General features: G+C 43.9%; 1 protein-coding gene and 1 non-coding gene across 4 annotated transcripts; one reads left to right on the plus strand and one right to left on the minus strand.

Annotated features, from left to right (window-relative positions):
* The first annotated feature begins 30,120 nt into the window (after positions 1–30,120).
* On the plus strand, positions 30,121–57,875 carry COPS8 (COP9 signalosome subunit 8). Of its 3 annotated transcripts, XM_029069246.2 has the most exons (9): positions 30,121–30,260; positions 42,314–42,384; positions 44,293–44,341; positions 45,745–45,846; positions 47,039–47,171; positions 51,628–51,735; positions 54,302–54,364; positions 55,316–55,357; positions 56,131–57,875. In XM_029069246.2, the coding sequence occupies exons 1-9, from the start codon at positions 30,183–30,185 to the stop codon at positions 56,208–56,210; spliced, it is 726 nt and encodes a 241-aa protein (XP_028925079.1). In that variant the 5' UTR covers positions 30,121–30,182; the 3' UTR covers positions 56,211–57,875. The 3 variants fall into 3 exon arrangements, with proteins under 3 accessions (XP_028925079.1, XP_028925081.1, XP_028925080.1); XM_029069248.2 differs by lacking the exon at positions 51,628–51,735; XM_029069247.2 differs by lacking the exon at positions 45,745–45,846.
* An 8,019-nt stretch (positions 57,876–65,894) lies between these two features.
* LOC114813647 lies at positions 65,895–66,032 on the minus strand. The gene has a single exon (XR_003761364.1). It is a non-coding gene; the product is annotated as a small nucleolar RNA SNORA7 (small nucleolar RNA).
* Between the last annotated feature and the right edge of the window lie 6,057 nt (positions 66,033–72,089).

Below are 72,089 nucleotides of genomic sequence, written 5' to 3' on the forward strand. Positions count from 1 at the left end.
TTTTGATAAGTATGCTCCAATAAGACTTTTAGCTTTGGAATTTTTCACATAAAAGAATAACTGTATCACTTGAAACATTTTTTCTGGGATGTAAATGTTTACCCTATGCCAGGCACTCCGGTATAGATTCAAGCTAATCAGTTGGAAACAGTCCATGTCGGGTCTCTTCCCATGAGAGGAACTGAGGCCAGAGAAGTGAAGTGACTTGCCCAAGTCACACAGCAGACAAGTGACAGAGCTGGGATTAGAACCAGATCCTTTTCACTTGCAGCCATTGGTCTATCCACTGGGCAACACTGCTTCTACTTTTCTGTTTAATGAGTGAAGCTGCTCTGATTATGTAATTTAAAATCAGTTGCACAGATAGGCTGTGTGATAACTATTGCCTTTTCGTCTGCCACTGTCTTTCATTTGTTATATGTAGTTCAATCTCCAAGCCCTTCCACTAGTTTAGCCAGAGTAGCATCTTAGAGAAGCTGTGTGGCCTAGTGGAAAGAGCACAGGCCTAGAAATCAGAGGACACGGATTCTCTGGATTGTGAGCTCTCTTTGGGCAGGGAACATGTCTACCCACTCTGTTATATTGTACCTTCCCAAGCCCTTAGTACAGTGCTCTACACACTGTAAGCGCTCAATAAATATGATTGATTCACTGACTAATAGGAGAACTGGGTAAGCTTTGGTAAAAAAAGACATTTCTACTTACATTTGGGACCTGAACATAAGACCATGTTACCTCCAAATTAACATTGTTCCTGATACGTAGGATGATCCTACATGCAAGTTGTAGGTCTGCCGTATTAACTATGTCAGAAGCAGTGTGTCCTAGTGGAAAGAGCACAGGCCTGTGAGTCAGAGGATGTTGGTTCTAATCCCAGCTCTGCCACAAGTCTGCCACATGTCTACTGTGTGACTTTGGGAAAGTCACTTAACTTCTCTGGGCCTCAGTTACCTCATCTTTAAAATGGGGATTATGACTGTGAGCCCCACAGGAACTGTGTCCAACCTGATTACCTTGTATCTAACTCAGCATTTAGAACAGTGCTTGGCACATGGAAAACGCTTAACAAATACTACAATTATTATTAATAATTATTATTAAATGCCCAGTGGGTGACCTCACTTTTTCATTGACCAAGGAGCTCACCCCAGAACCCCGCACTAAGGCAGATTACCTGCTCCCTCTGAAACAGGCTGGAGATTCAGTGAGCTGTCATCATTTATCATCTTACCATTTCAGAGTGCTTTTCAATTAATAGTAATAACAATAGTAATAAGTGGTATTTGTAAAGCCCTTACTACTATACTAAGCATTAGGGTAGATGCAGGTTAATCAGGTTGGACACAGTCCCTATGCCACGTGTGGCTGTCAGTCTAAATAGGAGGGAGAACAAATATTGCATCCCCATTTTACAGGTGAAGAAACTGAGACACAGAGAAGTTAAGTAATTTTATCAAGGTCACAGAGCTGGAATTAGAACCCATGACTTCTGACTCCCTAGGACATTCTGCCTCTCTACTTAATCCTCTTTCACTAAGCAGAAGGGACTGGTTTGTATTCCCGCCTCTGCCACACACTCACTGGGAGTCCTTTAGCAAGTTACCTCATCTCTCCATCTATAAAAGTGAAGATATGATCAATTCTCCTCTCCCCTCATCAGGAAACTGTGTGAAGGGAATGTGGACACATCTGTTCAGCAAGATAAGTTTCTTAGTTTAAGTTCAGTGAAGCACAACAGAAAGTTATTATCCCAAGAAGTAGATCCAAGTATTTCCCCATTTATTGTCCTTCAGTTTCCAGGAAATACCTGAGTTCAAACAAGGCACCTCCCCAGAACAAACCAAAACCAAAGGCTATCGGTCTATAGCATTTTCATGACAGCATTTTTCAACTCCCAGATTCTGCTTCAGTGTTCGAAGGTTACAGTGCCCTCAAAAAAAATTAAATAAATAACAAAAGGGTGGGGGAGAAGAGTTTTTTTAAAAAATATTTGGCTCAAATGACTAGATTTTTATAGGCTTTGAAATCAGGGCAGTGAGTTCCAAAGGCTTCTGGGAAGAATCCCTAAAGACCAAACAATCTGGATGCAGAGAAACTGCCAGTGGGGACTTCTACTTCAATATTTGTAAGTGTTAACCCCTGTATCAGCACCCTCATCATTGGAACTGTCTCTTGGCCAACTCTTGGTTTGAGCTTTCACCCAGAAACCTGGAACACTGATTGGTGCTGGTAAGTCTTAGTAGACACTCCCAATTGAAAGCATGAAATAAGGATGATTTATTGGATTGTAGAAAGATTACTCAGTCCCTCCTCTCCCTAGGGTGTCCAGGCAACACCCCCAATATAAGTCCCAACCCTGGTAAACAATTCAAGTCTCTGCTCAAGACACAGGTCCACCCCACAGCTGCTGATAGTCCAGTGTCCTAGATCACTGACCTAGAAGTAGCCACATCCTTGTACTGGGTCAGCGTGGTACAGATCGAGATCCTTGCTGGTCTCTGCAGTGGCAGCGAGTTTCCCAAATACTGTCTCCTCCAAGAGGCCTTCCCTGACTTCACTTCATTCATTCATTCATTCATTATGATGCCTACTGTGTGCAGAGCACTGTACTAAGCACTTGGGAAAGTACTATACAATAATAGACACATTCCCTGCTCACAACAAGCTTACTGCCTAGTTTACAGTCTAGCTTATAGTCTTCCCCTATTTGCCCTCCCTTCTGGATCACTTCTGCTCTTGGTTCTGCACTCATTAAGCACTTTGTTACTCACCCCACCCCCATAGCACTAAGTACATACCTATCTGTAATTTATTTTACTGACTGTCTCCCCCTCCATACTGTAAGCTCCTTGTGGGTATTGGTGTCATGACATCCTACTCTTTTGCATTGTAAGCACTCAGTAAATACGATTGAATGAATGAATACTCTCCCAAGTGCTTAGTACAGCACTCTGCACATAGTAAGTGCTCAATAAATACCACTGAGTGAGTGATTGGGTCAAGGTTGCAGATGCAGGGACTCTCCAGGTCCATATGCTGTTGTTGGTTTTCTGCAGTGGCAGTGAGATTTCCTCAGGTGGCTTTGAGTCAAGGCTGCAGATGCAAGCTCCCTCTTTCATTCATTCATTCATTCAATAGTATTTATTAAGCGCTTACTATGTTCAGAGCACTGTACTAAGCTCTTGGAATGTACAAACCAGTAACATAGAGACAAGTCCCTGCCCTTTGACGGGCTTTACAGTCTAATCGGGGGAGACAGACAAGAATGATGGCAATAAATAGAATCAAGATTTATCAAGAAATAAGAATCAAGAAATAGAATCAGGACTCTTCACCCAGTTGGTTCAGGTTTGGGATCACAGATGCAGCAACTCCCTTCCAGGAGGTAATGGTTTTGTAATAATTATAATGACGGTATTTGTTAATCACTTATTATGTGCCAGCTACTATATTAAGTGCTGGGGTGGTTACAAGCAAATTAGGTTGGACACACAGTCCCTGTCCCACGTGGGGCTCACAGTCCCAATCCCCATTTTACAGATGAGGGAACTGAGGCACAGGGAAGTTGAGTGACTTGCCCAAGGTCCCACAGCAGATAAGTGACAGAGCCAGGATTAGAACCCATGACCTTCTGACTCCCAGGCCTGTGCCCTGTCAGCTATGCTATGCTGCTTTTGTGCTGCATCTACCAGAACTCTCTATCAGATGCTGAGACAGAGCACACAAGGGTGGCCCATGAGGCTGCCAGCCCTGTTGTCCATGTTCCAGGACTGTGTGGCCCAGTCAGCAGGACCACCCCCCAGCTGTCCAGAGCACTGCTAGAGCCTGTCTTTCTCCTCACTAAAGGAATCAAGAGAAGAAAATGCCAGGGCATCCACAGCTGCCAGTTCTGGCCAAAGAGCACTAGATGTTAAACTCCTTAAGGATGGGGATCGTCTCTTTTTTTATATATTTGTTGAGCAGTTAGTATGTGCCAGGCACTGTTCTAAGATCTGGAGTAGATACAAGGTAATCAAGTTGGACACAGTCCCTGTCCCACATAGTGCTCACAGTCTTAATCCCCATTTTACAGATGAGGTAACTGAGATCCAGAGAAGTGAAATAACTTTCCTTAGGTCACACAGCAGACAGTGGCAGAGCTGGTTTTAGAACTTTTTTATACTTTTTTTGTCTTTTAGTTTATATTGCTTTTTGTTTATATGGTAAACTTCCCAGTGCTAAGTACAGTATTCAGTGAATAGTGAATAGTAGGTACTCGGTAAATACTACTGATGATGATAAAGAGATGAGAGTCCAAGGCACCCCAGCTAATCCGTGTGGATCAATCCCATTTTTTTTCCAAGTACAGTGACTCATTGATTCAACTGAGGTTACTCTACACATCAGACTAACACCCACCATGTTACAGCAACCCCAGCCGATAGAATTTGTCTCTCGCCTTGTCAGACCCTTCTCTTTGTCAGGAGATTTCCTATAAGCCAGTCCCAGCTCATTTGAGGCCATTTTATTTTTCCTTCCCATTAAGGAGTTCTTAATCCTATTCCTACAGCCAACACCCTGTGGAAAGGGCCTCCGCACCGGCCAGTAACAGTCAACATCTTTATCACCCAGGGGTCTTGCAAAGGACCACAAGCAAATCAGTGGGTAGATTTCAAGCAGCACAAGCATGATATCCACGTGGGGATTTTGTTCAGGCATAATGTGACAGCAAAATCACCTCACAAGTTCCTTGTTACATTATGTCTGCAACATACTTGGCTACATTTTCCAGCTCCTAATCAGAAAGAGATTTTCCTACTAGTTCCCTTCTAATAATGCTCAATCAATCAATCATCCACTGCCCTTGTGGAATTGCAGTGGAGTATATCTTAAAAGCTATCTTTCCCAAGTTCCCTCCATTGACATACACTACTGAATCCCTGGAAACTTTACACTACTGTATTTCTGGAAACTCATTCACCAGTACCCTCACCTCAGACAGGAAATTACACCATCAAGCATTGCTCTTTGACCCTTTCTCTCCTTTTCACACTTGACCTAGTTCAATTGTCCAGGGAAACAGCCAAGGAGGAGGATTGGGGTTTAGGAAAAGGAATAGAAAAGGGAAGAGGAATAATATGCATCCCTCTCATCTCCTCTCCATTCTTTTTTTATGGTATTTATTAAGTGCTTACTATGTACCAGGCACTGTACTAAGAGCTAAGGTAGATAAAAGATAATCAGGGTGTACACAGTCCATGGTGTGGTACTCACAGTCTTAATCCCCATTTTACAGATGAGGAAACTGAGGCACAGAAAAGTGAAATGACTTGCCCAAGATCACCTAGCAGACAAGTGGTGGAGCCGGGATTAGATACCAGATCCTTCAGACTCCCAAGCCTGTGCTCTCTCCACAAGGTCACAATTCTTCTGCTTCTCATTCTTAGCCAATGGGATCCCAGTGGCTGACCTGCTATTTGCACTTTGATCAAGAAACTTAAGCTTAATAGGTGACTAAGATTATGAATTAGTTGTAATTTATGAAGTTCCAGCAACCTGACATCAAATCTTTTAGTCTTCCTTAAGAGTGAAACACTGAAAAGAGTAAGAGAAGAAGAGTGAAAGATAAAGAAAGGGAGAGAGAGAGAAAGAGAGAGAGCAGTCTCCACAATTACAACCTTTTTTAATACTTCTTTTTTCTCTAAGTTCTTAGCAATTGACTCCCCTGTTTTATTTACAAGCCAGTCCCCTTGGTCAAACTAAAGTTTTTGCTTATTTATGACAACAAATTTATCAAAAGTCAATGATGATGGTGATGGTATTTGTTAAGCACTTACTATGTGCCAAGCAATGTTCTAAGCACTGGGGTAGCTACAAGGTAATCAGGTTGTCCCACATGGGTCTCACAGTCTTAATCCCCATTCCCATTTTACAGATGAGGTAATTGAGGCACAGAGAAGTTAAGTGACTTGCCCAAAGTCACACAGCTGACAAGGTGCAGAGTCAGGATTAGAACCCATGACCTCTGACTCCCAAGCCCATACTCTTTCCATTGAGCCACGCTCCTTCTCCAATGATTGAGAATGCAGCCAGAGACTTTTACTTCCCAAGATTTATTTAGAGAGAAATGACTGAGAATGGAGTGCGAAGGTAAATGATGCAACACAGAAGGTAAGAGAAGTGCAAGGAAGAAGAAGAAGGAAAGCAGCATGGCCTCATGGAAAGACCACTGGTCTGGGAGTCAGAGGTCCTAGTTTCAAATCCTAGCTCTGCCAAATACCTGCTGTGTGACCTTGGGCTAGTCAATAAGTTTCTCTGTGCCCCAGTTCCCTCTTCAGAAGAATGGGGATTCAATACCTGTTTTACCTCCTGCTTAGGCTTTGAGCCACATGTAGGACCTGATTATCTGGTGTCTACCCCAAAACCTAATGCAGTCCTTGGAACATAGTAAGTGCTTAACAAATATCATGTTATTAAAGAGGAGTGGATGAAGAGGAGCAACTTGAGAGAGAACAGGAGGAGAAGAGAAAGACAAAGATATGAAGAAGGGCTGGAGGAGAGATGGGTAAATCAAAGGAGAGATGTTTTAGACCAGGTATAGAACAGAACCATAAAAAACTAGAAAGTTGTAGGAGGAAACAGAAGCAGCGAGAGGGAGAGTGAAAAAGACAGAAGGGCAGATAAGTCAAAGAACAGGCAACCAATCAATCACTGATATTTATTGAGCACTTACTGTGTGCAGGAAACTGTACTAAGCTCTTGGGACAGTAGAAAAAAGCTAATAAGCATGATCCCTTCCCTCAAATACTTTACAATCTATCAGAGGAGATTGACATTAAAACAATTTACAAGTAGGGAAGACAAATGTGTATAAGAATATGTGCTCTGGAGGGGAGTGGTGACTATTTACCTACTTGAGGGGGAAAGAATCAAGTGCAAAGATGACACAGAAGTGAGGGCATGGAGGAAGGGGGAGGACTGAGGGTACTTGGGGAAGGCTTTCTGAAGGAGATGCAATTTTAAGATGAGAAAACCAGAAAAAAGATGGAGAGGAAGTGAAGAGGGATACTGAGAGAGAAGGGGAAATACCTCTACTGTCTGAAGTGGGCAAAGAATTGGCATGTTTTCCACCTTAGGCAACATCCCAAACATATAAAATGCCAATATTTGATGTTGAATTATGTAAATGAATAAAGTGAAGTGTGTGTCTGGCTGAAGATGATAGATGACCTACTCTCCCCCTAAGGATGTGACTCTGCAATGGGAGAAATTGTAGGGCATTGCAGTACCAAACCAATATGCATCATGGATTTGGCAAGGGTGCCGGGCGTCAACTACCAGTGGAAACTACCAGGTGTCCGAGCTTTCCTGGAACACTGTGAGCTGCTGGAGGTGTTTGTAAAATGGCAAAAATGAAGAGAGTCTGCCAAATCCTTGTAAATCTTGGACAACTGCTTCTCCATAACATAGCTTTTCATCTGATTTCAATCCGCCATGTCATTGTAGAAGATCCGAAGCTAAGCTTTGTGCCCCGAATTTCATAACTTCAAAAGAGAGGCTTAGAGAGGAAAGATTTTACTGAAAGTGTCCCTTTGGCTTAAAACTCAATCAATCAATGGTACTTATCGAGCAATTACTGTGTGCAGAGCACTGTACAGAGTACTTGAGAGAGTACAATATAATAGAGTTGTTAGATACGTTCCCTGCCCACGTATTGAGCACTGTAGTTCTCCCTCCTACTCATACTGTAAGCCTCATGCAGAATAGGGACTGTGTCTACCTCAATGCTTAGAACAGTATTTGACACATGGTAAGTGCTAATAAATACCATTAAAAAAATCAGGTGGTATTATTTGAGAAAGGTGATATCTAAGAAAATAAAACTCAACCATTATCTAGAGATTCAATAAAATCTTTGTATAATTTGGTGCTCAGTTTCAACAAAAATACAAAGAAATGCTGTTTGCCCAGCATAAGTGCCCTTTTGTTTTCAAACATTAAAAAGCTAAAATAATATCCAATATAATTCATGGATTTTCACTCTGCACTCTATTCTGGGCAATATTAAAACATGCCCTTACTGTCTTCATTTGGATGGTTTTCCAGCTGCAAATCTTTCTGTGGCTAGAAGAGTAGAAGAATTTGTTTCCAGGGTGTTGATTGGTTAATATAATTCTACTTTGCTTTTACATAAATTAGGTTTTAAGTTAAATTTTATGACTGGATTTTTTCCATTGCATGTGCAAAGTCAAAATTATTTTCATTAGTTAACCACCTGGTTCTATCTGCTCTTGTCTGCCTAAAACATTTGTTGCAGGAGCTGATATTTTCCATGCATTGGTCTCAGCCAGGGCTTAAGTAAAAGCCATCCACATCACTGAGTTAAAGAATATATTTGTTCACTTGTACCCTTGTGAAGTTTCATAAGTTTGGCTCCCTCTCTAGACTATCAAATTCTCTGAGAGCAGGGAACGTGTCTACCCACTCTGTTGTATTATACACTTCTAAGTGCTCAGTACAGTGCTTTACATAGTAAGTGCTCAATAAATACCATTAACTGATTCATCCATTTTGAAGATTTAATGATACCTTTATATTTTTCAATTGATTTACTATAGACTATAGCGTTCATGGCAGTTGTGCATGCCCAAATACCAATCTCATTTCTTTTAAAAATAAACACAATCACCTCCAGGTGCAGGCAGGTAGAAGAGATTGTGAATATTTTGACTGTCAGGGGACTACTAATATATTCAGCTGGTATGATAATAATAATTATGGTATTTGTTAAACACCTACTATATGTCAGGCACTCTACTAAACACTGGGGTGGATACAGGCAAAGCGGGTTGGACACAGTCCCTGTCCCAGGTGGGGCTAACAGTCTCAAACCCCATTTTACAGATGAAGTAACTGAGGCACAGAGAAGTGAAGTGACTTGCCAAGGTCACACAGCAGACAAGTGCCAAGCCGGGATTAGAACCCATGAACTTCTGACTCCTGGACCTGTGCTCTATCCACTATGCGAGATGTTTCTCATGGTATGTTCAAAGGAAGAATGAAAGACTCGCCAGTCAGATAAATCGCAGTTGAATTTCACTTTATGTGCACTTGTGTAGTTCTATGATCTTGTTGTATTAATATAAAAGATTGGAATCCCCAAGCTTGACTCTCATAGGCTCTGTCTGCCAAGGAAGTGACCCTCCTTATCCAGGTCCCCCTGTCTTTATGTTTCCATGGAGACGGACACTCCATTGCTTTCAGTAGCTGGGAGGAAGCTGTTTGATGCCTCTGCAGGATGCGAGAATTAGACTGTAGGGAAGGGGGAAAATGTGGAGTGCAAAGGGGAGGGGTATAGGGAGAGAAGGCAGGAAAAGGTTAGAAACAGCAGAGTGGGCTTAGTACAGTGTTTTGCACCCAGTAAGTGCTCAATAAATACCACTGAATGAAAGAATGAATTGGGTGGTGTGGGTGACAGTACACCACAATAATAAAGGAAAAACGAATCACAGAAAGAATCAGGAGTTGAAACAAACTTAAAGAAAGAATTAATCTGGGCCAAAGTGACATGATTACTTTTACTTTTAGCCTTATTGTTCATAGATCTTGGTGCTACTCTGGGGTTATGTTATAATTGGCTGAATACCGACTGATAACTCAACCAAGCCATGCCCTCTAACTGACTTTCTCTGGATCCTGGGGAAAAGCGATTTAATCTCTCCACCCCAACCCCCTCAAACCCCACATACCCCCATCTGCAAAATGAATGTGATCACCTATCACAGGGGTGTTGTGAGGATTAATTAACGTTTGCTAGCAGTTTAAAGATGATAAACACGGTTCGTTATTAACAGTGGAGTGCACTGGGCTAACTGGGAAGAGTGAACATGGAGGTTTAAGATGCCCATCTCAAACCAGAAGCAGATTAGATAGGGAGAAACAGAAAGAATTTCAAAAGGGAAAAGTGTCAGTTTTGGGCTGGGTGTCAGTTTGTCAATTTGGGTTGTTTTTGTTTTTTTATCAATGGAAAGAGACCGTGGAGGTGTTAGGATTAAACAGCACTTTAGGGTGGGTGAGCTTTTTCCATTCTTTGGCATGGAGCACCACCTTGTGGTAAATGTAAATTTGTTCCCAAATTTACTGAAAGAAGTAACCCTGTATTGGTGGGTTTTAAAGATGTTTTTCCCCAAGAGCTCAGTACGAAGGCAGTGTATGCTTTACCTATGCTTTAGTGCATACTAAACTTTCCCACGGCCCTCACAGAGGCAAAAAATTCCATAAAAGCTCAAAACCTGAAGAAGGGAACATATTCAACCCCTTCCCCAGGCACGCCAAGTTCCTCGACTGCCCTCCCCTCTCCATCACTTTTTCTGCACTGCTGGTTTCCGGGCTGTTGTTGCTAAAGGGGCCTGTTCTTCTGGCTAGGCTGGCAATCAGTCGATGAATCAATCAGTAATATTTATCAAGGGCTTACTTTATACACGCCACTGTACAAAGCATTTGGAGAGTACAATAGAATTAATAGATTCTGGCCCTCAAGGACCTTCCGATCTAAGAGGGGAGACAGAAATTGACACATAAGTGGAAAGAGGAAGAGTAGGAGTGGAGTGTTCAATTGTTGAGGTGACATGGAAGTGCTCAAGAAGTTGGGGAAATAGGGTGCAGAGATGAGAAGTTAGGCAGAAAAGACTTCCCGGGGTCTTACACTACCTGTTCTCCCTCCCACTTAGATCATGAGCCCCTTGTGGTTCAGAGATTGTGTCCAACCTGATTATCATGTATCTACCCCAGTGCTTAGTACAGTGCTTGCGCATAGTAAGTGCTTAATTATTATAATATTATTATCATTGTTTTGTGATTTTTAGAAATGCTTTGAAGACAGAAATAGTCTGTTGGATGGGAAGTGAGAGAGATTTCCATCCAGGGCAGAACAAAAGGTTGGTAGCAAGGCAGATGAAAACAAGGCCTAGTCCTTGGAGGATCAGAAGCAGCGTGGTTCAGTGGGAAGAGCACAGTCTTGGGAGAGGTCATGGGTTTGAATCCCGGCTCTGCCATTTGTCAGCTGTATGACTGTGGACAAGTCACTTAACTTCTCTGTGCCTCAGTTCCCTCATCTGTAAAATGGGGATTAAGATTGTGAGCCTCACGTGGGACAACCTGATTAACCTGTATCTCCCCCAGCGCTTAGAACAGTGCTCTGCACATAGTAAGCACTTAACAAATACCAACATTACTATTATTAAGTTGTCTTTTGTCAGCACACTGTAAGAGCTGGCAGTGGTACAATTTTTTGTAGACTCGATGCTCTATGGATAATGTAGGTTGATAATACAGTGGCTGGTTTTCTATGCCTGGAAGATCTCATCCTTGTTTTTTTTTTTCATTTTTTTAATGGCATTTGTTTTGTGTTTACTATGCACAAGGCACTGATCTAAATGCTGTGGCAGATACAAGCTAATTAGTTTGGACACAATACATGTTCCACATTGGGCTCATAGTCTTTATCCCCATTTTGCAGATGAGGGAAATGAGGCCTAGAGAAGTGAAATAACTTGCCCATAGTCACATAGCAGACACAAGGTGAAGGCTGGATTAGAATCCAGGTCCTTTTGACTCCCAGTACTGTGCTCTATCCACTAGACCACACTGCTTCTCTATTAGCAGGAGTAATAGAGTTCTCAGTTGGTGCAGGACACTATATTAGACACATAGGAAGTACAGAAGAATAAAGTGACATATACCCTGCCCACAAGGAGTTTATGCTCTAGTGTGGAAGACAAATATAAAAATCTATATGTCACTGTCAAAATAAGTACATTGAGCAGACAAGTAGATGGGAGTGATAAGGAGGGTGTAAACAGGTTTGTAAGTGTTTCTATGCTATAAACATGTCACTTGTTATATAATGAGAGAAGCAGCATGCCCTAGGGCCTGGTGTCAGAAGAACCTGAGTTCTAATCCCAGCTTTGACACTTGCCTGCTGTTTGACCTTGGACAAGTCACTTAATTTCTCTGTACTGCAGTTAGCTCATCTGTAAAATGGGGCTTGACTGTGAGCCGCATATGGGACATGGACTGTATCCAATCTGATTAGCTTCTATCTACCCTAGCACTTCGAACAGTGCCTGACACATAGTAAGCACTTAATAAATACCATTAAAAAACAAAATGAGGCTTTCAAATGTGGGCAACTTGATGACTCCCTGTGGTTTGCTGTCCAACATTCCCCAGGGTTTAAATGTTTCCACCTCAGTTGGCCGATATAAAACATTCTCTCTCTCTATTTCAGCATATTGGCTCACTCTCTCACATGAAACAAAAGTTTTAGTCCAAGTCTCTGCGGTGATTAAGATGGAGGGGTTTTATTTGTATAGTGGAACCAACACCAAGTTTCAAATAAGAGCAAGCTTTTGATTTCCCATAGCAACATGAGTGGGTTTTTTTTCACTAACTGTCCTAGTTTCTGACTACTGACATGCTCTTGAGTGGTTGTATTGCGGGAGCAAATATACCTTTTTAAAACTAAAATTCATCTAGAAAGTGGAAATTACATCTGTGCAAAGCAAATATAACCTCCCAGACCAAGCCAAGATTCCATTAGGGTCTGTTACCCACACTGGGCAGAGTGGAGAGGCTCAAAGCACATGGCTGCCATAAGAGGGATTTAAGCACTATGCTGTTAGGATCATCTTTGTTGTGTGCATTGGTCTATCTACCACTCCTAAATTCAGGAATTTCCCCTGGTGAATAAAACGTCTTGATAAAGTGAGAGAAACTGGTATCAACAGTTACAGATGAGCTGCCAGAAATAACTAGCTGGGTGGTCCTTGCCCCATATTGCTGAATTCTGCAAATGCAATTAATCATGAGAGGCTTCTCTTGGTACCAAAACCCAAACCTTGGAGATTAACCCAAACCTTATAGTTTTACAGGAAATTGCCTTAAAAAAAAATAAAAATGTCTGTCCTCCTGAAGATGTATTTTGTTTATCTATAATACTGGTGGTATTTTGTAAGTACTCACTATGTGCCTAGCACTGAACTAAGCATTATGGGTAGATAAAAGATAATCAGGTTGGACACAGTTTCTGTCCTACATGGAGCTTTGTCCAGGTGGGAGAGAGAACAGGTTTTGGATCCTTATTTTACAGATGAGGAAACCGAGGTACAGAGGAGTTAAGTGATTTGTCCAAGATCAAGCAGCAGGCAAGTGGCAGAGATTTGAATAGAGAATAATGTTGGTATTTGTTAAGTGCTTACTATGTGCAGAGCACTGTTCTAAGCGCTGGGGTAATCAGGTTGTCCCACATGAGGCTCACAGTCTTCATCCCCATTTTACTGATGAGGGAACTGAGGCACAGAGAAGTTAAGTGACTTGCCCACAGCCACACAGCTGACAAGTGGCAGAGCTGGGATTCAAACCCATGACCTAGGAAAGCGGCATGACCTAGTGGATAAGGTGTGGGCCTGGAAGTCAGAAGGATGTGAGCTCTAATCCCAGCTCTGCCACACATCTGCTGTGGAAGCTTGGCCAAATCACTACACTTCTCTATGCCTCAATTTTTTCATCTGTAAAATGGGGGCTGCTCCTGGGAGCCCCATGTGGTACATAGACTATGTTCAACCTGCTTGGCTTGAATCTACCCCAGGGCTTAGTACACTGCCTGGCACATACTGAGCTCTAAACAATTACCATTAAAAAATGGATTAGAACCCAGGTCATCTGACTCCCAGGCCTGGGCTCTTTCCTCTAGGTCACTCTGAAAACAATGCTTCTAATCAGGATGTTTGAAAGATGCAGTCACCCTGTGAAGATGAACTAGGCAGTGTAGTTGATATTTTATCAAGCTACTAAAATATAAGGAAAACTCGCGGGTGATCTCAATAGTTATAATGAAAAGCAGATATAATAATAATAATGATGATGGTATATGTTAAGTGCTTACTATGTGCCAGGCACTGTACTAGGCAATGGGATGGATACAAAGCAAACCCGATTACCTGGTATCTACCCCAGTGCTTAGAACAGTGCTTGGCACATAGTAAGCGCTTAACAAATACCATCGTTATTAAAGCAAATGGTGTTGGACATTGGACACAGTCTCTCTCCCACGTGGGGCTCACGGTCTCAATCCCCATTTTACAGATGCGGTTACTGAGGCACAGAGAAGTGAAATGACTCGCCCAAGATTGGGGGCTTTTAAAGAGTGAAACGGTCCAACCATGCGAGGAGTTAAAGAGGAACTACAGCTGAACATCTCCACAGTACGCTCGTTGGGGGAAGGGAACATGTCAGCTAACTTCATTGCATTGTATTCTCCCAAGCGCTTAGTACAGTGCCCTGTACATAGTAAGCACTCAAGAAATACCACTGACTGATTGATATTACTGAATTTAGCAGGATCAGCTTCATCATATTGACCAAGTGTGTGCTGTGTGCTCTACTAGATGTTTGAGGGCCAACTGAAGAAGTATGTGAGTGCATATATGTGTATATATATGTACATATATGTATAACATATATATATATGACATATTTATGTGTATTTGACTAAACCCTCATTTCCACTACCACCCTCCTTTCTGTCACATAAGCTCCTTGGATTTGTAAAACTACTTCGAAGGGATTTATGTCTGATCTGATTGCATCGTGTGGTAGCTCAGTGGAAAGAGCACAGGCTTGGGAGTCAGAGGTCATGGGTTCAAATACCGACTCTGTCACTTGTCAGCTGTGTGACTGTAGGCAAGACACTTAACTTCTCGGTGCCTCAGTTACCTCATCTGTAAAATGGGGATTAAAACTGTGAGCCCCATGTGGGACAACCTGATCACCCTGTATCCACCCCAGCGCTGAGAATGGTGCTCTGCACATAGTAAGCGCTTAACAAATACTAACATTATTATCGTGTCTATCCCAGTGCTTAGTGGAAAGAGCACGGGTTGGGGAGTCAGAGAACCTGGTTCTAATCCCAGCTCCACCACTTGTCTGCTGTGTGACCTTAGGTAAGTCACTTTGCTTCTCTGTGCCTCAGTTCTCTCATCTGCAAAACAGAGGATCAATATCTCTTCTCCCCCCTACTTAAACTGTGAGCCTCATGGGGGGCTTGATTGTCTTGTATTTACCCGAGCACTAATTACAATACTTGGCATATAGTAAGGGCTTAACAAATACCACCTAGTAAGCACTTAACAAAGACCTCAGTTAACATGGATAATGATCATTATTAATGAAAATGACAATATAATCAATATTAAGGATTAGTAATTTATGCTGTTAATCCTACTAATCAATTGTATGATGATAACGATTAATAGGAGCAAAGATGCTTTTATGAAGGGAGGGATTCAACGGACAAAACCGTAGATATAGAATATGCCTTTTGAGCCTCAAATTCCCATCTACTCTGGTGGTCATGAGCTCAGAGCACTGTTGAAAAGGGGAGTCCCAGCACTCCAAGCTGTTTCTTTTTCGGAGATTATCCCAAACCTCTGTGAAAGAAAGAGCCCACTATCCCCCTGGGAATTGCTCTCCCGGCTTCCATTTTCCACCTCCATTTTTTAATTAAAACGGCCGGTTATTATGAGTTCTTCTGCCTTCCGCACATTTTCTCACTTCATTAGTGACCCAGGGAAAATGAATTAGGGCTGTACCAAGGAAGCATAATTGGTTTTGCCAGAGGATCACAAGGGGAAGATGGGGATTTACTCTCTCACCTCAGGGACTATTTCCATCTGGAAACCCGGAGGATGCTTCCCTTTTGTTTGTTGAAGGTTCTTGGGGTTTCAGGTCCAAGCTTTGACTAGGAAATGTGGGTATTCAGTGCCAGTGAGAAAGAAAGGCTTGCCCAGACGATTGTTTGCTGTGTTTCCAATTATTGACCCTGCTGGTCTTTTAGCACTGAGGCATTACCAGTTATCTCTGATTGAGAACCTTCAATCTGATGCATGTTCAGAAAGATGCCTTTGTTTGTGTGGACCATATGACACCAAATTTCTGTTAATTAAACTTATAAAATTGAGTTCTAGTCCTCTAAATTCTCCTGGATATCCCAGTTATCCTTGTTCCTTGATATATTGTTCAGGGTCTGCTAACCTTTCTCAAATAAGGGAGAATAGTCTGTTGCAGATTTTATGCACCGAGTCATCCAGAGTCAATCAATCAGTTAATTGTATCTACTGAGAAGCAGTGCGGCCTAGAAGATAGAGCATTGGCCTGGAAGTCAGAAGTATCTGGGTTCTAATCCTACTCTGCCAAGTGTCTGGTGTGTGACCTTGGACAAGTCATTTCACTTCTATGTGCCTCATTTATCTTATCTGTACAATGGGGATGAAGACTGTAGGTGGAACATGGACGTGTCCAGCCTGATTATCTTGTATCTACTAGAGCATTTATTTGAGTGCACATAGACAATTAAGGCACCTCTCCTCCAAGGGGCCTTCCCTGACTAAGTGCCCCTTTCCTCTTCTTCCACTCCCTTCTGCATCTCCTTGAATTGCTCCTTTTGTTTTTCCTCCCTCCCAGCCCCACAGCACTTATATACATATCTGTAATTCATTTATTTACTCTCTGTTTCTTCCCTTATAGACTGTAAACTCACTGAGGGCAACGAATGTGTCTGTTCATTGTTATATCGTACTCTCCTAAGGGCTTAGTACAGTGCTCTGCACACAGTAAGTGCTCAATAAATATGACTGATGATGATGACAGTTGATTGCCTGTGGATCGGCCTTCGCCATCAGTAGTACCGTAATCATCATAATAAATATGATAATAATCATGGTATCGGTTATGTGCTTGCTATGTGCGAAGCAACGGGCAGGATACAATACAGTCAGATCAGACACAGTTCCTGTTCCACATGGGGCTTGTAGTACCCGAAAATAAAGAACTGCACTAAAGGTGGTAGCTAACTGTTAAGTCTCAATGGATTTGCTGGGGCGTTGGCATATTTCACACTTACGTTTTAGGGCAACTGCTCAGGGAAATGTTCAGGCTTAACATGTCCCCGTTAGGGAGGACAACAGCTGGACAGTCAAGAAGACAACATGAACCACTTCATTCCTTTGTATTTATTGAGTGCTTACTGTGTGCAGAGCACAGTACAAAGCCCTTGGGAAAGTCAATATAACAATAAACAGACACAGTCCCTGCCCACAACAAGTTTACAGTCTAGAGACGAGCTAAAGTCTAGAGATGAGCTTAGTTCAAAGCGAAAGACCATCAAGGCCTCTGGGTGCAACTTGGTGCTGACTGGGTGACCTGCAGCCTGATGTGGGAATGTTGGAAAAAGAAATGGAGAGATCCAACCCCATGGCCTTGGGAGAGGAATGGTGAAGAAATAGATGAGGGAGCCAGCCAAGATAATCCAGCCCTGTCCACCTCTCCTTGGCCTCTCTACTGAGAGGGGGAGAGAAGCTGCACATACTTTCTCCCCCGTGCCTGCACACATCCCCAGGGATACTTCTCAAATTCTGGGCCAGTTCTCTCTCTGACACCCTTGGGTAGTGTGTGTGAGAGTATGTGATATGCCACAAGCATCCTTGTTCCATTTCTTCAGTAGGTGGTCTCTGCCTCCCAGGAGCTTATGTTTCAAGACAACAGTGGCAATTACAGAATCGGAATAGCAATAATTAAATTATAGGTTTGGCTCATGTAATGATTTCAATTCCCCCGAGACATCATCCGTGTGTTGATAACAAGCCCACCCACTGGGTTTTTTGTTCGTGTCCACAGGATGTCCTGCCAGATGCCTGATTTTTCCTTCAAAGGACATTTTTTTTTCCTGAATTGCCAAAGGTGGGGAGAGGGCTGAGGTAATACATTGGCAGATGGGTTGTGTGAACCTGTTCTAGTTTCCTTAAGATGTCTCTCTTATAATAATGCTTTAATCCTTTACAGCACCTTTATATTTTCCAAAGTGCTTTCAAATGTTATCTCAATTTATCCTCACAACAGCCCTGTGAAGTAGGGAGAGGCAGGTTCTTTCTGTATGAGGAAACTGAGGCACAGGGTGCTTCAGTGTCATTTCCAAGGTCAAAGGACAGGCCAGTGTTAGAGGTGGGGCTAAAACTCAGGTCTCTTGACTCCCAACCCAGCGAGCCCAGGCTTGTGCCTGCCATGAGAGCATACTGGAAATACCATTTTTTAATGGTATTTGTTTAGCATTTACTATGTGTCAGGGACTATTAAGTGTTGGGGTAGATGCAAGCTAATCAGGTTGGACAAAATCTATGTCAAACATGGTGCTCACAGTCTTAATCCCCATGTTATGAAAGGGGTAACTGAGGCACAGGAAAGTTAAGAAATTTGCCCAAATTCACAACAGAGAAGTAGCAAAGCAGGGATTAGAACCTAGGACCTTCTGACTCCCAGGTCTGTGCTTTATCTATTAGGCAACACTGCTTCCTTGGGTTTATGGGTAAACATAAAATATGGAGTTTATGAGAGATTGTGGGGCACTGAGCTAACAGAGGTATGAAGGAAAGTAATCAGTGTCATATTATTTATTTCTATTGATTTCCATCTACCCCTCTAATACGGTTAATAATGTTAGTATTTGTTAAGCGCTTACTATGTGCAGAGCACTATTCTAAGCGCTGGGGTAGATACAGGGTCATCAGGTTGTCCCACGTGAGGCTCACAGTTAATCCCCATTTTACATATGAGGTCACTGAGGCACAGAGAAGTTCAGTGACTTGCCCACAGTCACACAGCTGACAAGTGGCAGAGCCGGGAGTCGAACTCATGACCTCTGACTCTGAAGCCCAGGCTCTTTTCCACTGAGTCACGCTGCTTCCCAGACTCCTTGTTGAGGGTTGGGAATGTGTCTGTTTTATTGTTACTCTCCCAAGCACCTAGTAAGTGCTCAATAAATATGATTAAGTAAATGAATGAATTATGCTGTATTCTCCCAAGCATTCAGTATAGTTCTCTGCACCTAGTAAGTGCTCAATAAATACCACTGATTGATTGATTGATCATGCCATTCTCCTGGCCACCAAGATGTCAAAATGAGGTGGCTGAGCAACATGGAAAGGCTTTGATCAATCTCTTGGAGAACTGGTGTTGCCCCAGAAATCACAGAAACCCAGGCAGCCATGGCAAGTCAGGAGTGGGCAGGTCCATCGGGTTGGTGATGGTCATGCCTCTCCTTCCAGGGACATCTGTGCCAGCTGACAGTGGAATTGGCACTATTCATTCAATCGTGTTTATTGAGCACTTACTATGTGTGTTGCACTGTACTAAGTGCTTGGGAGAGCACCATACAACAATAAACAGGCACATTCCCTGCCCACAATGAGCTTACAGTCTGGGGTAGGGGGCGGGGATGGGGAGACAGACGGTAATATAAATATAACAATTATCGATATGAACATAACTGCTTTTATATACATTGGCCTCTCATAGTACTTGTATACCCATCTTTATTCTGTGTTGTTTTTCCCATCTGTAACTGATTTTATAGTGTGCCTCCCTGGCTTCATTGTAACCACCGTAGGGCAGAGATCACGTCTCTTAACTCTATTGTACTCCACTAAGTACTTAGTACAGAGCTCTGCATGGAGTACGAACTCAATGACTATTATTGATTGGCTGACTGATTGAACGATGATTCTCGTGAGGGTGCTCATATTTTCCCTCCTGTCTTGAACTCCCTTTCTCTTCCTGACAGACCATCAATCTCCCCTTCAATACCTGGCTAACATCATATCTCCTCCAGGAAGCCTTCCCTGAGTAATCTCTATCTTCCCACCCTTATGATCCCTCCCTTCTGCATCGCCTATGCATTAAGGTCCCTACCTCTAAGCACGTTACTACTCACCCCATCCCCACCCGACAGCACTCATGTACATAAGAGCACAGGCTTAGGAGTCAGAGGTCATGGGTTCTAATCCCGGCTTCTCCGCTTGTCAGCTGTGTGACTTTGGGCAAGTCACTTCACTTCTCTGTGCCTTAGTTACCTCATCTGGAAAATGGGGATTAAGACTGTAAGCCCTTCATGGGACCTTTCATTCATTCAATAGTATTTATTGAGCGCTTACTATGTGCAGAGCACTGTACTAAGCGCTTGGAATGAACAAGTCGGAAACAGATAGAGACGGTCCCTGCCGTTCGACGGGTTTACAGTCTAATCGGGGGAGACGGACAGACAAGAACAATGGCAATAAATAGAGTCAAGGGGAAGAACATCTCGTAAAAACAATGGCAACTAAATAGAATCAAGGCAATGTACAATTCATTAACAAAATAAATAGGGTAATGAAAATATATACAGTTGAGCAGACGAGTACAGTGCTGAGGGGATGGGAAGGGAGAGGGGGAGGAGCAGAGGGAAATGGGGGGAAAAGAGGGTTAAGCTGCAGAGAGGTGAAGGGGGGGTGGTAGAGGGAGTAGAGGGAGAAGGGGAGCTCAGTCTGGGAAGGCCTCTTGGAGGAGGTGAGTTTTAAGTAGGGTTTGGAAGAGGGGAAGAGAATCAGTTTGGCGGAGGTGAGGAGGGAGGCCATTCTAGGACCGCGGGAGGACGTGGCCCAGGGGCCGACGGCGGAATAGGCGAGACCGAGGGACGGTGAGGAGGTGGGCGGCAGAGGAGTGGAGCGTGCGGGGTGGGCAGTAGAAAGAAAGAAGGGAGGAGAGGTAAGAAGGGGCAAGGTGATGTAGAGCCTTGAAGCCTAGAGTGAGGGTGATGACCCTGATGACCCTGTATCTACCCCAGCGCTTAGAACAGTGCTAGGCACATAGTAAGCGCTTAACAAATACCAACATTATTATTATTATTATTATTATATCTTTATATTCTGCTGCTTCCCCCATGTGTAATTTATTTTATTTTCTGTCTCCCCCAGTAGACTGTAAACTCTTTGAGAAGGGGGATTGAGTCTACCAGCTGTATTGTATTGTACTCTCCTAAGCGCCTAGTGCAGAGCTCTACGCTCATTAAGTGGTTGAATGGTTAACTGGAGGATGGAAGACTTTCCAGTCTGTGAAATTTTTCTTCCTTTTCATGACATTTGTTAAACACTGGGGTAGACACAAGTTAATCAGGTTGAACACAGTCCCAGTCCCATATAAGGCTCACAGTCTTAAGCCTCGTTTTGCAGATGAGGTAACTGAGGCACGGAGAAGTTAGCTGACTTGCCGAAGGTCACCGGCAGACAAATGGCAGATCAGGATTAGAACCCAGGTCTTGTGACTTCCAGGTTTTTGCTCTTTCCGCTAGACTGCCCTACTCATAACAACAATTCATGATTATCAGAATAATTCATCATTATACTACTTATTAAGTGCTTCCCATGTGCTGGGAAGCATCCTAGCAATGGTCCTGTCCTGGGAATAGCCCAACTAGGAATCAGCCTAGTCTCCTGGGACACCTGGAAGCTGAGATGATAATAATAATAATAATAACTGTGGTAGTTTTTCTTTTTTGTGTGTGTGGCATTTGATAAGTACCACCATGTGACAGGCACTCTTCTAAGCACTGGGGTAGATACAAGTTAATCAGGTTGGACACATTGTCTGTCCCACATGGGACTCACACTCTGAATCCTCATTTTGCCGTGAGGTAACTGAGGCCCAGAGAAGTTAAGGGACTTGCCTAAGGTCACACAGCAAACATGTGGCAGAACTACGATTTGAACCCAGGTCCTTCTGACTCCCAAGCCCGTGCTCTATCCACTAAGCCATGCTGCTTCTCTCCAGATAGGTCCCCTGGAGACCTAGAACCACCTCAATCTCCTCTGGTGTTTCTGCTAAAGCACTTAGTACAGTGTTCTTCACACAGTAAGCACTCAATAAATACGATTGAAAGAATGAATAAACCCCCGACCAACCGGAGGTTGATGAGGTGGAGGGCTGAGCGAGAGATCTATGGCTGGACACTGGTGACCTACCAACTATTCATTCATTCAGTGGTATTTATTGAGCGCTTACTATGTGCAGAGCACTGTACTAAGCGCTTGGAATGGACAAATCGGTAACAGATAGACACAGTCCCTGCCCTTTGACGGGCTTTCAGTCTAATCCGGGGAGATGGACAGACAAGAACAATGGCAATAAATAGAATCAAGGGGAAGAACATCTCATCAAAACAATAGCAAATAAATAGAATCAGGGTGATGTACATCTCATTAACAAAATAAATAGGGTAATGAAGATATATACAGTTGAGCTGTCGAGTAGCTTGGGCATTTGATTGCTCAGCCTTTCTGGGGGGTATGCCTGTCTTCCCCCAACCTGGACTAAGAAGCATCACTGACTTTGGATTTGGACAGAGGAAAAACCTCCCCCCTCTAATAAAAATGATTACAGTATTTGTTAAGCACTTACTATGTTCCAGGCACTGGGGTGGTTACAAGCAAATTGGGTTGGACACAGTCCCTGTCCCAAGTGGGGCTCACAGTCTCAATCCCCATTTTACAGAAGCAGTAACTGAGGCACAGAGAAGTGGACTCACTTGCCTAAGGTCTCACAGCAGTCAAATGACAGAGCAGAGATTAGACACCATGACTTTTTGAGTCACAGGCCCGTGCTCTATCTGCTACTCCTTGCTGTTTCTCTAACTGTAAGCTCGTTGTGGGCAGGGAATGTGTCTTATTGTTGTATGATACTTTCCCAAGCACTTAGTACAGTGTTGTGCACAAAGTAAGCACTCAATAATTACGATTTAATAAATGAATGAAAGAATGAACGGGCCCAAAGTAGAAAACGCAAGGCCCTTTAGAGTGGCGGAGTCCAACGTCAGCTTTTTCTGGGGATCTCATATGGGGGGTAGCATCCATAGGATATCCATAGGGTAGCATCCGGTGCACTGAACTGAAGCAAACGAAGAGTGAATGGAATTAATGAGAATGCAGCCACTTCAAAATGGGATAATAGGTTCAAATGGGAAGAGCAATGTGGGAATATGGGAGGAAACCGTGTATCGGGCCGCAGCTCCATCTCGGGGGAAACTATGGATATGCACTGAAATCAGGCTCCCATATTTCCTTTTTCTCTCCTAGTGCAGCCGGCCCTTTCTCTTCCAATAAAAGCCTTCTGGAGTTGGAAGTTTTCCACTCAAACTCACTCACTCAATCACCTTAATGGTATTTATTGAGCACTTACACTGTGCTAAACTCTTGGGAGAGTACAATACAAGCAGCGAGGCCTAGAAGAGTCAGTCGGTCAATTGTATTTATTGAGGGCTTACTTTGTGCAGAACACTGTACTAAGAGATTGGGAGAGTACACACACTATAGCAATATAACAGAGTCATTCCAAGCCCTCAGTGAGCTTCCAGTACAGAAGCAGTATGGACCTGGGAATCAGAAGATCTGGGTGTTAATCCCAGCTCTGACTCGTGTCTGCTTTGTGACTTTGGGAAAGTCGCTTACCATCTCAAAGCCTCACTTCCCTCATCTGTAAAATGGGGATTATGACTGTGATCCCTATGGGGAACAGGGACTGCGTTCATCTTTGTCATCTTGTATCTACCCCAGCACTTAGTACAGTGTCTGGCACATAGTAAGTTCTTAAAAATACCAAAATTATCATCATCATCGCTATTATTATTACAGTACAACAGAGTTAGAACACCTGAGTTCTTTCAAGACAGATAGGCTCTGATGCATCCCTGTCCTTGGCTCTTCTATCCAGGAAGATATCAGTCCAAACAATGCTTTTTCTTCCAGAAAAATGGTTCAAGGTCTCTCCTGGCCAGCAGATAAAAGAGGGAGGAATGGGAAGAGGAAAGAATAATAATAATAATAATAATAATGTTGGTATTTGTTAAGTGCTTACTATGTTCAGAGCACTGGGGTAGATACGGGGTCATCAGGTTGTCCCAGGTGAGGCTCACAATCTTAATTCCCATTTTACAGATGAGGTAACTCAGGAACAGAGAAGTTCAGTGACTTGCCCACAGTCACACAGCTGACAAGTGGCAGAGCCGGGATACGAAGAATAGAGTGGCCATTTATCTATAAGCTCTTTATGGGAAGGGAATGTGTCTTCTAATTCCATTGTATGAACTAAGCGTTTAGTAGAGTGCTCTGCACATAGTAAGGACTCAATAAATACAATTGATTGATTAAAGTGGCTTTATATTGGGCAGTCCAGCTTCCACGGCGGGTCTGCTTGCTGCCTGGTTTGTATTTGTCACCAGACACCTTTGTTTCTAGTATTTTTCTATTATGTGACTATCTTTCCTCTGTCTCAGATCCTGCTGTTGCATCTCAGGGCTTGGAAATTGTGCTGGTGTTTTTGTTTTTTTGTTTTTTTCTTTTTTTAACAGTATTTGTTAAACATTTACTATGTGCCAGGCACTATACTAAGCACTGGGATATACACAAGATAATCAGGTGGGACACAGTCCCTGTCCCACATGGGGCTCACAGTTTAAATTTCCATTTTACAGATGGGGCCACTGAGGCCCAGAGAAGACTCACCCACCTAAGATCACATAATAGACAAGTGACAGAGCCAGGATTAGAACCCAGGTACTCTGAGTCTCTGGCCCATGCTCTTTCAACTAGGCAGTGCTCCTTCAGAGAGACCCAGGAAGTAAATACAAAAAGCCATGAAGTCCATTCATTCATTCATTCAATAGTATTTATTGAGCGCTTACTATGTGCAGAGCACTGTATTTTGTGCTTGGAATGGACAAATCGGCAACAGATAGAGACAGTCCCTGCCCTTTGATGCACTTACAGTCTAATCGGGGGAGACAGACAGACAAGAACAATAGCAATAAATAGGATCAAAGGGATGAACAACTCATTAAAACAATAGCAAATAAATAGAATCAAGGTGATGTACATCTCATTAACAAAATAAATAAGGTAATGAAAATATATACAGTTGAGCGGATGAGTACAGTGCTGAGGGGATGGGAAAGGAGAGGGGGAGGAGCAGAGGGAAAAGGAGGGAAAGAGGGCTTAGCTGAGGAGAGGTGAAGGGGGGGTAGAGGGAGCAGAGGGAAAAGGGGAGCTCAGTCTGGGAAGGCCTCTTGGAGGAGATGAGCTTTAAATGGGGTTTTGAAGAGGGGAAGAGAATTAGTTTGGCGGCGGTGACAGGGAGGGCATTCCAGGACCGTGGGAGGACGTGGCCCAGGGGTCGATGGTGGGATAGGCGAGAACGGGGGACGGTGAGGAGGAGGGTGGCAAAGGAGCAGAGCGTGCAGATTGGGCAGTGAAAAGAGAGAAGGGAGGAGAGGTAAGAGGGGGCAAGGTGATGGAGAGCCTTGAAGCCTAGAGTGAGAAGTTTTTGTTTTGTGCAGAGGTTGATAGGCAACCACTGGAGGTTTTTAAGAAGGGGAGTGACGTGCTCAGAGCGTTTCTGCAGGAAGATGAGGTGGGCAGCAGAATGAAGAATAGACTGGAGTGGGGAGAGACAGGAGGAAGGGAGATCAGAGAGAAGGCTGACACAATAATCTAGTTGGGATATTATGAGAACCCGTAACAGTAAGATAGCCATTTGGGTGGAGAGGAAAGGGCGGATCTTGGCGATATTATAAAGGTGAGACCGGCAGGTTTTGGTGACGGATTGGATGTGTGGGGTGAACGAGAGAGCCGAGTCAAAGATGACACCGAGGTTGCGGGCCTGAGAGATGGGAAGGATGGTCGTACCATCCACGGTGATAGGAAAGTCAGGAGGAGGACAGGGCTTGAGAGGGAAGATGAGGAGCTCAGTTTTGGTCATGTTGAGTTTTAGGTGGCGGGCAGACATCCAGGTAGATATGTCTTGGAGGCAGGAGGAGATACGAGCCTGAAGGGAGGTGGAGAGGACAGGGACAGAGATGGAGATCTGTGTGTCACCTGCATAGAGATGATAGTTAAAGCCATGAGAGCGAATGAGTTCACTGAGGGAGTGAGTGTAGATGGAGAACAGAAGAGGGCCAAGAACTGACCCTTGAGGAACCCCAACAGTTAGAGTGGATGAAGTGGGTGAAGTGGGTGGGGAAGGGGGAAAAGGAGTCCCCACAAGGAAACATTCTAAATATCTAAATTTGGGGGGAATCGGACATACTTCTGAAAAATTAAAAGTACTCTCCCAAGTGTTTAGTACACAGCTCTGCACACAGAGAAAGCACTGAATAAATACCATTGATTGATTGAAAATGGCACAAATGACATTTTCACTATACAAATGTGATGTAATGGGCATCTGCCTGTCCTATATAGGAGAATGTCAGTGACCACCCTAGGAAGAAGATGGGGAGGGAAGAGACGGCTGAGCTTCAATGAAGGGAAACAGCATGGCCTAGTGGATAGAGCATAGGCCTAGGAGTCAGAAGAACCTGGGTTCTAAACCTGGCTCTGCCACTTGTCTGTTGTGTGACCTTGGGAAAGTCACTTAATTTCTCTAGGCCTCAGTTCCCTAATCGGTAAAATGGGAATTAAGGCTGTGAGCCCCTTATGGGACAGGGACTGTGTCCAACCGGATGAACTTGCATCTACTCCAGCGCTTAGAACAGTGTTTGGCACATAGTGAGTGCTTAACAAGTACCATTATTATTATTATCATTATATGCCTGTCCAGTATCAGGAGAGCATCAGCGATCACCCTAGGAAGGAAAAGGAAAGGGGAGGAAGGGTCGAGTTTCATATAAGGATAATATAAACTTCCTGAGAATAAAAGCGTAATTCATATGTTTGGGTAAAAATACCCAAAATCCTATCACCGCTCAAATTAATCAACTCTCAGAGACTCCCATTGTTTCCCAGCCCCCTCTCAAACATTCCAACCGATAACTTTTTCTCTTGCAAGTCCTACATTGTCTCCCAAATCCTTTCACTCTACAGATTCTTTCCACTCTTCTCCTTTCCTGGTCATCTCTGGCCTTCCCTTTCATTTTGGCCTGCTCATCATTCTTATCGCAGTCAGATTTGGGGAGGCTCAAATTAAAGGAGCCAGCGACAGCCCAGTGGATACTGGACACCCAGACGCACATGACACCACATATGTTATGATGGTTATACTAGGTACCATTTGTGGAAGTCCCTTCCAACCCACAGCATGTCTCTGGAGCCGGGGCGGGGGGGGGAGGGGGAGAGCGGGGAGACTCCCATCTCTCCAATATGTTTCCCTCTCAGGTCTCTCTGAGCACAGAACTCGGTAGCGATAGCTGAGGCAGAAGGGAGCTCAGTGTTAAAACAAGTAATAATAATAATAGTGTCCAGTGCTGCATTCCTTCCTGAGAGAGAACAGAGAAGATGAAAACCAGACTACCTAGAGATCAGATGAACGGTGTCCCTGGGACAAAGTGGGATGGAGGCCTAGTCTGTAGAGGTGAGACCTACCTGGGCAGGGCCAGAGGGGGGAAATGAAAAAGGGAAGGGAGAGAAAGGGGAAAAAGAGAAGAAGGAGAAAGAAAGGGGGAAAGGAGAAAATTGAAGAAATAAAGGGGAAACAGACAAAATTAGAGCAAGGAGAAAGGGGAGAGGGAAAATTGGGGAAGGAAAAGGGGAAAGGGAGGAGGGGGGAGAGTTGATGGGAGTAGATCTTCCTTCGCTGCTATTACTGACGAGACTGTAAACTCGATATGGGAAGAGAATGTGTCGGTTATATTTATGGGCAGGGAATGGGTCGGCTATATTGTTATATTGTACTCTCCCAAGTGCTCAGTACAGGGCTCTGCACACAGTAAGTGCTCAATAAATACAATTGACTGACTCTTCTTCGACCAATCACTCCGCCTTTGCTGCCCTCCTCTTCCACCAGTCAACTCATCCTCTGCTGCCTGGATCGGCCCTTTTGGGGAGGCGAGGAGGAGTAGAAGGAATAGGTAACTGCTCCTCCTTTCCCCAAGCCACTGCTCCTCTGTGCTTCTAGCCTACCCTGCCACCATCCTACCCCAGACATTCTGGCCAAACTGGGCAGTGGCCAGGGAGAAATGAAGGGACCCTGTGGATTTGGAATATGATGAGTGGACTGTAAGCCCATCAATGGACAGGGATTGTCTCTATCTGTTGCCGAATTGTACATTCCAAGCGCTTAGTACAGTGCTCTGCACATAGTAAGTGCTCAGTAAATACTACTGAATGAATATATGTCAAATGAAGAGGGAGAGCATAGAAGGAGAGGGGAAATAAAAGCTCAACAAACAAAGGGAAGCAGTACGGCCTAGTAGAAAGGGCTAGGGCTGGAAGTCAGAAGAGATGGGTTGTCAGTCAGTCAGTCATATTTATAGTAAGAACTCGATAAATAGCAATGATTAGTACTGAGTTTCATCATCTTCTCCTGCTTGATTTATTCTGCTCATGGTTCTCTTTATCTTTTCCTTTCCCAGTTTCCCCTTCATTTTTTTTCTAGGCTTGTTTTTTCCTCCCTCCACTTCCCCCTTTCTGCACTGTCCCTTTTATAGAGAAGCAGCGCGGCTCAGTGGAAAGAGCCCGGGCTTGGGAGTCAGAGGTCATGGATTCGAATTCCTGTTCTGCCACTTGTCAGCTGTGTGACTGTGGGCAAGTCACTTCACTTCTCTGGGCCTCAGTTACCTCATCTGTAAAATGGGAATTAAGACTGTGAGCCTCCCATGGGACAACTTGATTACCCTGTTCTACCCCAGCACTTAGAAGAGTCCTCTGCACATAGTAAGCGCTTAACAAATACCAACATTATTATTATTATTATTATCTGTAATCCTCCTGCTCACCCCTGCTGAGACATTAAGCAGATTTAGCTCCTGGGAATGGGGGAGGGGGACACCAGAGGTTTGATCTCAGCAATTTGCTGGGAAGAGGGAAGCATGCAGTCAGTTGCATTGATTCAGTTAATACTAATAATAATAATTATGGGACTTGTTAAGCACTTACTATGTACCAGCCACTTTTCTAAGCACTGGGGTAGATACATGTTAATCAGATTGGACACCGTCTCTATCCCACTTGGGGTTCACACTCTCATAATATGAGAAGTAGCATGGCTCAGTGGAAAGAACATAAGCTTGGGAGTCAGAGATCACGGGTTCTAATCCCAGCTCCGCTGCTTATCAGCTGTGTGACTTTGGGCAAGTCACTTAACTTCTCTGTGCTTCAGTGACCTCATCTGTAAAATGGGGATGAAGACAGTGAGCCCCACGCGGGACAACCTGATCACCTTGTATTCCCCCCGCCCCCCAGTGCTTAGAACAGTGCTTTGCACATAGTAAGCGCTTAGCAAATACCATCATTATTATTATTTCATCCCCATTTTACAGATGAGGTAACTGAGGCCCAGAGAAGTGAAGTGACTTGCCCAAGCTCACCTAGCAGACATGTGGCAGAGCCGGGATTAGGAGCCAGGTCCTTCTGACTCCCAGGCCCATGCTCTATCATGCATTCATTCATTCAATAGTATTTATTGAGCGCTTACTATGTGCAGAGCAGAGCTTCCCCACGCTGCTTAGTACAATGCACAGTGCTTAATACAGTGCTTAGTACCTGGCACATAGTAAGCACTTAACACATGCCACAGTTATTATCCCAACTCTGCCACTTGTCAGCTGTGTGACTGTGGGCAAGTCACTTCACTTCTCTGGGCCTCAGTTCCCTCATCTGTAAAATGGGGATGAAGACTGTGAGCCTCACGTGGGACGACCTGATTACCCTGTATCTCCCTCAATGCTTAGAACAATGCTCTGCACGTAGTAAGTGCTTAGCAAATGCCAACATTATTATTATTATTATTACTGTGAGCCTCACGTGGGATAACCTGATGATCCTGTATCTCCCCCAGCGCTTAGAACAGTGCTCTGCACATAGTAAGCGCTTAACAAATGCCAACATTATTATTATTATTATTATTACTGTGAGCCTCACGTGGGACAACCTGATGACCCTGTTTCTCCCCCCAGCGCTTAGAACAGTGCTCTGCCCAGAGTAAGTGCTTAACAAATGCCATCACTATTATTATTGTTATTTTTATTATTGTTGTAATTATTACCATTATAATTATAATCATCAGCATCATAATTATCATTATCATCATTGTTATTATTAACATTGTTATTATTAACATTATTATCATCATCATCATCATCATCATTATTATTTTTCCCAAGCTTCCCGGGCTCCTGCATTCTAGGACGGGCGACTCCTCCAGACCGTCGAGACGAGAGGGCAGAGCGGCCCCATCGGTGCCGGACCGGAAGTGGAGGGGGGCCGAGAACCGGAAGTGGCGGGGCGAGAACCGGAAGTGAAGGGGAGCGAACCGGAAGGGGAGGGGTCGGGAAAGGCCTGTCGGCGGCGAAGATGCCCGTGGCGGTGATGGCAGAAAGCGCCTTCAGCTTCAAAAAGTTACTGGAGCAGTGCGAGAACCAAGAGCTGGAGGTCAGGGGGCGGGCGGAGGGAGGGGTGATATCGCGATATCGGGCCTGGTGGCGAGGAGGGGAGGGGGGGGGGGGGAGACCAACAGGCCCGAGGCAGGACCTGCCCAGAAGGCATTCATTCATTCACTCATTCCTTCATTCACTCATTCCTTCATTCACTCATTATTTCATTCAATCATTATTTCATTCAATCATTATTTCATTCAATCATTCCTTCATTCAGTCATTCCTTCATTCAGTCATTCATTCAATCATTCCTTCATTCAATTATTATTTCATTCAATCATTCCTTCATTCAATCATTCCTTCATTCAATCATTATTTCATTCAATCATTCCTTCATTCAATCATTATTTCATTCAATCATTATTTCATTCAATCATTATTTCATTCAATCATTCCTTCATTCAATCATTCCTTCATTCAATCATTCCTTCATTCAATCATTCATTCCTTCAGTCATTCCTTCAATCATTCATTCCTTCAAACAGTCGTATTAATTGAGCGCTAACTGTGTGCAGAGCGCTGGACTCAAGCCCCTGGAGTGTGCAGTTGGGCCACAGAGAGAGACCCGCCCTGCCCAGCCACGGGCTCACAATCTAAGAGGGGGAGACAGCAAAGCAAAGAAAGTGGTCAGGCATCAATACTATCAAAATAGATTAATAGAATTATCAATCTATATGCACATCGTTTATCGAGCGCTCCCTATGTGCAGAGCGCTGGACTGAGCGCTTGGAATGTGCACTTGGACCACAGAGGGAGACCATCCTGCCCTGCGACGGGCTCACGGTCTGGAAGGCGGAGACAGCAAAATAAAACAAGTAATCAGCCATCAATACCATCAAAATAGATAAATAGATTTATAAATCTATATGCACATCGTTTATCGAGCGCTCACTAAGTGCAGAGCGCCGGATTAAGTGCTTGGAATGTGCATTTCGGGCACAGAGACCATCCCCGCCCAGCGTGGGCTCAAAGTCTAGAAGGGGGAGACAGACAGCAAAATAAAGCAAGTAGGCATCAATGCCATCAAAGTAGATAAATAGAATTATAAATCTATATGCACATCATTTATCGAGCGCTCATTGTGTGTAGAGCGCTGTACTAAGCGCCTGGAATGTGCATTTCAGGCACAGAGATCATCCCCGCCCAGCCATGGGCTCACAGTCTAAATGGGGGAGACAGACAGCAAAATAAAACAAGTAGACAGGCACTAGTACCATCAAGATAGATAAGCAGAATTATAAATATATATGCACAGCATGGATGGAGCGCTTACTAAGTGCAGAGCTCTGTAATAAGCGCTTGGAATGTGCATTTCAGGCACAGAGACCATCCCCGCCCAGCCATGGGCTCATAGTCTAGAAGAGGGAGACAAACAGCAAAATAAAGCAAGTAGACAGGCATCAATACCATCAAAATGGATAAATAGAATTATAAATCTATATGCACATCATTTATCGAGCACTCACTGTGTGCAGAGCACTGTAAAGCGCTTGGAATGTGCATTTCGGCCACAGAGACCATCCCCGCCCAGCCATGGGCTCACAGTCTAGAAGGCGGAGAGAGACAGCAAAATAAAGCAAGTAGGCATCAATACCATCAAAATAGATAAATAGAATTATAAATCTATATGCACATCATTTATCGAGCGCTCACTATGTGCAGAGCGCTGCATTGAGCGCTTGGAATATGCAGTTGGGCCACAGAGAGAAGCCCTGCCCTGCGACGGGCTCACGGTCTAGAAGGGGGAGACAGCAAAATAAAACAAATAGACAGGCATTAATACCATCAAGATAGATAAGCAGAATTATAAATATATATGCACAGGATGTATTGAACTCTTACTATGTGCAGAGCGCTAAATTAAGCTCTTGGAATGTGCAGTTGGACCACAGAGAGAGACCGTCCCTGTCCAACAACGGGCTCACAGTCTAAACGGGGGAGACAACAAAACAAAAGTAGTAGTCAGACATTAATACCATCAAAATAGATAAACAAAATTATAAATCTATATGCACATCATTTATTGAGCGCTTACTACGTGCAGAGCACTGGACTAAGCGCTTGGATTGTGCATTTCAGGCACGGAGACCATCCCTGCCCAACCATGGGCTCACAGTCTAGAAAGGGGAGACAGCAAAATAAAACAAGTAGTCAGGCATCAATACCATCAAAATAGATAAATAGAATTATAAATCTATATGCACATCATTTATCGAGTGCTCACTGTGTGCAGAGCCCTGGACTGGGCACTTGGAATGTGCACTTGGACCACAGAGAAAGACCATCCCTGCCCAACAAGGGGCTCACAGTCTAAATGGGGGAGGCAGACAGCAAAGCAAAGGAAGTAGGCATCAGTACCATCAACATAGATAAATAGAATTATAAATCTATATGCACATCATTTATCGAGTGCTCACTATGTGCAGAGTGCTGGACTGAGCGCTTGGAATGTGCACTTGGACCACAGAGGGACCATCCCTGCCCAATGACGACCTCACAGTCTAGAAGGGGGAGACAGCAAAGCAAAGGAAGTAGTCAGGCATCATATACCATCCAAATAGATAAACAGAATTATAAATACATATACACTCATTTATCAAGTGCATACTATGTGCAGAGAATGTACACTTGGACCACAGAGAGAGACCATCCCTCCCCAACAACGGGCCCACAGTCTAAAATGGGGAGACAGCAAAGCCAAAGAAGTAGTCGTCAGTCATTAATACCATCAAAATAGAAAAACAGAATTTATATATATATATACACACTCATTTATCGAGCGCTTACTACGTGCAGAGTGCTGTACTGAGCGTTTGAATTGTGCAGTTGGGCCACAGAGAGAGAGACCATCCGTGCCCAGCCACAGGCTCAGGGTCTGGAAGGGGAAGACAGCAGAGCAAAAGAAGTAGTCAGGCATCATATACCATCCAAAGAGATAAGCAGAATTATAAATATAAATACACTCATTTATCGAGCGCTTACTATGTGCAGAGCACTGGACTGAGCGCTTGGAATGTGGAGTTGGGCCACAGAGAGAGACCATCCCTGTCCAACTACGGGCTCGCAATCTAAATGGAGACAGACAGCAAAGCAAAAGTAGTAGTCAGGCATCAATGTCATCAAAATAGATAAAGAGAATCGTAAATTATATATGCACATCATTTATCAAGCGCTCACTATGTGCAGAGCGCTGTACTGAGCGCTTGGAATGTGCAGTTGGGCCACAGAGAGACCATCCCTAACCAGCGACGGGCTCACAGTCTAGAAGGGGAAGACAGCAAAACAAAAGTAGTAGTCAGGCATTAATACCATCAAAGTAGTTAAAGAGAATCATAAACATATATATATATACACACACACACACACACACACATCATTTATTGAGCGCTTACTGTATGCAGAGCACAGTACTGAGCACTTGGGAAGGGCACTTCAGCAACAGAAACCATCCCTGCCCAACAATGGGCTCACAGTCTAGACGGGGGAGACAGCAAAGCAAAAGAAGTAGGCATCAGTACCATCAAAATAGATAAGCAGAATTATAAATATATATATATGCATAGCATGTATTGAGTGCTTACTATGTGCAGAGTGCTGAATTAAGCACCTGGAATGTGCATTTCGGACACAGAGAGAGACCATCCCTGCCTTGCGACGGGCTCATAGTCTAGAAGGGGGAGACAGCAAAAATAAAGCAAGTTGACAGGCATTAATACCCTCAAGATAGATAAACAGAATTATAAATATGTAAACACATCAATTATTGAGCACTTACTATGTGCAGAGTGCTGGACTAAGCGCTTGGAATGTGTGTTTCAGCCACAGAGAGAGATCATCCCTGCCTTGCGACGGGCTCACAGTCTAGAAGGGGGAGACAGCTAAATAAAACAAGTAGACCGGCATCAATACCATCAAAATAGATAAACAGAATTATAAATATATATATGCACAGCATGTATTGAGCACTTACTATGTGCAGAGTGCTGTATTAAGCACTTGGAATGTGCTTTTCAGCCACAGAGAGAGACCATCCCTGCCCAACGACTGGCTCACAGTCTAGAAGGGGGAGACAGCAAAATTAAACAAGTAGACAGGCATTAATACCATCAAAATGAACAGAATTATAAATCTATATATACATCAGTTATAGAGCGTTTACTGTGTGCAGAGCACTATACTAAGCGCTTGGAATGTGTAGTTGGGCCACAGAGACACCATCCCTGCCAGCGACGGGCTCACAGTCTAAACGGGGGAGACAGCAAAGCAAAAGTAGTAGTCAGGCATTACTACCATCAAAATAGATAAACAGAATTATACATATATATGCATATCATTTATTGAGTGCTTACTATGGGCAGAGCACTGTACTAAGTGCTTGGAATGTGCACTTGGGCCACAGAGAGAGACCATCGCTGCCCAACAATGGGCTTACAGTCTAGAAGGGGGAGACAGCAAAATAAAACAACTAGGCCTGAATACCATCAAAATAGATAAACAGAATTATAAATCTATATACACATCAATTATCGAATGCTTACTATGTGCAGAGCACTGTACTAAGTGCTTGGAATGTGCAGGTGGGCCACAGAGAGAGGCCATCCCTGCCCAGCGACGGGCTCACAGTTTAAACGGGAGACAGACAACAAAGCAAAAACAGTAGTCAGGCATTAATACCATTAAAATAGATAAGGAGAATCATAAATATATATACACATCATTTATTGAGCGCTTACTGTGTATAGAGGACTGTACTGAACACTTGGGAAGTACAATTCAGCAACAGAGACCATCCCTGCCCTACAATGGGCTCACAGTCTAAACGGGGGGGAGAGACAGCAAAGCAAAAGAAGTAGTCAGGCATCAGTACCATCAAAACAGATAAACAGAATCATAAATTATATATGCACATCATTTATCGAGCGCTCACTATGAGTAGAGCACTGTACTGAGCACTTGGAATGTGCAGTTGATCCACAGAGAGAGACTAGCCCTGCCCAACAACAGGCTCACAGTCTAAACGGGAGACAGCAAAGCAAAAGAAATAGGCGTTAATACCATCAGAATAGATAAACAGAATTATACTTTTTAATATATATACACACACACATCGTTTATTGAGTGTGTACTATGTGCAGAGCACTGTACTAAGCGCTTGGAATGTGCAGTTTGGCCACAGAGAGACCATCCCTGCATCGACGACGGGCTCACAGTCTAGAAGGGGGAGACAGCAAAATAAAACAAGTAGGCATCAATGCCATCAAGATAAATACCAGAATTATAAATATATATACACATCATTTATTGAGCACTGACTGTATGCAGAGCACTGTCCTGAACGCTTGGGAAGTACAGTTCAGCAACAGAGACCATCCCTGCCCAACAACAGGCTCACAGTCTAAATGGGGGAGACCGACGGCAAAACAAGTAGGCATCAATACCATCCAGATAAATAGAATCATAGATCTATGTACATCATTAACCAAACAAATAGAGTAATAAGTAATATATATAAATATGCACAGTGCTGTGGGGAAGGGGGAAGAGGCGAGGTAGACAAGATCCCAGGTCCGTGAAGTAGGTTGGCATCATGATAATAATTATGGCATTCGTTAAGGGCTTACTATGTGGCAGGCACTGTACTAAGCGCAGGGGCGTGGCTCAGTGGGAAGAGCACGGGCTTTGGAGTCAGAGGTCATGGGTTCGAATCCCGGCTCTGCCACTTGTCAGCTGTGTGACCGTGGGCAAGTCACTTAACTTCTCTGTGCCTCAGTTCCCTCATCTGTAAAATGGGGATTAAGACTGTGAGCCCCACGTGGGACAACCTGATTCCCCTGTGTCTCCCCCAGCGCTTAGAACAGTGCTGTGCATATAGTAAGCGCTAAACAAATATCAACATTATTATACAAGCAACATCGGGTTGAACACAGTGCCTGACCCATGTGGGGTTCACAGTCTCAATCCCCATTTTCAAGATAAAATAAGAAGTAATGATGGCATTCACTAAGCGCTTACTATGTGCCAGGCACAGTACTAAGCACAGGGGCAGACAAAAGCAACATCGGGTTGAACACAGTCCCTGTCCGACGCTGGGCTCATAGTCTCAATCCCCCTTATACAGCTGAGGCATTAAGAAATTAAGTGACTTGTCCAAAGTCTTACAGCAGACAAGTGGCAGAGCTGGGATTAGAACCCACGACCTTCTGACTGCCAGGCCTGTGCTGTATCCACAGCACCATATAATAATAATAATAATAATGTTGGTCTTTGTTAAGCAGGAGAAGCAGCGTGGCTCAGTGGACAGAGCCCGGGCTTGGGAGTCAGAGATCATGGGATTCGAATCACGGCTCTGCCACTTGTCAGCTGTGTGACTGTGGGCAAGTCACTTCACTTCTCTGTGTCTCAGTGACCTCATCTGGAAAATGGAGATTAAAACTGTGAGCCCCATGTGGGACAACTTGATCACCCTGTACCTAACCCAGCGCTTAGAACAGTTCTCTGCACGTAGTAAGCACTTAACAAATACCAACATTATTATAAGGTAATCAAGTTGTCCCACGTAGGGCTCACAGTCTTCATCCCCATTTTACAGATGAGGTAAGTGAGGCCCAGAGAAGTGAACTGACTTGCCCAAGGTCACAGAGCTGACAAGTGGCGGAGCTGGGATTCGAATCCATGACCTCTGACTCCCAAGCCTGGGCTCTTTCCACTAAGCCACGCTGCTTCTCTATTGCCGACATTGGAGGGACGAAGCGGGCACACTGGGTTATGGTAGGAAGTCATCAAGGAGAGGTAGGAGGGGCCAAGGTGGTTGACTGCTTGAATGGTAAGGAGTTTCTGTTAATGTGCAGGTGAATGGGCAATAAGAAGAAGAATTTCATTCAGTAGTATTTATTGAGTGCTTACTATGTGCAGAGCAGTGTACTAAGTGCTTGGAATGTACAAATCGGCAACAGATAGAGACAGTCCCTGCCCAGTGACGTGCTTGGAATGATGCTGGTATCTAAGTGCTTAATATGTGCCAGGCACTGTACTAAGCACTGGTGTGGATACAAGCAAATTGAGTTGAACACAGTCCAACAGCGAGGGGCTCCAAAAGAGGGGGTGGGTGGGTGCATTTCTCCCAAATTCTGTGGGCTGGAGGATTCTTGTTTTACCTTGGGGTTAAAAAGTAAATTTTTACCCGCAATTCTGACCTCTGACTCTGAACTGTCCAGATCGTGGTCCTCTGTGAGCCCGTCACTGGGCAGGGATCGTCTCTATCTGTTGCCGAATTGTCCATTCCAAGCGCTTAGTACAGTGCTCTGCACATAGTAAGCGCTCAATAAATACTATTGAATGAATGTAGGGCTCACAGTCTTCCCATTTTCCAGACGAGGTAGCTGAGGCCCAGAGAAGTGAAGCGACTTGCCCGAGGTCACACAACAGACAAGTGGCGGAGCCGCGATTAGAACCCCATGACCGTCTGACACTCAGGCCCGTGCTCTATCCACCACACTCCGGAGGAGTGGGGAAACATGGACTGAGATTATTTTTAGAAAAATGATCTAGGGAGAAGTGTGGTCTGGAATGGGGCGAGACAAAAGGCAAGAGAAGTCAGCATGGAGGCTGGTGCAGGAGTCAAGGTGGGATAGCATAAGTGCTTGGATCAAAGCAGTTAGCAGTTTGGATGGAGAGAAAAAGGTGGATTTTAGGGAACATGCCTGCTAATTCTCTTTATCGTACTCTCCCAAGTGCTTAGAACGGAGCTCTGCACGTAGAAAGCTCTCAATAAACCCCACTGATCGATGGATTGATCTTAGCAATGCCGGTAAGGTTGACACAACAGGATTGGGTGCAATGAGAGAGATGAATCGTGGACAATAAGATCAATAATAATAATAATCATGGTATTTGTTAAGCGCTTAGTATGTGCAGAGCACTGTTCTAAGTGCCGGGGTGGATACAGGGTGATCAGATTGTCCCATGTGGGGCTCACATTTTTTAATCCCCATTTTTACAGATGAGGTAACCGAGGCACAGAGAAGTTAAGTGACTTGCCCAAGGTCACACAGCAGACAAGTGGCAGAGTCGGGATTAGAACCTATGATCTCTGACTCCCAAGCCCGTGCTCTTTCCACTAAGACACGCTGCTTCTTTAGATTACAGATGGGTAGTTTGGTGGTGCTCTCCACCCTGATGGGAAAGTTAGGGGGAGGACAGCATTTGGGTGGGAAGGTGAGTCACGTTTTGGACAAGTTTAGTTCACGGCAGGACATCCAAGTAGAAAAGTCCTGAGGGTAGAAGGGAATGTGAGACCTAGGAGAAGCGAGAAAGATCAGCCTGATATGTAGATTTGGGCATCATCCCCATAGAGATGGTAGTTATAGGAGCTAATGAGTTTTTCGAAGGGTGTAGGTGAAGATGGAGAATAGAATAACTGAACCATGAGGAATTTCCACAGTTCGCGGGAGGGAGGCGGAGGAAGAGACTGACAGTGAGTGGCCGGAGAGATAGGAGGAGAACAAGGAGAAGACATTGTGAGTGAAGCAAGCGTGGGTATTGTTTTCGGGAGTAGGAGGTGATCCATCGAAGGCAGCTGAGAGGTCAAGAAGGATTAGCGTGGCGTCGAGGCCCTTGGATTTGGCAAGAAGGAGCTCAGTGGTGACTGTAGAGTGGCCAGTTTCCGAGGAGTGGAAGGGGGAGGAAATCGGATTGGAGAGAATTGGAGGAGAGGAAGTGAAAGCAACAGGTGTAGACAGTTTACTCAAGTAGTTTGGAAAGGAATGGTGGCAGTAGTTGGGTGATAACTGGAGGGAACAATGGGATCCAGGGAGGATTTTTTTTTAAGTAGGGGAGACATAAGCGTGTTTGAAAGCCTGCCTCCCCCTGACTTTCCCATCTCTGTATAGATGGCCCCATCTCCAAGCCCGTAACCCCGGCATTATCCTTCAATCCTCTCTCTCATTTGACCCACATATTCAGTCCATCACTAAATCCTGTGGATCCCACCTTCACGGCACCGCTAAAATCCGCCCTTTCTGTCCATCCGCTACTACGTTAATAACAATCGCTCATCCTTTCCAACCCGATTACCGCATCAGCCTCCTTGCTGACCTCGCAACCTCCTGTCTCTCCCCACGGCAGTCCATACTTCACTCTGCTGCCATGATTATTTTTCTACACAAACGTTCAGGGTATGTTTTCCCACTCAGGAAACTCCAGTGATTGCCCATTCATTCAATAGTATTTATTGAGCGCTTACTATGTACAGAGCACTGAACTAAGCAGTTGGAATATACAATTCGGCAACAGATAGAGACCATCCCTGCCCATTGAAGGGCTTACAGTCTAATCCACCTCCACATGAAACAGAAACTCCTCACCATGGGCTTCAAAGCACTCCATCACCTTGCCCCCTCCTGCCTCACCTCCCTACTCATTTACTACGACCCAGCCCTCACATTTCGTTCTTCTAAGGCTAACCTTCTCATTGTGCCTCCATCTAGTCTGTCTCGCTGCTGACCCCTCACCCCGTCCTGCCTCTGGCCTGGAATGCCCTCCCTCCGCAAATCCAGCAGACAATTACTCTCTCCCCCTTCAAATCCTTACCGGAGGCACATCTCCTCCAAGAGGCCTTCCAAGCCTAAACCCCCCTTTCCTCTTCTCCCACTCCCTTCTGCATCCCCCTGACTTGCTCCCTTTGCTCTTCCCCCCTCCCGGCCCCACAGCACTTACATATATATCTGTAATTTATTTATATTAATGTGTTTCTCGTCCTCTTTAGGCTGTAACCTCACTGTGGCCAGGGAATGTCTGTTGTTATTATTGTTGTACAGTACTCTCCCAAGCGCTTAGTACGGTGCTCTGCACACAGTAAGCACTCAATAAATACTATTGAATGAATGAAAGAAGCCACTGGAAAGTGAGCAGTTGAAGGTAGCGGTCAGGGAGGGAAAAAGCGGTGGGGCAAGTATTGGCTCAGTGGAAAGAGCCCAGGCTTGGGAGTCACAGGTAGTGGATTCGAATCCCGGCCCCGCCGTTTGTCAGCTGTGTGACTTTGAGCAAGTCACTTCACTTCTCGGAGCCTCAGTTCTCTCATCTGTAAAATGGGGATTAAGACTTTGAGCCCCACGTGGGACAACCTGATCACCTTGTACCCCCCCTGCACTTAGGACAGTGCTTTGCACATAGGAAGCGCTTAACAAATACCATCATCATTATTATTATTTATTAGGTATGAAGGGATGGGGTTGGAGGCGCAGGTAATCTGGGTAGATGTTGTGGGGAGGCGGGAGATCTCTTGAGGTACTATTGGCAAAGATGGGAGAGTCTAAGAAGGGGTAGGAGGAGGGAGAGACTGGAGAGGAGCAGGAGAGGTTTTAAGGAGATCATACATGATGGTTTCAATTCTATCAATTAATTTTATTGACAGTACCCTCACATTTCACTGTGTTCTTACTCTTCATTCTTTTGAAAACTTCAGTAGTGTCCCTTCTCAGCTTTTGTAAACCAAGAGTGCTAATCTTTTCAGTTTATCCTCATTTGGAAGCTTCTCCAGCCCCTTCTTGGTCCTACGTAAGATGCAGCAAGCAGAACTCTCTGCAGGATTTTGGGTTCAGACTTTCTCCCATTGAGCAAATGACTGAAAACATAACTCATCTTTCTAAAAAAAAAATTCCTTTTGTCTGATTAAGTTCTTATACTGTAGAAACACTTTTTGATTCTGACTTGTAAATCCCCAGTGGACTCCTGAAGGATGGATGGGTCTTCTCCATCCTTGAAATTTTTGAAAGAGAAAAAACAAGTGTCTATTCAGATCACATAGTAGACATTCACATAGATCACATAGTAGACATTCATCTATCCAAGGGACAGGATTGGACCAGGTTACAGTTAAGTGTCTTTCCACTGGTATTGTTCTGTTGGTGGTATTTGTTGAGTGCTTACCATATACACAGCACTGTATTAAGTGCTTGAAAAAGTACAGTGCAACAGAATTGGTAGATGAGCTCCCTGTCCACCAGGAGCTTACAGTCTAGAGGGGGAGTCAGACGTTAAAGTGAATTATGTCGCGCTGAGCATGGATGAGGTAACTCTCAAGTGCTTAATGGCTGCAAATCCAAATGCATAGATGATGCAGAAGGGAGAGGGAGAAGGGGAAATTGAGGCATCCCCAACATTGTCCTTTCCTTTCCACCTGTGAGTATCCATCCCATCGGGAATGTTGGACAAGCCGTGGTTGGTCTCGGGACTGAAACCGTACACGAAGGAATTGGCCAATCAGCTAATTAGTGTAATTCAGCAGGTCCATCAGACCGTGGTGGAGGATAAAGAGGAATCAGAGCACCACTTGACTTCCTCTCTCTTCATTTCTCCTTCCTCCCAATTTTCTTCTCTTATACTCCCTAAATTTTCCTCCCTCCTCTATTATTCTCTCATCCTCCCCTTTTCCTCCCCCTTTCTCTCCTCCTCTTCTTTTCCTCCCTCCACCCAGAAAGAAAAGTTGGCGCCCATGTAATTTAAAGAATCTCCAGTGGGGGTGGATGTTTTTGTGTTTAGTTGTGAATATGTCTCGTTTGTTTACTGTTTTTTTGTGTGTATAGGTGGGTGTGTCTGGGGTTGTGGTGTCTCCATTTTGGGCCGTTGTGGGCAGGAGGTGAAGAAAGTAAATGACGGGATCCCACTTCTCCGTCAGTTTTCTTTCCCCTCGCCTATACTGGGGCTTCATCCTTCTAGTCAGTAGAAGTTTATGCAAAGATGACATGCAGTTAAACCTGTACAGTGAATACCGCCTTTCAGTCAATCAGTGGTATTTATTGAGCGCTGACTGTGTGCAGAGCACTGTACTAAGTGCTCAGGAGAGTACAGTATAACTGAATTGGTAGACCCATTCCCTGACTACAGTGCTAGCAAGTACATGGAATTCTTAGAGAAGTCAGCGAGTTCAGATTTGATCTTGAGGTGATACGTAAGCATCCAGAGGAAAAAAAATTAGACCAGTTATCATCCTAGCATTCCCCTTTAGTCACAGCAGGCCCAAAGTTTCTTCTTTTATTTTTATCCATCCAGGCTCCTGGAGGAATTGCAACCCCTGCAGTTTATTCTCAGCTCCTAGCTTTATATCTGCTTCATAATGACATGTAAGTAGCTTTTTTTGTGACTTGAGTTCCGATATATATATCAGATAGATATATATATATATATATCAGATAGAGATAGATACAGAGAGAGAGAAAAAAATATATAAGAATGTATTTATATTCTTAAACATGGTGGTGATAGTAGCATCTCCTCTTGGTTCCGTTAAGTTTCGGAAGAGTTTACCTAAATGTGTAAGCATAATGCCCCTCCAACGTTCATAAGCCTCAGCAGGTAGCCCGTTCGGTTTGGATTTATCGCCATTTGTCATGGCTCTGACTGCTCCAGTGACCTCCACAGTAGCGGAGACGGTAAGGTGCCACGTCTTTCTGAATGTCAAAGGGCATCAGGAGGTCTTGAGACTACTTAAGTGCTGTTGCCTTTCCTTCAGGATTCCCTCCTTGTCTAAGATGAGGCCAAGGCCACCTCCACTCTTCAGAGGGCTGCAGCTCATATACAGAGCTACTGAATGTTTTTAACAAAGCAAGAAGCAACAGCAGCTTAAACCCATATCTGGAAATAAGCTATAATTTGTATTGTTAGATTTTCAACATAATTATCTTCAGTTCCTTCAGGAGCCTTGAAGCTTCTGTAAATTCATTCTTTGAAACTTTCAAACAAAGCTTGTCATGATTCTGTACCTCAGAAGGAGAACGATGGGTGCTGTTGAATAGGAACACATGTCCTAGAATGAAAATGTCATTGCCGTGTGGTCTTCGGGAAATCTGAGCGCGTAACCATTCTAAATGGGTCTAAATTTGAATGAACTAAAGTGAACTAAGGCTATAAAGGGAGAGCTGAGCCCGATTTCTCTGATTGGATAGTTGTGTTTTTGCCCTATATACCGTATTTCAGATCTGACCTGATAGCAAAATTTGATGTGCTTTTTTTCTTTTTACACAACCTTAAGGACAGATCAACTGAACTGTACTTTGGCCAAATAATAATACTAGCGCAGATATTAACATTTACTAAGTACTCAAAATGCACAAAGCCTTTTACTGAGTTCTATAAGGCATTAATTCAGAAATAATTCCCTGCCCATGGGGGACTCACAGTCTGAGGTGGAAAAGAGACAACTACATGAGAAAAAGATCAGGTCAGATTAGTCCAAGTCTAAACTTTAGCAGTTTGTTCTTTACCTCCTCACTATTCCAGTTCAAGCTGCATCATCCAGCTCACTTTAACATTCCCAATATTCTCCATTTTGGAAATTTAGGCTTCTCCCCCTGGAAGCCCAGTGGTACCTGGCTGAGTTTTTCCCAGTTCTCTGACTCTTTGGGATAGAGGGTGTTTGATTCTGAGGAAGGCGGAATGACGGAATTTTCAGGAAATTAGTGTCAAAGTTTCATCACTTTCTCAACCTGTAATACTTTGTGACATCCACTGTACTCTCCAGGAAGAGAAGATAATTTCAAGAGAAAATAATTTTAGATGAAAATACCTTGGAAATAGATTATCACGTATTAATGCACAAATTTAGAGGACATTTTTATGCTGATACAAATGCACCTGTCTTAGCACAACAGGTTTGGTTTTGGGAAAATTCAGGAGATTTTTGAAAAGTCATAATGTAATAATGAATGAAAATATTCTGTAAGCACACCTTGTGGTAGTTATAGTACATGTTATTACCTTACAGTACACATGAAATCCTGAATGTTTTTGTCACATCTTAATGAAGTTAAATTGCGATTCACATTCAAAAAAATCTGATGCTTTCCTCAGTTTTATGAATATAAAATGAAAATATAGAGCTCTTTAAAGTTACTCCTATCCTTTTTATGTCTAACAGAAGGAAATTAACAAATGTAATAAAACTAATTTTCTTTCATTGATTTTTTTTCTTTTTGGATATATATATATATATACACACATACATATATGTGTGTGTGTGTGTGTATATGTAGGAATAATGCCCGGTATCTTTGGAAAAGGATTCCTCCTGCTATAAAATCTGTAAGTATGCTCTTCATTTCATCTCATACTTTCCTCTAGGCTGTAAGCTCATTATGGGCAGGGAATGTGTCTGTTTATTGTTATATTGTACTCTCCCAAGCGCTGAGTACAGTGCTTTGCACACAGTAAATTCTCAGATGTGATTGAATGAATGCTTTCACATAATGTATTCTTTGGAATTTTGTTTTCCTGTTTCTCCTTTAGAAATTTTAGTACGTGGAAATTGAGTGTAAGCTGAAGGTTAGGGAAAAAATCATTTATTTTACATCAAAGAGAGGACCTTAAGACAGTACTGTATAATCACAGCAACAGTAGTTTATATACATTTACATGTGTTTTCAGACATTTCTCTCAGCCAATGCTAATATTTTGATATTTAAACCATCCCATTAAATGGAGCCTTACAAATAGATCTAATCCATCCATATGCATCCAGTCTGTTCACTTCACTCCTCTAAATGCCAACCTTCTCACTGTACCTCAGTCTCGTCTGTCTCGCTGCCGACCTCTCGCCCACATCCTGCCTCTGGCCTGGAACATCCTCCCTCTTCATGTCCAACAGACTCTTCCTCGCATTCAAAGCATTATTATAGGGACATCTCCTCCAAGAGGCCTGTAAATTCTTTGTGGGCAGGGAGTGTGCTTATTTTATTGTTACTCATACTCTCCCAAGTGCCTAGTACAATAAGCACTCCGTAAATACGATTGACTCAATGATTTGTTTTCTTAAATTCTCTTGGGAAAATTATTACGTGCCTGAGTGGTAACATGACCTAGTGGATAGAGCTGGGCTTAGGAGTCAGAACAACCTGGTTGTAGTCCTGGAACTGCCATTTGTCTGCTATGTGATTTGGGGCAAGTCACTTAACTTCTCTGTGCCTCAGTTACCACATATGTTAAATTAGGATTAAAACTTTGAGCCCCATGTGGGACACGGGCAGTCCAATCTGATTACTTTTTCTCTACCCCAACGCGTGTAACAGGTCCTGGCAAATAGTAAGTACTTAACAAATACCATTAAAAAAACCAAAACCAAAAAAATGCCTGTTTTAACAAATGCAAAAACAGGATTTCAAGCATTAAAGCATGATTAGGTTGAATAAATTTGATAATTAGTTAATCAAAAATAAAAGTAAATTGTCATCGCAAATTCTAATATTAGTGTTAAGTTCAATTTAATATGTTTCTTTAGCCTTTTGTTGCATTTTCTGTTATACAATAGTACTGATTATTGAGGTGGCTTTTGGCAATTATATTTTCCCTATCAGTCATCAGGTTCAGGCAGATTAGGCAATTTGCTATGAATATTAAATTTGGGATGTTTCAAGTTTAGTCACATCGGGAACATAATGATCTAGTATAATTTACAATTGCAGTCAGTTCTGCCACAGTTTGTTTTTTAGGGCCAGAACCAGGTTTCTTCTGACAGTGTGTGCATCTCTGCCCGAATGAAACAGGATCCCATGTCAGAGAAAGAGTTGTATGTGCACATTCTCAGTCAGGATGTAAGTACTGCAATTCATTTAACATGAAGTTCCTCGAGAACATGACCCCTGCTCTAATCCTTGCCCATACGCAGGAACATCTTTCAGTCATCTATAAGAACACGCTCCATCCTATTATTTTCTTTAATGCAGCTGAGAAATACTACGCATCCTTAGTTCTCTGCTCTGCTTTTGTTTTTTTTTGGGAGGGGAGGGGGATGAAAATATCTAATGAACCCATGTCCTTAGAAGATTGCATTGTAATAAATGCAAAGCCTGCGTCACATTAATTCTCACCTGTTTTTTTGGTGTGGCATAGCCCCCAGCCATATTTTATCATTAAGCTTGCAATCCTGTCATTTCAAGTTCAAGCCTAATTTGCTATGTCATTCTTAAACATCTGATGCAGACGATCTTTGGTTTTCTAATTTTTCTAGCTGATGATAGCTATTGTATTACTAGTGCCGATTTGCATGTTGAGATCACTTTAATATACTAAACAAATTCAGCCGTTATATCAGTAAACCTATCGTATATTTTATTTTTACCATTAACACAGAACTTCATTCATGCTGATTTGCCTATTTTAGCATTCATAAGAATTTGACACTCTCCCACATCTTTCCTTCTCTCCCACAACCCCATTTCCTCTCTTGCTCAGTATCACTGCCATAGGAGGATAGGCTTTGATTTAAAGAAGGATGTTTCTGATCTCCACTGAGGATATTAAAGACTCAATTAAATTGCAGTTTGCAGAGGGCAAGTGAGGGCATCAGTGAACCATAGGGAACCTTTCCACATTTCTTGGCTCTTCTCTGGTTTAAGGAGGCATTCTGAGCGGGACCATTCAGTTCAGGTACCAAGATACCCAGCGTAATATATGCACATTCACGAAGGTACAGTTCCATTGAAAAAATTACATTTAGGAAAACTTTGCTGTTGAGTTCTTACTATGCACAGGGCCCTGTACTAAGCACTTGGAAGAATAGGGTAGACATTTATGGTATTTGTTAAGCACTTAGTATGTGCCAGCACCATTCTAAGCTCTGGGGTAGTAACAGAGTAAGCAGGTTGGACACAATCTAACTGTTGATCAAGGTGAAGTTCTAAATTTCTGATTCATGTGTTTGAAGTCTCAGCTATCGAGGAATGCGCATAATGCGAAACCTTTACAAAAGTCTTTTTTCTGAAGTTTCTGTTTGCATGATTGTAGGCAAATTCTGAACTTGGGGGAATTTGGTCTGTAGGACAGAGAATCTGGCAGAGAGACTTCCCAGGCATCTATACAACCATCAGTGCACATCAATGGTCGGAACCTATTCAGCCAATCATGGAAGCCCTTAGAGGTATGTATGGAGTGCTTTTATGTCCTTGGGAAATATTTCCCTAACATTTATAGCTTTAAAAATTTAAAATTTTAAATGAGTTGGGAATAGAAATTTGGTCTCTTATCGTCTTTTCTCTCAGCAGGGTAGTTTTCAGATTAATAATATTCAACCCAAGGTCAGATCACCTTTAATTTTTCTAAGGTGGCGGCCCTTAATAAACTTCCCATAGAGATTTTAGACATTTACTGAGAGATTTTTTTCTACCAAATGAGCGGGACCAGAAATTATTTTTAACCCAAGGAAAATGAAGTACCCGAAGACTTGAGCCTAGTGAAAAATGGTTTGGAGTGATAATAATAATAATGTTGGTATTTGTTAAGCGCTTACTATGTGCAGAGCACTGTTCTGAGCGCTGGGGTAGACACAGGGGAATCAGGTTGTCCCACGTGGGGCTCACAGTCTTAATCCCCATTTTACAGATGAGGGAACTGAGGCAGAGAGAAGTTAAGTGACTTGCCCACAGTCACACAGCTGACAAGTGGCAGAGCTGGGATTTGAACTCATGAGCCCTGACTCCAAAGCCCGTGCTCTTTCCACTGCGCCACGCTGCTTCTCGTGGAATCAGGGAGACCCACTGGTGTACTGTGTGAATGTGGGCAAGTCACTTAGCCTCTCATGGCCTCAGTTTTCCCATCTGTAAAATAGATCGTAAGCCCTGTGTGGGATGAGGATCCTTCCCGATATGACTGTCTCGTATTTACGAGCCCTTCGTGGAACCGGGATTGTTCCGGAACTGATTGTCTTATAGTTACCCTAGGGCTTAGCACCGCTCTTGACCCATAGTAAGATCTTGATCCGTATAATTCTCAGATGTAATGTTGTGTCGTCCCAGTGTTTGAGGCTATTTGGGAGAGCACCTCTGAAGGTGAAGGTATTGTTGGAGCAAAGTAGAATCCAGTAACTTAAGTTCCTCTGTTGGTCTCAGCACAGCTCCTGCATCGATGTGTTGCCGGGTGTTTTTTGGGCAGCGTTGTAAGCTCGTACAGTCAGGGAACGTCTTGGCTAATTCTGTTGTATTGTCCTCTCCCGTGCGCTTAGTACAGTGCTCTGCACATAGTAAGTTCTCAATAAATATCATTGATTGGTGAAGAGGTGGGACATCAGTGGCAGTTTCAGAACACCTCACAGTCCCCGTTCTTCATGCAGGTGTCGGGGTGGCAGCCAGCCCAACCCGTCACTCTGTGGTATTTATTGAAGTGCCTTACCGTATGCAAGAGCACTGTTCTTAAGCGATTGGGGGAGTAAAATGGAACAGAGTTGGTAGACCTCATTCCCTGCTCCCAAGGAGCTCACAGTCTACACGGGGAGGCAGACGTTAAAATATGTTACTGGCTGGGGCAGCGCATGAGGCTGCCCATGCGGAAGGTTTTGAAGCCCCTTCATGTCTGCTAATGTCCAACATTAGAAGCTTGGATTACAGCGAAGCCCTCCATTTGCTCCAAGTGTCTTTTGCTTCACTGTAGTTGCCCACTTTGACCATTGAGTTTATCCTTTAATTTACCCCAGAATATTGGAAGAAAGACCTTGACTCGCAGGTAGGTGGATCATCAAGGATGAATTCCCCGATTAAGCCCTTGTTTTCCTGGCTCCCTCTCCCTCTCTGTTGTCTACGCGCTTGGATCTCTGACTTTTAGGCATTTGATATTCATCCCACCCTCAGCCCCCAGCACCTCTGTACTTACCTGTAATTTATTTATATTGATGTCTGTCTCCCCCACTAGACAGTAAGCCCGTTGTGGGTAGAGAACGTGTCTACCTACTCTGTCCTATTGTACTCTCCCAAGTGCTTAGTTCTCTATACAGTTCTATGCCCGCAGTAAACACTTAACCATTGATGATGATGATGCCCACACTCGATGATCAGATTACTGCTCTCAACTCCACCCTCTCTACTCAACTCAATTCACTCGCTGCACTAACCCGCAGACCTGGATCTCTACCTCTGTCCACCTCTTTCGCTCTTATACTCGAGCTGCTGAGTGCAGCTGGCAAAAGTCAAAGTACCAACCCAACCTTATTCACTGCAAATTTATCCTTTCCTGCCTTAACTCTGCCCTCTCCTCTGCCAGGCAAAACTACTTTTCTTCCCTCATTGACGCCCACGCCCGTCACCCCCACCAATTGTTCTGCACTTTTTATTCTCTCCTCAGGGCCCCTGTTCCTCCCCCTCCCCCATCCCTCACCCCCAACGATCTGGCCATCTACTTCATTATGAAAATTAACACAATCAGGTCTGAGCTCCCCAAAGTCACCCCTCCCCCTTCTCCATCCCCCTCTGCTCCCAACCCTCTCCCCTACTTTCCCATCCTTTCCTGCAGTATCCTCAGAGATCTCTTCCCTCCTCGCAAGTGCCACCCCCTCCACCTGTGCTTCGGACCCCATTCCCACTCACCTTGTAAAAACTATCGCCCCTTCCCTCCTCCCCTCCTTAACTTCTATCTTTAACCACTCACTCTCCAATGGCTTCTTCCCCTCTGCCTTCAAACATGCCCATGTCTCCCCATCCTAAAAAAACCCTCTCTCGACCCCACTTCCTCTTCTTCCAGTTATCGTCCTGTCTCCTTCCTATCCTTCCTTTCCAAACTCCTAGAACGAGTCGTCTACACTCGTTGCCTTGAATTCCTCAACTCCAACTCTCTCCTGGACCTCCTCCAATCTGGCTTCCGTCCCCTCCACTCCACTGAAACTGCCCTCTCGAAGGTCACCCATGACCTCCTTCTTGCCAAATCCAATGGCTCCTACTCTATCCTGATCCTCCTTGACCTCTCAGCTGCCTTTGACACTTGTAGACCATTCTCTTCTCCTCCACACCTTATCTCACTTTGTCTTCACGGACTCTGTCCTCTCCTGGTTCTCTTATCTTTCTGGCCGTTCATTCTCGGTCTCCTTCGTGGGCTCCTCCTCCCCCTCCCATCCACTCACTTTAGGGATTCCTCAAGGATCAGTTCTTGGCCCTCTTCTGTTCTCCATCTATACTTCCTTGATGAACTCATTCGCTCCCATGGCTTCAACTCTCATCTCTATGCATATGACACCCAAATCTACATCTCTTCCCGGGTTCGGGTTCTCTACTCCTCCCTCCAGGCTCATATCTCCTCCTGCCTCCAGGACGTCTCCACCTGGATGTCTGCCCGCCACCTAAAACTCAACATGTCTAAAATTGAGCTTATCTTCCCTCCCAAACCCTGTCCTCTCCCTGACTTCCCCATCACTGTGGACAGCACGACCATCCTTCCCGTCTCACAGATGCGCAACCTTGGTGTCATCCTTGACTCAGCTCTGTCATTCACCCCATCATCCAACACCTTCCGGTCTCACCTTCACAGTATCGCCAAGATCCGCCCTTTCCTCACCATTCAAACTGCTGTCGTGCTGGTACAAGCTCTCATAATATCCCGACTGGATTATTGTGTCAACCTCCTCTCCGATCTCCCTTCCTGCTGTCTCTCCCCACTCCAGTCTATTCTTCATTCCGCTGCCCGGATCACCTTCCTATAGAAGTGCTCTGGGCATGTCACTCCCTCCTCAAAAACCTCCAGTGGTTGCCTGTCAACCTCTGCACGGAACAAAAACTCCTCACTCTTGGCTTCAAAGCTCTCCATCACCTTGCCCCGTCCTACCTCACCTCCCTTCTCTCTTTCTACTGCCCACCCCGTATACTCTGCTTCTCTGCCGCTCACCTCCTCACTGTCGCCCATTCACGCCTATCCAGCCGTCGACTCCTGACCCACGTCCTCCCGTGTCTTGGAATGCCCTCCCTCCTCACCTCCACCAAACTAACTCTCTTCCCCTCTTCAAAGCCCTACTGAGAGCTCACCTTCTCCAGGAGGCCTTCCCAGACTGAGCCCCCCTTTCCTTCTGCTCTCCCCCTTCCCCCCCACCCTCTGCTCTCCCCCTTCCCCCCCACCCTCTGCTCTTCCCCCTTCCCCTCCCCCCCAGCACTGTGCTCATTTATATAATTTATTGCCCAATTTATTTGGTTAATGAGGTGTATATCTCCTTGATTCTATTCATCTTGATGTTGTCTTGTTTTGTTCTGTTTTGCTTTGCTGTCTGTCTCCCCCATTTAGACTGTGAGCCCATCATTGGGCAGGGATTGTCTCTGTCTGTTGCCGATCTGAACATTCCAGGTGCTTAGTACAGTGTTCTGCACATAGTAAGCGCTCAATAAATACTATTGAATGAATGAATTATCCTAATTAGGACTTGATTGTCCAAGCTGTGCTCTACGTACAGGGGGCGCTAAGGCTCAATAAATCGTGCCGTTCGCTGTCTGAGAAGGCAAGCCAAGGAGTGGGAATTGAGAGCAGTCGGCTTCTTTTTTTTTTGCATGTCCTGGTATATAATTTTGTGTAATTACCTATTTCTTTGGAAAGGAGTCTAAATCTTACTCCCCTCCCCTCTGCCACATTAGATGCAACCAGAAGACGAGCCTTTGGACTAGTTTCTCAAGCATATACGTCAATCATTGCAGATGATTTTGCGTCCTTTGTTGGGCTTCCCGTGGAAGATGCCGTGAAAGGTAGTTTTCAGTTCTGCTACTTGAGTGGCTACTCTGGGGTCATTTGAAGGAAAATAGAAACAGTGCAGAGAATGATTCGGACAAGTCTGCCAAATTGGAGGTGATTAAAAGGCTTTTCATTCGCTATTCTGCTTTTCTATTTCTCGGGTAGTTGTTTACCTGCCAGATGACCTTTCCTTCCCTTTACCTTTAGGTCTTACCTCTGTTCTTTCCCTCTTGTCGTTATATAATAGAGGTAATAATAATCATGGTATTTGTTAAGCAGGTACTCTATGTCAAGCACTGTAAAAAGTGCTGGGGTAGATAGATCAACCACAACCCCTTGTCCCATATGGGATTCACAGTCTTAAGGTGAGGGAGAATAGGTATTCAGTCTCCATTTTACAGATGGTGAAACTGAGGCTCAGAGAAATTGTGACTTGCCCAACATCATGTAGCAGTCAGGTGGCAGAGCCAGGATGAGAACCCACATTCTCTGAATCTCAGGCCCGTGCTCTTTCCACTAGGCCACACTGCTTCCCTATCCTCCCTTTCTTGTCTCATTACTCTTGTGAACCTCCATCCCTCTCAACCCCCTCCACCCTATAATCCCTTCCTTCATAATGCCCCTTCTCATTTCCCTTGTGTGGTGACTCCTTTTTTCTTTCCTATTGTTGCTTTTTGTATCCACTTTTTCTCTTTACATCCATTTTGTCTTATGTCCCTCTCTTTCTCTGGCTATTCTCCATTCTAGATTCTCACTCCCTTTTACTAGTCCTTTTCCTCACCTCTGTCTGTGTCTTTATTTGGTTAGGCCCACCTTTGTCCCTTAAGCCCCTTTTTTCTCGCCAGCTCTTCCCCCTTTCCTGGCCCTCTTACCCTCTCCCACCAGTCTCTCCTCTTGCATCGTTCTTATTTCAGCTGAGGCGCTACTCTCCCTGCCTAATGCTGTGGGCTGGAATGCATCTATGAACTCTTTTGTATTGTCCTCTCCCAAGTGCTTAGTGTAGTGCCATGCACTCAGTAAACAGTGTGGCCTAGTGGAAAGAGCATCTAATCCCAGCTCTGCCAGTAGCTTGCTCTGTGATCTTGGACAAGACAATTGACTTCTCTGTGCCTCAGTTTCCTCAACTGTAAAATGGGGATTCATTAACATTTCGTCCTCCTACTTAGACTGGGAGCCTTACGTGGGACAGAGACTGTGTCCCACCTAAATTGACCTGTGTTTAGAACATTATTTAGAACAGTCTTTGACATCTAGTACGCGCTTAACAAATACCGTAAAAGAATGAATAAATACCATTGATTAAGCAGGCAGGTGGACTTCCAAACGACTTTACTTGGTAGTCTCATGCGGGGAATCTGAGGCTCTGAGGCCCCTTCCTGGCTCCTAACCTGATCACAATGTCAGGAAGTCCAGGCTGGATGCCAGTTTCTGCCCATTTTCCACTCCAGTAGGTCAGTGGAATTTCAATCCTGGCAAGGCTTCAGTGGGAGGGCAGGGCTGCCCAGCCTCAGAGCACCCCACTCCAAGCAATCCCCTCCCTTCCCCCCATACACACAAACACACACATACGTTGCCATCCAGCCTAAGCAAAGACCTGGGTCTCATGCTGGCTTCTGCTGACACTCCACTCCGTTTCAGTGTGGGGTAGGGCTTCGAGGTAGCCGTGGTGGTGAGGCTCGTCGATGCCTCGCATGGCTTTAGGGCAACCTCGAGTTCACCCCAATTCTCAGCTGGAGAATTAACAAGCTTATTGGAAAATAATATTTTAACCACTGATAGCATTTTATTAGACAATTAGGGCATCTTTTTTTTATGACATTCCTTACAATAATAACAATAATAATAATAATGTTGGTATTTGTTAAGCACTTACTATGTGCAGAGCACTGTTCTAAGTGCTGGGGTAGACACAGGGGAATCAGGTTGTCCCACGTGGGGCTCACAGTCTTAATCCCCATTTTACAGATGAGGTAACTGAGGCACAGAGAAGTTAAGTGACTTGCCCACAGTCACACAGCTGACAAGTGGCAGAGCAGGGATTCGAACCCATGACCTCTGACTCCAAAGCCCGTGCTCTTTCCACTGAGCCATGCTGCTTCTCCTGAGCCAACCTGCTTCTCCAGTGCCTAACAATCAGATTATTCTGTATGAACACTCATAGTTTTTTATGTTTATAGTTTCTCCCCAGTTTTGTTCTTAAGCTTCTATATATCCCTCAGCTCCATTTTGATCTATTGCTCTTCGTGAAGCTCCCAAAGTAGCTTAGAAAGAACATTTTCCTAAACTTCATCTCTCAGTACTATTTTAATAATTACATTGAGTTTGAATGCTGGCCACCATTTCTAGAAATGTCTTCACCTCTTGGAGTTTCATTGTAAAGCGAGTGTCCTTCATCATGACAGTAATATTGTCTAGTATTTCCCATGTGCAGAACACCGTACGAAAGTATGGGATCGCAAAACTCACTTCTTTCAGGCCAGCAACGTGGAATCACTAGCACCATCATCTGGAATGACCTTTGCTGCTGTTGTTTATTAACAAGGGGTGTGCTTGTGCGGCTCATGCATTTGTGTATTTCAGGCGTTCTAGACCAAGGATGGCAGGCCGACTCCACCACGCGGATGGTCATGCCCCAGAAACCCGGTATGTGGTGCCCTGGTGCTGTGCGAAAGCACCGGACCCATCCGAAATATCTTCCTGGGAGCGGCGGGGAAGTATATAGGAAGGCCGAGAGACCGGCACAATGGGAGTAATTGAAAGGAGAGGTTCAGAACGTGGTAGAATATTACCGTTCAGCTGTTCATTTTCAAAGCCTCCTATTAGGAATTACTCGGAAACTCTTTCCTCCTCTACAGAGATACCGTGAGGGTGGTTTGCAGGAAGCAAAACGTAGCATCTGGGTGTCTGTGGTTCTGGTCTGTTTATAGGGCTGGTTACTAAGACTGTCTAGTATAAACAGTTGACTTAATTGTCTAAGCCTGCTGACTTGGTGTCACCATTCCTCAGCCCAGGTAGGTTTTCCGTGGAATCATAAATACAGTGCTTTCCTACTCCAGTTGATGGAAAATGGAGCGGGAACTTACTGGTGAGAAAGCCAGTAGACGTTTTTGGAAGCCCATTAACTCTGAGTCAGTTCAAGACTCTCGAGGAGAGGCATGCATTGATCTTCCCAAAAAGGGCTCTTCTCACCAGTGGGAGCAAGTCTCTCTAGCTGGGAGGATTCAGCTTAAATAGATTTTACTTTACATTGCAGGGTGGGTCGGGGTTGCTAATAAACTACCTATTGGGAAATATTCCCTAACAGTAATCGAAAGCTTAATTAATCCTTTCGTTCTTAGGATTAAACCCCGAGGGGAATTAAGGAGATCCAGCTATAGAAAGTATCTTGATTAGAATTTGCACATCCTAAAATTGGTGTAAAGGAAGGCGAGTATAGAACCTGTCTAGTTCATTTTGATTGCTTTTCATACAGTCTCAATGGCCTCTCTATGACTTAAAAATGTGGGTTGCAATGCATGAATTTTTAATAATTGTTCTGTTGTATAGGTTTGATTTTGGGAAATATATTGACAGGTCATCATTTTTAACTTGTAGGTGCCCTGGATGTTTCCTTCAATAGGTTTATTCCTTTATCAGGTGAGTTGGTGCAGGCATTTGTGTTTTAAAACCACTTTGTGAAATGTGAAGGAAGTACATTCTGATTTTCCAGTTGATTTTTCTTATCGTTTCATTACAAACTCATAAATATTCTCTGTTTTAACAACACAAAGGAACAGGAAAATTAAACTATAGACTGACCATTGTAAAACTGTCTTATAGTTTAGTACAGAATCAGTCAGTCATTTATTGAGCGCTTGCTCCGTGCAAAGCACTGTACTAAGCACTTGGGAGAGTACAGTGCAACATTAGGGACATATTCCCTGCGCACACCGCCTAGAGCTTCTAGTCTAGTTTACAATGCTCTGCATATAGTTAGCGCTCAATAAATACAATTGATAGATTATAGGTGAATCATTTGTGAGCTGAGATGTCATATTCCCAAGCCCAGAGAGAGGTGACTGCAGTGGGTGTGACTATTTTGGCCACCGTGGCATCTTTGCAAGTTGTGCAGCACCATTCGAGGTGCCAGGAGCGATAACCCCCCTTCCTCTTCCTCCTCCTCCTCCTTGGCACTTCTCTCAGCAGTGTTCATATCCAGGTGGCGGGGATCACAGCACACGGGGAGTGGGGGAGCTGAGGCAACCCCATTTGGATTTTAGAACTTGCCAAGTGGTCTGAAGGCAGGAGGAAACACACCCGAAAAACCCTGCCCTCGAGTCCTAGCTTTAGATCAAGGCTAAATGTCTCATTTTATGCCTGCGTATCAAGTTGGGTTTTGTTTCACATGTCATCCCCTTCTTTTTTCATAGAGCCTGCACCGGTTCCACCAATCCCTAATGAACAACAGTTAGCCAGACTGACTGACTACGTGGCTTTTCTTGAAAATTGATCTACCCTCTCTGTCTCGCTCTTCAAGACCAAGCCTGCAGTTCTAGATGTCTGTATTTTGGTTTTGTTTTCTCTTCAGTTCATTGAATTCAACTCTTCCACATCCCCGGCCGGAATCTCTGATAAAATACATACATTATGTCAATGATATATATATTTTATCCTTGTACATTATGCCAGAACAATTTCAGTACCCAAAATACTGGTGGATTTGGGGCAAACAGTGTGACTTTGGCTTTATTGCCTCCTGATTCCTTAAATGGAGGGTTGGCACTCTAGATTTACCCAGGAGGAGGTACTGAAAGGTAACAAATGCCCAAAAAAGGCAAACCAGATGAAGTCAACATTAGGTCTTTTGTGCTGGTATTTTCGGAGCATCCATTGCTGGTGGTAGTCAGCGTGCCACGAAGATGAGCCCTGTCTCAGAAAAATAGATGAAACAGAAGAAAATTGCCCTAGCGCTGCTGTTCTCCAAGGGAAGAGTTTCTTCCCAGAGGCGAGATCAATCTTAGGAAGTCACTGACTTGTCAGTGAAAGAACTTGAACAAAAACCTTTCATTTATTGGTAGTGTGTTATTCAATTGACTCCTCTTTCCAAGTTCTCTTGTTCACACCAGAGTTCTGAACTTGCCCTTTGGTTCATTCTCTGAACATCCCTTATAAATTATGGACCCGGAATTTCTTTAGCACGTGATTGGCTATGAGTAATATTTTAAGGGGGGGCTAGAAAGTAGTAGTTTTTTTTAAGAGACAGTTGTGTGCATCTTTGTCGATTGAGGGCGGGGAGGAGTGTTAATTAGCAGAATTTGGGAGACGGCATCTTCACTGAGAATGTAGTTGCTGCCCTTATCGCAAAGGATGATGTGCCAGATCTTAAAACACTGGAATTGCATCCTTTGTATGCACAGGTGAACAGGGCCTGTGTACTTTTTAGAGTCCCGTCTTTAGTAAGTTTATCAGAGGATAACTCTGCAATATCCTACTTAGTCCAGCTGGATTCCTGAAGAGTACTAACAGAAATAGCTCTGAACATTGTATACACGGACAAGGAGTTTTGTTCCCAAATATCGGACTCCTACAATCTCCGTTTGCCTCTCCCCACCGACTCCCCTGAGAGGGGAGTCCAAGGAGCTGGGGCTCGATGGATACGGGGAGCTAAACAGAAAGAGCGCCAAGCAGAGGAGTGCTCTAAGGTGCCCAGTCAGCGCTCTGATGAGGAGCACGTTTTGCTAATCTTGGAATCGAATTTCAGCGTCCGTATTTGAAGGGAAGTAACGTAGATTTACCTTTCCTTGTCTTCCTGTGGTTAAAAATAACACTGAAAAACAGTGGTCTTTAAAGGACAGTGCATTCTTTCACCTCTTCTCCTTTTGTGGGAGTGAATTCAACAGAACCTCATTAATTCAGTTTCATTTGTGCAGGTGGGCAATGACAGATTGCTGATGTTTGAAGTGAGATTTCTCCAGTGCACTGTGCTACTGTACATTTTTATTATTTTATTTGGGTTGGAAGAGGGCCTAAATTGTGCACTGGTGCTTTACGAGCCCATCAAATGTACATGACAATTAATCTCAAAGGATTATTTATTTGAAACCCATTTGTCTTGGATCTCTATATAAATAATGGATGCAAATGTAATATGTGACATTAAATACGTTTACACTAAGTTGTGAGAATCTGCATTGTTTCTAAAGAGTAACTGGGCAACCATCTAATCAAAGTTTTTAGATGTCTGAAGTTTTCTGATTGAAAATTATTTTATTGTTTGATCAGTTGAGTAGTTATTTATTTGATTTGCACTTGCTCTCTGCCGGGCACTATACTAAGCACTAGTGTGGATATAAGCAAATCAGGTTGGACACGGCCCCTGTCCCACAGTCTCACAGTCTCAATCCCCATTTTGCAGATGAGGTAACTGAGGTATAGAGAAATAAAGTGAGTTGCCCAAGGTCACACAGTAGGCAAGTGGTAGAGTGGGGATTAGAACCCATGACCTTCTGACTGTCAGGCCTGTGCTCTATCCACTGTGCCATATTTTACAGATGAGGAAACCGAAGCACAAGTGAAGTGAGGGTATTTGCCCTAGGTCACACAGGCCCTAGTACATGTTTAAGAACTCTCTTGTGTTGTACTCTTCCAAGTGCTTAGTTCAGTGCTCGGCACACAGTGAGCACTCAAATACCATTGATGATGATGGTGATTTTATTGGTTAGGTCTTATGAATAGGCACCATATGTAATTCCCAACTGCATATATTTTCCCAATGCATAGTATATTGCTTTGCATATAGTATGTAATAAATATTACTACTGCTGCTCGCAAAATGAAAATACGTTTTTATACCATAAATCATGAAATAATGCATTACAGCTTTCACAGTTTGAAGGGATTAAGGGGAAAAGGTAAATATATTTTAATACTCAGGTGCAGGAACAGCATTCTATGGTTCCATATCCATTGTTAATTTTATTCTGTGTACGAATATCGATGTACACAAACAATCTTGCACCTATACACCTGCTAAAGATCTGAGAACAAGAAAACCTTTTCTTCTGTAGTATTTAAGTTCTACAGTATTTTTTCATAAAATATTTTGAAGGGAATATGAATGTTAACACCAGCTGCTGACTAAATATTAAATGAAAAGTTTTGCCTTAATGTACCCTTGGAAGGGCTTAGTACAGTGCTCTGCACACAGTAAGCTCTCAATGAATGCTTTTTTCTCGATTTCTGTTCACATTGTATAGTTGGTTAAGCAGCATGGACTAAGTGAATAGAGCATGGGCCTGGGAGTCAGAAGGAACTGAGTTCTAATTCCAGAACAGATTGCGTCGAGCAGCTCCCCTGCTTCAGGCTTACACAGCTGACTTCCTGCCCTCATTGATTCAGTAGTATTTATTGAGCGCTTACTATGTGCAGAACAGTGCCTTCTGCAATGCCTTGCAAAAATCTGTAGAGGATCAGCATGGCATCTGTGTCTCGGACAGCATATGTTGGCATTTTAGCTAAACTAATGATGGCATTTAAGTGCTTACTATGTGCCAGGGACTGTATTAAGCACTGGGGAAGATGTAAGCAAATCGAGTTGGGCACAATCCCTGTCTCACGTGGGGCTCACAGTCAGTCCCCATTTTACAGATGAGATAACTGAGGCCCAGAGAAGTGAAGTGACATCCAAGGTCACACAGCAGACAAGTGGTGAAGCTGGGATTAGAACCCATGACCTTCTGACTCCCAAGCCCATGCCTCTTTCCACTACGTAATGATGAGCTTGCCTCCTCAACGATGGATGGGATGGGATGGGAGGAGGTCGTATTTATTTTTATTTCTAACATTGGTTAAGTGCTTCCTTTGTGCAAAACACTGTACTGAGCCCTGGGGAAGGGTACAATGATTTAATCTGGGCGTGGTCTTTATCCCATGGAGTGCTCACAGTATGAAAGTTTGGGGAAGATCGGATACTATGGGAAAGTAATTTAGGGCAAATGTCGTCTTACACTGTCGAGTATTGGTATGAACCATAGCCATGCCATAGACACATCTCTCCCAGATCACCCCACTTCTCTCTGGAGTTGTTCTATTAGCGTATCCATAGAGTTTTCTTAGTAAAAAATACGGAAGTGGTTTATCACTGCTGCCTCCCTCTGCCTGCGACTTTCTCCCATGCCGCTGCTGTCCATCACAGGTGAGTTTTGACTTGTAGCAAATTGCCTACCACTTGGTACCACTGCCCAAACTAGGAATGGAATGGGTATGCCTCTGCTTATGCAGTTAAAAAAAACAAAACCCTCTATTACTAACAGTGAAAGCAGTGATTAAGTGAACTTCTCATCACTCCATTGAGGGTTCTGGGTTGTCTAGGTGGTTCCAACCTCAGACCGGCTCTTCCGCGATGACTGGTAGGAAGGAAGCGAGGAGGCAGATTCCACAAATCCCAAACCACTGGAGTCGAGTTTACGACTGACTGCAGTCAGCTCTGGGAAACCACCTTTAATAATAATGTTGGTATTAAGAGCTTACTATGTGCAGAGCACTGTTCTAAGTGCTGGGATAGACAGAGGATAATCAGGTTTTCCCACGTGAGGCTCACAGTCTTAATCCCCATTTGACAGATGAGGGAACTGAGGCATAGAGAAGTGACTTGCCCAGAGTCACACAACTGACAAGTCGCAGAGCCGGGATTCGAACCCATGAACTCTGACTCCCAAGCCCGGGCTCTTTCCACTGAGCCACGCTGCTTCTCACTTTAAACTCACCTTTACTGAGTGCTTAATAGTGCTCAGAACACTGTACTAAGCACTTAAGAGAGTATAGTAGAATTGGCAGACACGTTCCCTGCCCACAGTGAGGTTACAGGGTTTAAAGTCACTTAATCAGCTCTCTTCCCTCCTTCCTAACAGTGCTGATCGGCTACACCTGAACCCTCACACTCCATTCTTCTGACACCAACCTAGTCTCTGGCCTCGATCGTGGCTCTCCTGCCACCACTCTTTATGCATGTTATCCCTTGGGCCTGGAACTCTCCCCCCTCCCCTGTGTATCCAACAGTCTACAACTCTCGCCACTTTCAAAGCCCTCTTAAAAATCACATTTCCAAGAGGTCTTCCCTGACTAAGTCCTTTAGTTCCCCTATTTGTCCTCCCTTCTGTATGGGACGTTGATTTCTTCTGGGACATGTATGTGTATATGTGTGTATATATAATAATAATGATGGCATTTGATAAGTGCTTATTACGTGCAAAGCACTGTTCCAAGGGCTGGGGTAGATACAAATAATCAGGGTGTCTCAAGTAGGGCTGACAGATTTTATCCCCATTTTACAGATGTGGGAACTGAGACCCAGAGAAGTTAATTGACTTGCCCAAAGTCACACAGCTGACAGGCAGAAGGGGGATTAGAACCCATGACCTCTGACTCCCAAGCCCAGGCTCTTCCCACTAGGCCACGCTGCTTCTCCTATATAATCCTATATATAGGATTAGTGCCTGGAATCTTTGGAAAAGGATTCCTTCCTGCTATAAAATCTGAAAGTATGTTCTTTATCTCATACTTTTCCTCTAAACTGTGTAAGCTTGTTATGGACGGGGAATGTGATGGTTTATTGTTATATTGTACTCTCCAGGCTCTTAGTACAGCGCTTTGCATACAGTAACCACTCAATAAATACGATTGAATGAAAGAATGAATGACTATGAACTTGGCTGTGTACCCCTAAACACTTTGATATTCACCCCAGCCCCATAGCACTTACGTATCTTTATACTATCTATAATTTGCTTTAATGTTTGTCTTTCCCTGCAGACAGTAAGCTCCATGTTAACAGGGATTGCTTCTGTCAACTGTTGTTTTCTCAAGCGCTTAGTATATTGCTGTGCATACAGTAAGTGCTCAAATACATTGATTGAATTATAGCCCCTTCCAGCTTGGAGATCAATAATGTAAAGCATTAAGTGTATCCTGTATTCCTGAGTTAGTGTCCTCTCACTGCTCTAAAGCTTTAAGACCCAATCCATGAAAATCAGTATAATATAACCATAATAATTATGATATTTTTAAAGTGCTTACTATGTGCTGAACACTGTTCTAAGCAGTGGGAGAGATACAGTGTTATATCAGGTTGGACACAGTCCCAGCCCTGTGTGGGGTTCACAGTCTAGGTATTGAGAAGCATGGCATATCAGATACAGCACACACCTGGAAGTCAGAAAGTCATGAATTCTAATCCTGGCTTGTCTGCTCTGTGACCTTGGTCAAGTCACTTTACTTCTCTGGGCCTCAGTTCCTTCATCTGTAAAATGGGGATTGAGACTGTGAGCCCCATGTGGGACGGACTGTGTCCAACCTGATTTGCTTGTATCCACCCCAGCACTTAACACAGTGCCTTGCACTTAGTGCTTAACAAATGCTGTTATTATTAATGCATTTTACCCTTTGGAGTTCAATTATTTTATATTTAACCTATGCTATGTCACTGAAAGGACTATCTCCTGTCTCTCAATTGTATGTATAGAGTGAGTCTAGTATTATAAGACACTGACTTGAAGTGAAATCATTTTCAACACTATCACTGCCTCAAAAATGTCTTTTTTTGCACATAATTACTGTGAAACTCGAAATAAATCAAGTTAATACATTAGAATTTAAAAGAAAAGCCTGTAAATTTATTAACCACTAGTAAGAGAATCCCCAAGGGATCGGGGCAGGAGGGGCGAAGGGGGTCCAGTTCGGTAGGATCAGAGAGAACTGAAGCCCAGCGATTTTGCTGTTTTCCTCTCTTCTCCTCATACCCCCAACCCTGACCAATGGACAGGAGTTCACAAGGTGGTCCACCGTGGTCCTGCTTGGTAAGCCCTATAGGATTTCTCCTCCTCGTTAGAGGGAGTGGGGCTCCTAGAGCCGTAATCCTCTGCTCCTTATGGGCTTGTGGATGTCATGGAGCAAAACCCTAATTAGACCTCAGTAACCGTCCCCACTCCTGCCTTCTGTCTCACCGTCCGGGCAAGGAGTGGCCAAAGAGCAGCATCTAAGAACTCTAGGCGTCCTGGACACTACAGAGGTGGGCTTAAGGGGTGGGTAAGAAGGAAAGTTAAGCAGTTCACAATCACATGGAAATGCAGTCTAGACCTCAAGACTGTTGTTTCAGTAGACTGCTAAATGATGCCCCCTCCACCCACTTTCCCTTCTCTGCCCCCCCTAAAAAAACGTGGATCACATTTCAGTTCTGAAAAATTAATCAGTGTGAAAAACAATAGAGGGCAACCAACTTAAGTAATGAAACAGAAGATGTGTTTGACATTATTTTGAATAAGTGGAATGGCCTATTTTTGATCCAGAGGCAGGACGAGGGTGAAGGGTCGGTGGCAAGATAGAGGCTTAGTAAGAAGTAACCTTAGGGGAGCGAAGCATGTGAGCTTGTGTTGTAGTTGGAGAGGTGTGAGGTTAGGCAGGAGGGGGGCAAAGTGATGGAGTGCTTTAAATAATGGTGGTATTTGTTAAGCGCTTACTATGTGCCGAGCACTGTTCTAAGCGCTGGGGTAGACACAGGGGAATCAGGTTGTCCCACGTGGGGCTCACAGTCTTCATCCCCATTTTACAGATGAGGTAACTGAGGCACCGAGAAGTTAAGTGACTTGCCCAAAGTCACACAGCTGACAAATGGCCGAGCCGAGATTTGAACCCATGACCTCTGACTCCAAAGCCCGTGCTCTTTCCACTGAGCCACGCTGCTTCTCTAAGCAGCTTCTCTAAGCTGCTTCTCTAAGCTTCTTTAAGCTGCTTCTTAAAGCCAATCATGATGAGTTTTTGTTTGATGCAGAGATGGTTGGGCAGCCACTGGAGTTTTTTGAGAAATGAAGTGACATGTCCTGATTGTTTTTGTAGAAAAATTATTTGGGCAGCAGAGTGAAGTGTGGACTGGAGTGGGGAGAGACAGGAGGCTGGGAGGTCAGCAAGGAGGCTGATGGAGTAATCCAGGCAAGTTAGAATGAGTTTTATTGTATTAACGTGGTAGCAGGTTGAATGGAGAGAAAAGGACAGATTTTAGTAATGCTGTGAAGCTGGGGCCAAAAGGATTTAGTGATGGATTGAATATGTGGGTTGAATGACAGGGAGGAGTCAAAGATAACACCAAGGTTTTGGGCTCATGAGGCAGAAAGGATGGTGGTGCCATCTACAGTGATGGGAAAATCATGGGGAGGACAGGGTTGGGGTGAAATAAGGAGTTCTGTTTCGGACATGTTAACCTTGAAGTGACAGGAGGGCATGGAAGTAGAGATGTCTTGAAGGCAAAAGGAAATGGGAAACAGCAGAGAGGAAGAGAGACCAGGGCACAGATCTAAGTGGATAGATGACACAGAGGAGAGGGTAAGGAGGGGAAATGCGGATCTAGTCGAGGAGGGAAGACCTCTTGGAGCAGATTTAACTTAAGGGAAAGAATGAGGGGCAAGCTATGGGGCCTGAGGTTCCATGCCTTCACCACATCCTCCCCTACACTGACCTCCTTTCTCACCATCAGCCTAAACTACCATCTCCTGCATCGCACCCCATCCATCCCCTCTCCTTCTGTCCCACAAACACCTCTCAACGTGGCCTGTGAAACCCCCATTCCTCTGTGGGCAAATTGCCCTCCATCCTCACCGTTGCTCCTGCTTCTCATCAATACCAAGACCGGGCTCTCTTCATTCAGCCCTGTCTTCCCTGCCACCCTCTCCTGAGAAGGTGTCACAGGAGAAGATCTCACCTTCTCCAGCCATCTCTTTCCACCCCACTCCATTCTCCCCCACCACCCTCCCCACATCCCTCTATCCCTCACCCCTTTCTTTGGAACCCACGTTATCCGCTGTATCACTCACTGCAATTATTAATTCAATCGATCAATGGTATTGATCAAGGATTTAGCATAACACTTGGGAAAGTACAATGCAGTAAACATGGTAGATATGATTCCTACCCACAAGGAGCTTAGTTTTTAGGGGGAGATAGACATTGAAATAAATGCCAGACAGAAGAAATAAAGTTTAAGGATGCATACCTTGCCGTCATCTACCGGCCCTTTCCCCGCAGCAGCACCACTTCTAACTTTCTGAGGGATTTTGAACCTTTCTAACTTTTCCTTCTCCCCTTCTCCTCCCCTTCACTGATCCTCAGGGAGCTCAATATCCTTGTGGACATTTCTGATGACCTTGCAACCACCTATTTCCTCTCACTCTTCAACTCCATCAACCTCCTGCTCCACTCCACCTCCCCCACTCACCAACTTGGACACACAGATCTCACCACCAATACTCACTACTACTTCCAATCTCTCACCAAGATTCAAGATAAAGATCCTACACTCCAACCACACCCCCTAACCCACTTTATTTCCTACACCCCATTTCCTGGCAAAACTGTCATCTTCTTCCACAGAAACCAGCAATCTTCTGACCCCATGTGCTTAGCCCAGACCACCCTGCCTTACCTGTACTCCATACTCAATTTCCTCTTTCCTGATGTACAAATCCACAACCTCAACTCTCCCTCTAGACTCTAATTAATTAACTAATTGTAGTATTGGTTAAGCGCTATGTGCCAAGCGACCCTGGCTTGCTCCCACTAGAGTCCCGTGGCATTTTGGGATACCTCCTGCTTGCCTAGCTAATCAGACCTCTCCTGCAGTGTCTACTGGACATCAAGCAGCCTGTGCAATGAATCTCCAATAAAGTGTGTCCTGTGATGACAACTGGTGATTCCTGCCATTTCCTGACGTCCCCTGAGGTGGATATGGTGAATATCTTGGGACTTCCGATGGTGGAGTGGAGGCAGACCATGTCTTTGTGTTTTCAATCCTCAAGGTCCTCCTAGCACATCGGGAGAACTTACTGTTTAAACTATTAAAGGTGTATTCCCAGCCCAGACAATTCCCTCTTCCCTTTTCTGCAGGAGCCAGCTCTGACTACCATTTTGTTGCTATGATTTTAATTGCCTTTCATGCTGTCGAGTCATCTCTGACCCATATCAATGCTATGGACACATCTCTTTCAGAATGCCTCTCTTCCATCTGCAATCATTCTGAAAGTGTATCCATAGAGCTTTTTTGGTAAAAATATGTAAGTGGTTTACCTTTACCCCTTTCCATGCAGTAAAGTCAAGTCTGCGTCCGCGACTCCCTCCCATGCCGCTGCTGCCCAGCATGGGTGAAGTTTTGACTTGTAGCAGATTGCCTTCCACTCACTAGCCATTGCCCAAGCTAGGAATGGAATGGGTATACCTCTCCTTGACTCTCCCTCCCATAGTCAAGACTGGTAGAGTACTGAAAACTCTCCAGGTGTGACCCTGAGAGGGGCCTTTCATAATAGCGCTTTCAGTTTTCACTCTATCTGCAATTATCCATCAAGAGCTTTTTTACTTCTCCATCCCTTCTGCTAGTGTATCTATGTTTTAGAGGTTTTTAAATTTTATTCTTCCTCACAGGAGAAAAACTGCTATGAATTCAGGTCAGGGCTTACAGTATAACTGGGCTGTAGAATATTCTCTGGTCTGAGATGTTTCTGTTTCAAGAAGACCTATACCACCGGGACCACAAGCAGATGGAGTGACGGTCTAGTTATGATTCATCTTTCCCTAGGGCATTGTGTGATTCACTAAGAGTACTTGGCTGTCACTCTTTGGGTTGCAGAGAGCCCACAGGACTCAAGGGAGGGGGAGGGCGTCCAGTTAACCGCAGTCAGTATGTTTTCAAAACCAAGACCTGTCAGATCTGAATCAGAATTAATTGGTTTTTGAATGGACCATATGACAAGCCTAAGAGAGAGGTAGCCCTGTAAAAATAACGGCATCCATCACCTGAGGTGGACACTGCAAATATACCCCAGAAAATACCCGTGCTTGATTCTGAATCCTTACAATTTCTGCCCCTGTTGAAAAGTCTGCTGTTCTTCAATTTGCCCAGAATATGCCATCACTTCTGGCAAAGAGGTGACATTCAAGACAGGGAAATGAGCATTTCCCACCCTTGGCCATAATGGAGATGAACAAAAAAATTCTGCTCCCCGCTTGGCATAGTAACCAAAAAAGCTACAAATTCAATTAATGGAGAGAACTTTTCTCATTGGCCAGTATGTTTAAAAAGCAAAATTTGAAAAGAGCAATTGCTCTTTGTGCCAAAACCCTTCAGCTGAATTGACATGTATGTTTCTGTGTGAATGGACCTTTGGCTGCTAGTGATCCTATGTTATTAGAATGACAGCTCCAGTCTTTTCTTTCCTTTGCTGTCAAAATAGAATATACATTATGCCTCGCCTCCTTGCAGAGACCTGATTTATTTCAATTTTTTTTTCAATCTCTGCCTTGCCACCAGAGAAGGTTAGATTTCCCTCTTCAGTCTCTGTAGCAGAGAATGGGAAGAATGATGTGTGGCAACTAGTGACTTACTTCTCTTTCCTGTAATATTTGAAGTGGGGAATGTGGTGACTGAAACTTCTCCAAGTCAAGCATTTTCTATGTCGGCCCTAACTCCAACGTGGGAGGGCTCTTGGATTAAGAAACCACGAAAACCTCAGCGTGGAACAGAAATGGAGACAAGAAGAGAATGGAAGAGAGAAAATGTCTGTTTAAACCCTTCATGTTTTCTGGTTGTTGCTGCGGATTTGTCCTTTTTGTAGTTCAACTTCTGTTTTCTCACTCCTCGAGAAATCAATTGATGATATTTACTGAGTGCTTACTGTGAGCAGAACACTGTAATAAGCCCTTGGAAGAGTACACTACAATATTTACTAGAATCCCTGCCTTCAAGGAGCTTACAATCTAGTGATTGGTCTTCCAAGTGCTTAGTACAGTATTTTGCCCAGGGTAAGCACTCAATAAATACCATCGATTGATCCGCCCAATAATTCGTCTTTCTACGGGCTACATTCCAGCCGCTGCCCACAGTAGAGGCTGTGGAAATAAGGAAATAGGGACCATATGCTTTCCACCTGCCCTCATCCCTTTATTGAAATGTGACTAGGTTTAGCTGGTAGGGTATCCTTTCCATTCATTCATTCAATCGTATTTATTGAGAATTTACTGTGTGCAGAACACTGTATTAAGTGCTTGGAAAGTACAATTCGGCAACAAATAGAGACAATCCCTACCCAACAACTCACAGCCTAGAAGGGGGTGACAAAAACAAACAAGTAGACAGGCATCAATATAAATAAATAGAATTATAGATAGATATATATAATAAATACAATGAATAGAAAAATATATACAAATATACACAAATGCTGTGGGGCAGGGAGGGCGGTAGAGCAGAGGGAGGGAGTCGGGGCGATAAGGGGAGGAGGGGAAGAGGAAAAGGGGGGCTTAGTCTGGGAAGGCCTCCTGGAGGAGGTGAGCTCTCATTGGGGTTAAGAGGGGAAGTTGGCTCTGGAAGTCAGAAATGCTAAGTGAATGCCAAGCATCCTCAGGAAGAGGAAGAGAATCCAAAGTCACAGTTTTGCCACTATAAAAAACAACCTGGTATAATCCAGAGGTGCTAGGAATAATAGTCTGTTCATTGCATCTTTGGGAGGACATTACAGAGCTGAAGAATCACTCAGTCAATCGATGGCATTTATTGAGCACTTACTGTGTGCAGCACTTTGGAAAATACGGTACAACAGTGTTGATAGACGCGTTCCCTGCCCACAGTGAGTTTACTGTCTAGGGAAGAAGGCATGAAAAGGGTAACCGAGAGGTTCAGTGGGCTGGAGCGGCTTCTATATGAGTGCACTTGGGTATGTATTTATCTCATTTTACAAATAATTCAGCTACATATCTGTCAAACTAAATTATTTGTATTTATTTCTGGCTTAATAACGATGGTGGTGGTATTTAATAATGTTGGTATTTATTGTTATTTGTTAAGCGCTTACTATGTGCCGAGCACTGTTCTAAGCGCTGGGGTAGACATAGGGGAATCATGTTGTCCCACGTGGGGCTCACAGTCTTAATCCCCATTTTACAGATGAGGGAACTGAGGCACAGAGAAGTTAAGTGACTTGCCCACAGTCACACAGCTGACAAGTGGCAGAGCTGGGATTCGAACTCATGAGCCCTGACTCCAAAGCCCGTGCTCTTTCCACTGAGCCACGCTGCTTCTCTGGTATTTGTTAAGTACTTATTATGTGCCAAGCAGTGGGAGAGATAGAGATAAAAGATAATCAAGTGGCATACAAGCAACAGACAAGTGGCATAGCTGGGATTAGAATTAAGGTCTCTGACTTCCAGGCCATACTAACTCTCCAAGGGGGCTATGTTTTGAAAAGCTGTGAATTCCTATTACATTCTTTGGAAAATGAATAAAATCCTACCTTTTTCAGTGGTATTATAAGTATATAAATAAAACCGTAGAATAGAATTATTCTAATGTCTTGCAAATATTCATTATTAGTGGCAGGATGTCATTGGGGATAGGGAAGGTTAGGTGAGTCTAGTTAGTTGAGAGGACAAATAATAAAAAGTGGGTAAATCATTCATTTGTGTTTATTGATCACTTTGTGCAGATGGCTGTACTAAGCACTTGGGAGAGTACAATACGACAATAAACAGACGTGTTCCCTGCCCACAAGTGCTAATTCATTCATTCAATAGTATTTATTGAGCGCTTACTATGTACAGAGCACTGTACTAAGCGCTTGGAATGTACAATTATGTACCAAACACTGTACTAAATGTTGGGGTACATGCAAGATAATCGAGAAAAGGGATGAAGAGGTCTATGTGCTACTGGGTCAGTATTTACTCAGTCTCTGCTGTAAACAGTCCTGTATTAAACACTTATGAGAGAGCACTAGAAGACTAAGACATGACTCTGCCCTAAAAGAGGTTACAATCCAGTGAGAGAGACAGGCAGATAAAAATTGTTTCCAAATAGAGAGGATAGGAGGAGGAGGAATAATTATAAATGTAACTGGTATGTAGACTATTGAAAAATGAACAAAATCAAGTATGTGAATGAATAAATGGAATATGAAGCCACATGGTCTAGTGGAAAGAGCACAGGACTGGGAGTCAGAGAACTAGGATTCCAATCCTCTCAGCTCTGCCACTTGCCTGCTGTGCAATCTTGGGCAAGTTACTTCACTTCTCTGTGCCTCAGTTACCTAATCTGCAAAATGGGGATTCAGTACCTGTTCTCACTCCAATTTGGACTATGAGCTCCATGTGGGACTAGAGTGTCTTGTACCTACTCTGGTGCTTAGTACAGTGCTTGACACATAGCAAGTGCTTAACAAAATAGTATTATTATTATTATTTCTATTATTATTATCAATATTATATTTTCCAAGTGCATCTCTGAGCCATTGAGGTGACAGGAACAGAGATGGTGGAAATTAGTTGGGGAATTCATCCTGAAGAGGGTGGGTTTTTAAAAGGGCTTAGAGATGGATTTGGGGAGGGTGGTGGTGAGTGGGAGGCTCTAACCCAGCAGATTTGAAGGGACAGAAATTTCCAGGAATGGCAAGGGGCTTGAGTCAGGTCAGAGAAAAAGGAATGTAAATCTGCTGCCATACCTTCCAAAATATTATGCTAATTCCGTTTTGTCTCTTTGTTTTTGATAATGGTATTTGTTAAGCACTTACTATGTGTCAAAAACTGTTCTTAATAATGGGGTAGGTACAAGTTAGGTCAGACAGTCCCTGTCCTGCATGGAGCTCACAGTCTAAATAGGAGAGAGAGAGCAGGTATTTAATAATAATAATTGTGGTATTTGTTAAGCGATTACTATGGGCCTGGAAGTCAAAAGGTCATGGGTTCTAATCCCGACTCTACCACTTGTCTGCTATATGGCTTTGGGCAAGTCACTTCTCTTGGGCTCAGTTTTTTCAACTGTAAAATGGGAATTGAGACTGTGATGCCCATGAGGGACAGGGACTGTATCCAACCTGATTTCCTTGCACCCACCCCAGCATTTAGTACAGTTCTTGGCACATAGTAAATGTTTAACAAATACCACAATTATTAAATTAATAATAATTATATTATTATCATCAATAGATTTAATCTTTCCAGGATGAGATGGGGGTCTTCATACTGAATTTGTGGATTCTAAAAGCTCTTGGAGCACTAATCAAGTTTAGCTGCCCTGAGAAATTTTTCAGGATCTTAGGGGTGTTCTACAATCACACAACCAGTTGGTTGGACTTGAAGTTACCTCACAGTCTGTTCAGTCAGTCATGTAAAAACCCACTCTTATTCAACCTCTCCTGTTCAATCAAGCTTACATGCAATTACTGTAGACTGTAAACTGTAGCTAGAATGTAGACTGTTAGCCCTAGACTATAAGAAATGATAATAGTAGTAATAATAATAATATTAAGCACTTACTATGAGTCAAGCACCGTGCTAAGCACCAGAGTAGGTACAAGATACTCGAGTCCCACATGGAGCTCACAGTCTAAGTTGGAGTGAGAACAGGAAATAATAATGTTGGTATTTGTTAAGTGCTTACTACGTGCAGAGCACTGTTCTAAGCGCTGGGGTAGATACAGGGTAATCAAGTTGTCTCACGTGAGGCTCACTGTTAATCCCCATTTTACAAATGAGGTAACTGAGGCACAGAGAAGTTAAGTGACTTGCCCACAGTCACACAGCTGACAAGTGGCAGATCCGGGAGTCAAACCCATGACCTCTGACTCCGAAGCCCAGGCTCTTTCCACTGAGCCGAGTATTGAATCCCCATTTTGCATATTAGGTAACTGAGGCACAGGGAAGTGTAGTAACTTGCCCAAGATTACACAGCAGGCAAGTGGCAGAGCTGAGAAGATTGGAATCCTTGTTCTCTGACTCCCAGGCCAGTGCTCTTATAATCTAGGGCAGGGAACATGTCTACCAACTCTGTTATACTTTGCTCTCCTACACGCTTAGTACAGTGCACTGCAGTAAGTACTAAATAGATGTAATTGATTAATGAACAGGTTGTCTTTTTTTCTAGTGTGGAATTTATTGTGTTTGTTACGTGCCCAGCAATGCAGTCAAAACAAAAGTCCTCTTACATTATGTAGACCGAGCTTAAAAGCAAATTGAATCTAAGTTCCTCTTGCAGGACCTACTAAGTCGGCTGAGCAAGAAATTGGAAGATTATGTTTCTATGTATGATGGAAGGCATCAGGTAAACTTAAATGTTTATTCGCTAAGCTTAATAATAATAATCGTGGTATTTGTTAAGTGCTTACTATGTACAAGACACTATACTAAGCGCAGGGGTAGATACAAGAAAATTGGATGGGACAAAGTCCCTGTCCCATATGGGGCTCACAGTCTTAATCCCCATTTTACAGCTTGGGCAACTGAGGCACAGAGAAGTGAAGTGACTTGTTCAGGGTCACACAGACAAGGGGCGGAGCCGGAATTAGAACCCAGGTCTTTCCGACTC

The sequence above is a fragment of the Ornithorhynchus anatinus genome, chromosome 7 (assembly GCF_004115215.2).
Source record: "Ornithorhynchus anatinus isolate Pmale09 chromosome 7, mOrnAna1.pri.v4, whole genome shotgun sequence".
In the NCBI taxonomy this organism is placed as follows: domain Eukaryota; kingdom Metazoa; phylum Chordata; class Mammalia; order Monotremata; family Ornithorhynchidae; genus Ornithorhynchus; species Ornithorhynchus anatinus.

What these genes read in the sequence shown, in the direction of transcription:
- COPS8 (XM_029069246.2), top strand. Translation starts at nt 30,183, where the DNA reads ATGCCCGTGGCGGTGATGGCAGAAAGCGCCTTCAGCTTCAAAAAGTTA. An exon ending in AATCATGGAAGCCCTTAGAG is followed by an intron (nt 47,172 to 51,627) that starts GTATGTATGGAG and finishes CTGCCACATTAG; the next exon opens with ATGCAACCAGAAGACGAGCC. An exon ending in TAGGTTTATTCCTTTATCAG is followed by an intron (nt 55,358 to 56,130) that starts GTGAGTTGGTGC and finishes CTTTTTTCATAG; the next exon opens with AGCCTGCACCGGTTCCACCA.